Below are 72,089 nucleotides of genomic sequence, written 5' to 3' on the forward strand. Positions count from 1 at the left end.
TTTGAAATCAGGAAGTATACCACCTCCAGCTTTGTTCTTTCTCCTCAGGATTTCATTGGCTATTTGGGGCCTTTTGTGGTTCCACACAAATTTTGGATTTTTTTTTTAATTTCAGTGAAGAATGCCATTGGTATTTTAATGAGGGTTGCATCAAATCTACAGATGACTTTGGGTTATATGGACATAACAATATTAATTCTTCCAACCCATGGACACGGGATATGCAATTTGTTTGTGTCTTTGATTTCTTTCAGCAGTCTTAGGGTTTTTGTTAGAGATCTTTCACTTCCTTGGTTAAATTTATTCCCTAAGTATTTTATTGTTTTTTATGCTATTGTGAATGGGATTGTTTCATTTCTTTTAAAGATGTTTCATCATTATTGTATAGAAATATAACTGATTTCTGTATGTTTATTTTTCATCCTATAATTTTACTGGGATCATTGATTATTTCCAACAGTTTTTTTTGGTTGAGTCTTTGGGATTTTCTAGGTACAAAATCATATCATCTGCAAATAGCAACAGGTTTACTACTTCCTTCCCAATTTGGATGCCTTTGTTTCATTGTCTTGCCTAATCACTCTAGCTAATACTCTCCAGTTCTATATTGAAATAGGGTAGTGGGAGTGGGCATCCTTGTCCTGGTCCTGATCTTAGAGGAAATTCTTTCCATTTTTCTCCACTGAGTATTATGTTAGCTGTGAGTTTGTTGTTTATGGCCTTCAGTATGTTCAGAGTTTGTTTCTATATGCAGTCTCTGAGGGTTTTAATCATGAAAGGATATTGTATTTTGTCAGATGCTTTTTTTGCATCTATTGAGATGATATGTGATTTTTATCTTTCATTTGATTAATGTGATGTATTACATTTATTGATTTGCATATGTTGAACCATCTTTGCTTTCCAGGGATAAATCCCACTTGGTCGTGGTGTATAATCCTTTCTATGTGTTCTTTGCTAGTATTTTGTTGAGAGTTTTTGTATCTGTATTCACCAGGGATATTGATCTATAGTTTTCTTGTGGTATCCTTATCTGGCTCTGGTATCGGGGCAGTGTTGGCTTCATAGAATGAGTTTGGAAGTATTTCCTCTTCCTAAATTTTTTTGGAAGAAAATGAGAAGAACTGGTGTTAATTTTTTGAGTGTTTGGTAGACTTCACCAGTAAAGCCATTTCTCCTGGGTTTTTGTGTTGAGAGGTTTAAGATTCAATCTCTTTGCTCATTATTAGTCTCTTCAGATTTTCTTTTATTTTTTTAAGTTTTTTTTTTTTTAAATTGGGGAATTGGGGGGATGGGAACAGTGCTGGGGAATTGGGGGAAGGGGAACAGACAAGTTGCTGTCATTTTGTTCTTCAGTCTAGTTGTGGAGGACGTTGCTTCACTGGCCCAAGTTAGCAACATCATTGCGCTCTTCCCGAGTCAGGCACATCAGTCGCCGGCTATTGGATGGCCGCTCACTGCAGCTGCTGGCTGCTCACGCTGGCTACACACGGTAGCCCACTGTAACCCACTGCCACAGGGGCTGCAGCCTACGCCATCGCTGGCGACTCACGGCAGCCCAGCTCCAGGTTGAGCTGTTGTTCAGCATCTTAGCTGTAGAGGGCAGTGTCACTGGCCCTCATATGTGGGATCTGAACCGGGGCTCTCTGGCGTTCCAAGCCAGCTCTTAACCATCGCGCCACTTGGCCGGCCCTGAACCCCATAATATTTGTTTTGTTGTATTTCCATTTTCATTTGTTTGGAGATAATTTTTTATTTCCCGTTTGATTTTTTCCTGACCCATTGGTTGTTCAGCTTCCACAGATTTGTAGATTTCCTAGCATTCCTCTTGTTGATTTCTAGTTTCATACCATTTTGGTCAGAAAAGATAATTGGCATGATTTCAGTCTTCTTACATTTGCTGAGATTTGTACCCTATCATATGACTTATCCTGGAAAATGTTCCATATGCACTTAACAATGTGTATTCTGCTGCTGTTGGGTTGAATATTCTAAATATGTGTGGTAAGCCATTTGTTCTAGAACAGGGGTTGGCAAACTTTTGAGACGGAAGAGCCACCAGGGATCAGCAAACTGCGGCTCTTTGGGTACGTATGTACATGTGGCTCTGAAGTAAAATTGAAAATGAAAATAAAACTATCATAGTTTCATTTGTAAAATTTTTAAAGGATATTGTTCACGTAATGGTGATTATGTAAAAATATATTTATGGCTCTTGAATAATTTTTAAATTGTTGTGAGGGACAAAATTGGCTCTTCTGTCTCAAAAGTTTGCGATCCCTGGAAGAGCCAATCCTGTCCCTTGAAGTTTTGCAAGACCTATAAAACAAATGAAATCACCATTATGTGAATAATACCCTTTAGAAATTTTATCAATGAAACTATGATAGTTTTATTTTCATTTTCAATTTTATTTCAGAGCCACATGTATGTACCCAAAAACCACATGTGGCTCAGGAGCCGCAGTTTGCCAACCCCTGTTCTAGTGTGTATTTCAATTCCAATGTTTCCTTGTTGATTTTCTGTCAGGATGATCTATCTCTGCTTGATAGTGAGGTATTGAAGAATCCTACTATTATTGTATTGTCTGTTTCTCCCTTAGATCTGTTAGTATTTGCTTAATATATTTTGGGTATGTATATATTTACGGTTGTTATATCTTCTTGGTATATTAACCCTTTTATCAATATATAATGACTCTCTTTGTCTCCTTTCATTTTTGGCTTGAAGTCTATTTTGTCTGAAAAAAGTATGGCAGTGCCCACTCTCTTTTGGTTTGCACTGCATGGAATAGCTTTCACTTTGAGCCTGTGTGTGTCTTCAAAACTGAAATGGGTTACCTGTAGGCATTGTATACTTTTTTTGTTTTGTTTTTTAATCCGTCCAGCCACTCTGTGTCTTGTGATTGGTGAACTCAATCCATTTATATTTAGTCTTTGATATATAAGTCCTTGATACATAAGAACTTACTAATGTCCTATTATCATTTGCTTTCTGGTTGTTTTGTATCTCTTGTTTCTTTATCCCTCTGTTTCTACCTTTGTATATCTCATACAATAAGTAGTCCTGGGGGGAAAAGTTTAAAAAAAAATAGTTTAAACACATTGAACATATGGTAGCACATATTCTGTCTCTAATGTCCTGAATTGATTATAGTGCATGCCACATAATAACTTATTCTGTTTTAATGATCAACTGTTGATTAAAGATGATAAAAACAAAATAGTTTACCAGATAAAGGAAACATTAAGTTGCAAAGGTTACTGTTCTCCTTCAAACTTATATTTTCAATCACATATGCTGTTTTTAGCAACCAGCAGGAAGAACATAATTAGATTTATGAACTTTTGTCCCTTTTAGAAATGATATAATAGAGTTGGAGGAAACCTTAAAAACCATTACTCATGAGGAAACTGATGCCCAGAAATATGTAGTGATTTACTCAGTTGGATAGTGGAAAAGTGACTCATGGGTCTCAACCCAATATCCTGTCTACAACATAATGCTTCAAAACAAAAGTTAACATACAGTTACTCCTCGGTCTACTCTAAAATAAAGTATTTACTAAGGAAATATATAGTATGGTATTGAAGTTAAATCCCTAATTTGCTAAAACAATTTTTACAAAAATGTAATTTTACATGTGTTATAAATGTACTTATACTTTATCAATAATGTACTTTGCTTTTTTTTTAATTAAAATTTATTGGGGTGACAATGGTTAGTAAAGTTATACCATAGGTTTCAGGTGTACAATTCTGTGATACATCATCTATATATCACATTGTGTTTTCACCACCCAGAGTCGGTTCTCCTTCCATCACCATATATTTGACCCCTTCTACCCTCATTTACTACCCTCCTCTCCCCTTACCCTCTGGTAACCACTAAACTATTGTCTGTGTCTGTGAGTATTAATGGCCATATTACCCAAAGCAATAGACAGATGTAATGTAATCCCCATCAAAATCCCAAATGCATTTTTTTTAAAGAAATGGAACAAAAATCATCAGATTTCTATGGAACCACAGAAGACCCCAAATAGCCAAAACAATCCTAAGAAAAAAAGAACAATGCTGGAGGTATCACACTCCCTGACTTCAGCTTGTACTACAGAGCAACAGTAATCAAAACAGTATGGTACTGGCAGAAAAACAAACACCGACCAATGGAATAGAACTGAGAACCCAGAAATAAACCCACATAAATATGGGCATATAACTTTTGACAAAGAAGCCAAAAACATACAATGGAGAAACGACAGCCTCTTCAATAAATGGTGCTGGGAGAAGTGGAAAGCCATGTGCAAAAGAATGAAACTAGACTGTTACCTGTCACTGTGTACCAAAATTAACTCAGAATGGATCAAAGACCTAAACATAAGACCTGAAACAATAAACTGCATAGAAAAAAACATAGATACTAAACTTATGGACCTGGGGTTCAAAGACGATTTAATGAATTTGACTTCAAAGGCAAGGGAAATAAAAGCTAAAATAAATGAATGGGACGATATCAAACTAAAAAGCTGCACAGAAGAAACCATCGACAAATTAAAGAGGCAACCAACCAAATGGGAGATTTTTGCAAATAACACCTCCGATAAGGGGCTAATATCCAAAATATATAAGGAACTCATACAACTCAACAACGAAAAAACAATCCAATTTAAAACTGGGTGTATTTTGCTTTATAAAGCAGAGTGCTCTATTGCCTCTTTAAGCAGAATGAATGGGTTATATTTAAAATTTATCCTGATGACTCAGGGTCATTGCTATGCCTCCCATTTATTTTATTGTGGGGAATCAGTGAGATATCCTCTGGTAATATTGAGACACATAGCACGTGTTTATCTCTAAACTAAGTTTTCCCACTGGTTTATTGGTCAGCAAGCAAGGGTAGCACGGGTAGTTTCTCCTTGCAGTCAACTTTGAGCTGTCACTTCTTAATTGTAGTTAGCGTGCCTACCTATAAGAGCTCTTTTAATTTTTGATTCTTAACACTTTTTTGGCTAAGTAATTGAACATCCAAGCTTATTGAAGCTTTTGTCTTAGTTTACCCATAATTCTGAGTTATTAGGCTCTGCATAAAAGTTGACAGATGCTGATATAGTTTTATATATAATTTGATTTAGAGAAGTCAGCATATGCAGGTTTATGTCAACTATTTTCTTCACCTATCAGACTTATACATCATTCAGTAGAGGTGAACTTATTAAAAGTATGTATATGCACTTTTTTTTTTTTACGATTTGCAGTCCACAGTGATTTCACACACACACACACACAAATTCTCTATACTGGTTTGCCTGCCAGCCTTTTCTTTGTTTGGAGGGAAGGTAATCAAATTTTCACACATTTTAAGTTTATAGTTTGATGAGGTTTGACAAATATATATAGCTGTGTAACCATGACTCACATCAAGATACAGAAAACTCCTATTATCCCATGAAAGTTTGCCTCTTTGCAGTCAATCTCCTCCCTGCCCCTTACTTGCCCCAGGCAATCACTGATCTAATTGATTTCTAACACCATAGATTAGTTTTGCCTCTTCTTCATATAAATAGAATCATATGCTAGGTATTTTGTGTCTGGCTTCTTTCCATCAACAATGTCTGCCAATAATACTTCATGTATTGGCAGTTATTTCATTTGTATTGCTGAATAGTATTCCATTGTGGATATACCACAATTTACCCATTCATCTGTTGAATTCATCCACTTTAAGGTGCTAGAAGCATGCCTAGAAGAGGTTTTTTTGTCATCGTGTTTTGCTTCTCTTTAGTAAATACCTAGAAGTGGAATTTTGGAGTCAGAGTAAGTATATGTTTAGCTTGATAACAAACTGTCAAACTATTTTCCTAACTGGCTATACCATTTTGCATATCTATCACTATCAGTAGTGTGAGAATTCAAGTTCCTTGTCATAATTTATTTTAGGAAATTTTCAGTTACTTTGTCTCTTTGTCACATGAGTGGAGTTTTATTAGTTTAACACTTTGGTGATGAAGTTACAAATTTTCAATGAGCCAAAAAAAAGAAAAAAAACAATTCTTTGCAGATGAACAAGGTGGAAGTCTAAAATAAAACATGACATGAAAAGAAAGATCAAAAACAAAGACGGATTTTATCCTCAGATTTGCAGTAACACTTTTAGTGGCTAGCCACTTGGCTGAGACCTTACTACATCACCTCTTTCAGAGTCCCAGCTGCTGCTTCAATTGTAAAGGTTGCAATAGAAATGTGTTTCTTTACTTCTCTCCAGGCTAAACGTGGGTCTGCTTTATTTTCAATATCAAACATAGCATCATAGATCCCAGGAAATGATTCTCCAGCATATTTGTTGTGCCTACTTGGAGCAAAGATGATGTGCCTATTAGAAAACAAACAAACAAAAACCATAAAGAATGCAGGTTAAGCTAAAGAATATATTACTTTTTATATGCTTTTTCTTTATTCATTCCCTTTTGTTAGACCACATCTTATTACATTAAGTATTCTTTGTCTCCTCCTGGCATTCACTTTTGTTACTCCAAAATGCAGACATATATAACTTGAGACACTTATGTAATGGTATAATTTTTTAGCAAAGAAAGGCGCTTACAATATGCATTTGCTAAGATGTGTCTCATGAATCATATATTGCCAACCCACATAGTTAGAATGGAACTAGCTTCTTGTGTGTGCATTAGTCGTCTAACTGCCTGGATATCCACTGTGATAACATGTATGCTTTATGGCTCGTATATTTAGAGAGAGAGGAGATTGGAAAAAATTATCTTTTTGCCTTTTTAAGAGACTAAACGGGCCGGCCAAGTGGTGCGTTGGTTAACAGTTGGCTTGGGACGCCAGAGGGCCCCGGTTTGGATCCCACATATGAGGGCCAGTGACACTGCCCTCTACAGCTAAGATGCTGAACAACAGCTCAACCTGGAGCTGGGCTGCCGTGAGTCGCCGGCGATGGTGTAGGCTGCAGCCCCTGTGGCAGTGGGTTGCCATGGGCTACCGTGTGTAGCCAGCAGCCACTGTGAGTGGATGTCCCGAAGCTGGCGACTGATCTGCCTTGCCTGGGAAGAGCGCAATGATGGTGCCAACTTGGGCCAGTGAAACAACGTCCTTCACAACTAGACTGAAGAACAAAAGGACAGCAACTTGTCTGTTCCCCTTCCCCCAATTCCCCAATAAAAAATCTAAAAAAAAAAAAAAAGACTTAACAAGAATAACAGCACTCTTCAGACATTAAAAAAGCAGTAATTAAGGAGGCTTGTGTTCCCAAAATGTCATAAATGATAAGGATAATGAAGTGCATTCCATAAAGGTAAAACAGTTATATGTGGGTTGCCCACAAAGATAGTAAATTTCTGATCTAGAAGGAAAGCTGTGCAATAGATTTCCAACGTCATCTCCTAAATAGCCCAAGAGATCAAGCTACTTCTTTCCTCATTAAGTGTGGGATTCTGCGTTCCAAAAGGGGACATATTTTATTAAACAGCACTATCAGGAATTAGGTCCAACACTCAAATCTTACAGCTTCTTCAAGATACATAAGACAATACTGTCTGAGACAATATGGAACGCTAAGTCAGTATTAATAATCAAAGAGAAATTTATAATGCTAATCACTTAGATTTCCCCAAAGTACATCAGGATTATCACTCTTGGCTTTTAAATCTTAATATGGTCTCAAATGGATCTTTCTAACAAAACAAATGTATGTGCTACACTGTTTTTAAGCATTACTATTGTGACCTACATGTGAGTTGAAATATTAAAGATACAGGTCACTGGTATTCTTTAGTATACTTGCCTCCTTCTGGAGAATTGGAAAGGGAGAGTGTTGTAAAAAATAATTGATACAGGAATCAAACAAGCCTTGTTTGATTCATTGACCTGGCATCTAATAACTTTGTGGTCTTTGGCAAAATACCTAACTTCTCAACTTGTCCCATGTGTGTAAAAGAACTGAAATAACAGGCTCTGCCTAAGAGCAGTCACTAAGTGGGTTTGGGGGTCAGAATGCCTGTGTTTTAAAATGAGAGCACTATCACATTTACCTTATGATAGTTATTTAACATCCCTATGCTTGTTTCTTCATCTGTAAAATGGGAGGAATAGTAGTACTGTTCTCAAAAGATTATTGTGAGAATCAAATGATGGATGGAAACCACTCAGTACAACTTGACATTTAATGAATGTTCGGTAAATATTAGCTATTGTTCTGAGGCTAAATCCTTTCCGCAATTCTCTCAGATAGAAGCAGGTAATCTTGCTATTTGCAATAACATGGATAGACCTAGAGGGTACTGTGCCAAGTGAAATAAGAGAAAGACACTGTATGGTTTCACTTCTATGTGGAATATAAATAAATAGATAAATAAAACAAAAACAGACTCAGAAACAGATCAAATTGATGGTGGCCAGAAGGAAGCAGGGTGACGGGGGTTGGGGCAAATGGTAACAGGGAATAGAGTCAATAATATTGTAATAGCTATGTACAGTCACAGATGTATACCAGACTTGTGGTGATCACTTCATAAAGAATATATGATTGAATGTTGAATCACTATATTTTACTCCTGAAACTAATATAAAATTGTATACCCACTGTATGTAACTTTTTTTTTTTAACTAAAAGAGGTAATATGACAATGGACAATGTTTAACCAAATCAAATACCCTTTCGTGAATGGTAAACCCCAAAAATTATCCTGGCCCTGTAACAGCTCAAACTCTGGTCTAGCTCTCAAGTGTATCATAAAAATACATCTCCCTCCACAATGAACATTTCTGAATTTTCAAGAGGTATCAAGAACCATAGCAGACTAGACTACAGTCTCTATTTAGACTATCTTAATCCTTTTTATCCTCAACTTTTCCCTCAGTGCATAATGAAAATGTTTTCATATATTCATAATCAAATGCAGCTTTTGAAGACTTCAGGATACCTTATTCCATTTGATGTTTACAAGAAAAGTAAGTTTTATTTAATATTCTACAGAGTGTGTTTCTTTTCTATTGTTCTTGTAACAATTTACTACAGACTAAAAGGCTTAAAACAATACAATTTATTATCTTACAGTTCTGTAAATTAGGTCTGACATGGCTCTCACTGGGCTAAAATCCGGGTATCAGCAAGGCCATATTCTTTTGCGGAGGTTTCAAGGGAGAAACCGTTTCCTTGTTTTCTAGCTTCTACAGGCCTCCCTCATTTTTCCATCAGCAAAACCAGCCAACAGCAGGTCAGAGTGAGGCCTCTTCACATGGCATCACTCTAACTTGCTGTTTTGCTTCTCTCCCACTTTTAAGGACCCTTGTGATTAAATGATTGAGCCTACCCTGATAATCCAGGAAAAAATTCTGTCATAAGGTCACCTGATTAGCAACCTGAAGTCCATCTGCTACCTTAATTCCTTTGCCATGTTACCTAACATATCCAGAGGTTCTGGCTATTATCAAATGCTTAGCTTTGGAAGACACCATTATTTTGCCTACTATATAGCAATTAATTTATGGAAATTCCCTTAGAGAAAAAAATGACCAGAGGAGTATTATAATGTATAAAATGTGTTCAATGAAGGATATTGAAGAAAATACTTATTTCGATTGTTGTGATGTATTGTGATTACCCCCAACTCAATTAAGTTTGTAGAAATTAATTTCAAGAATGCTATTTACTCTACAATACACATTTATACTTCTGAATTTTAAAATGAATGTTTTAAATATATTCTACAGTAAACACATTTTAAAATATGTACAATTTTCCCTGATTCATTCATTACTAACCTCAACATTATGATTTTATGATAAATACATCATATATACACCTCAACATTATGATTTTATGATAAATACATCATATATACACACTCATATAATACATATATGTGTACACATTGGGTTACTGACTTTTGAATCCAATACTTATCAATTTTAAGTGATAGGAGAATTTTATTACACTACATATCTGGTAATCTCTCTTTTCTTGAAGTTCATGAAATAACAGAACTTGAAAAGGGCATTGTTTCTTCAATAGTTTGTCTTGAACTCATAGACACAGACAATAGTTCAATGGTTACCAGAGGGTAAGGTGGGAGGAGGTGGTAGATGAGGGTAAATGGAGTCAAATATATGGCGATTGAAGGAGAACTGACTATGGGTGATGAAAACACAATGTGATATATAGATGATATATTAGAGAATTGTACACTGAAACCTACGTAATTTTACTAACCATTGTCACCCCAATAAATTTTAATAAAAAAAAGGAAAGAAATTAAGTTCCAAAAAAAAGGAAAGAAATTAAGGAAGTTCCAAGTTTTCTATCCCTAGTCTCAGGTAATGTTTTATTTTGTTTTATTTATTTTTTATTTTTTATTTTTTGTAAAGCAAGGAGGGGAGAGATCAGGAAGGACAGGGGTTTTTTTTGTTTGTTTTGTTTTTAAGATTTTTATTGGGGAATTGGGGGATGGGAACAGCGCTGGGGAATTGGGGAAAGGGGAACAGACAAGTTGCTGTCGTTTTGTTCTTCACTGGCCCTCATATGTGGGATCCAAACCGTGGCCCTCTGGCGTCCCAAGCCAGCTCTTAACCAATGCGCCACTCGGCCGGCCCAATGTTTTATTTTGTTTTAGTTTTTAAGTAATCAAGAGTCAAATATTTTTCTGTATCATTGGAGAAATCACATGCTCATCCTTTGAATAAGTTAATGTGGTGACATAAAAAAAAAAGGGGAAAATGGCATTGATCCAGTACATATACTGAAAATTTTTTACCTCATATTCTTAAAAAATATACAAGTTTGTTTTTAACCTGATCTGCATTGCCAGATCAAGAGAAAAAAATTGAAATGAGTTACTCTTTAAAGGAATGAAAAATTCTGGGTGGCAGAGATTAGTATTATAGCTACATTTCTCTAAGGAGTAATTGGCAAAAGTGGGAGTATGTAATAAATATGACTTGTATGTATTTAGAAAATAATCCTTACAATCAGGAAGGGAAAAATTATTTTCATATCACTGCAGACTGAAACACAGCAATATGAACTATTTAAATTATATTTTTTATTATTGAGATATGAAAGTATAACATTGTTAGTTTCAGTTATACAACATAATTCAATTTTGTATACATTACCAAATAATCACCAAAATAAGTCTAGTTAACATCTGTCACCATACGTAGTTACAAATTTTTTTTCCTTGTGATGAGGACTTTTAAGATTGACTCTTAGCAACTTTCAAATATGCAGTACAGTATTATTAACTAGAGTCACCATGCTGTACATTACATCCCAATGACATGACTTATTTTAGAACTGTGAGTTTGTAACTTTTGACTACTTTCACCCATTTGGGACCCTCCACCCCCACCCCATGCCCCTGGCAACCACCAGTCTCTTTGTATCTACGAGCTTGGTTTTTTTGTTAGTTTGTTTTGAATTCCATGTATAAGTGAGATCATATGGTATTGTCTCTTTCTGTCTGACATTTAGCATAAGGCCCTCCATGTCCATCCATGTTGTTGCAAATAGCAAGATTTCATTCTTTTTTTGTGGCTGAAGAATATTCCATTGTGTGTATCTATATCTATATATCTACATCTTTACCTGTATATATATATATATATATATATATATATACATACATATATACATATATATATATATCACATTTCTTTATCCATTCATCAATTGATAGACAGTTTGTTTCCATATCTTGACTATTGTAAATAATGCTGCAATTCACAAAGGGGTACATGTATCTTCTCAAATCAGTGTTTTTGTTTGCTTCAAAATAATTACCTGGAAGTGGAACTGCTGGGTCACATGGTAGATCTATTGTTAATTTTTTGAGAAACCTTCATAATCTGTTTCATGGCTTCACCAGTGTATAATCCCAACAGTATTCAAAGGCTCCCTTTTTTTCTACATCCTAACACTTGTTATTTCTTATCATTTATTGGGTTGTCGTGAAAGTCGTGACGCATTTTTGCAACGAAAAACATAGAAAAATTACATAATGAGTTTTCCGACAACCCAATAGATAACAGCCATTCTAACAAGTGAGAGGTAACATCTCATTGTGGTTTTGATTTTCATTTCCCTAATAATTAGTAATGTTGAACATCTTTTCATGTGTCTGTTGGCTACTAGAACTCTTCTTAGAAAAAAATGTCTATTTAGATCCTTTGCGATTTCTTAATCAGGTTTTTGTTGTATGAGTTCTTTATATAGTTTACGTATTAACCCCCCATCAAAGTATCATTAGGAGATAACTACCATCCCCCACCCCCCTGGCCCACTGGTAACCACTAAACTATTGTCTGAGTTTTTTTTTCTTTGTTGATTTTACCTGTAGTGTCTTTGTCTGGTTTTTGTACCAGGGTAATGCTGGACTCATAAAATGAATCTGGAAGTGTTTTCTCATCTGCTATTTTTTGGAAGAGTTTGACAAGATTGGTATTAATTTTTCATAGTCGTCTCTTGTGATCCTTTGTGTTTCTGTGGTATGTATCGTTTGTAATATCTCCTCTTTCATTTCTGATTTTATTTGAGCTCTTCTTTTTCTTCTTGAGCCTACCTAAAGGTTTCTGTATTTTTTATTCTGTTTAAATGAACCAGATCTTAATTTCGTTGATCTTTTCTGTTGGCTTTTTAGTGTCTATTTCTGCTCTGACCTTTGTTATTTCCTTCTTTCTACTCACTTTGGGCTTCGTTATTCTGTTTAGTTCCTTGTGGTGTAATGTTAGATTGTGTGAGATTTTTCTTCTTTTTTGAGGTAGGCATTTAGCACGATGAACTTCCCTCTTAAAACCACTTTTGCTGCATGCCAGAGATTTTGGCATGTTATATTTCCATTTTTATTTGTCCCAAGGTATTTTTTTATTTGTCTTTTGATTTCTTCATTGGCCCATTAGTTCAGTAGCATAGTGGGTTTTTTTTATTGTCCCTGTGGTACATTTTACTTTTTAAATTATTTTTTATTTAAATATAGTTGGTATACAATCTTATATTGCTTATGTTAGTTTCAGATGTACAAGACAGTGATTTGACATTTTTATACCTTACAATGTGATAATTCCACTAATTCTAGCAATCATCTGTCACCATGCAAACTTGTCACATTATTGACTATATTCCTCTTCTCGTTTTCACCCATTCCCCCACCCTTCTGGTTACCATTCCTTTGGTCTCTGTTTCTACAAGTCTGTTTTTGTTTTGTTTTATTGTTTTTAGATTGCACATAGAAGTAAAACCAGACAGTATCCACCTTTCTCTGCTTGACTTATTTCACTTAGCATAATAAAGACATTTCTCCAAAGAAGACATACAAATGGCCAACAGACATATGAAAAGATGCTAAACACATCATTAATCATCAGGGAAATGCAAATCAAAACACAGTGAGATATCATCTCACATCTGTCAGAATGGCTATTATCAAAAAGTAAACAAATAATGTGTTGGCAAGGACATGGAGAAAAAGGAAGTTTTGTGCACTGTTGGTGAGACTGAAAACTGGTGCAGCCCCTATGGGAACATGGAAATTCCTCAAAAAACTAAAAGTAGATACAACATACTACCCAACAATCCCACTTCTGGGTATTTATCCAAAGAAAATGAAAACACTAATTTGAAAAGATATATGCACCCCTGTGTTCACTGTAGCCTTGTTTACAATAGCCCAGATATGGAAGCAACCTACGTGTCCATCGATAAATGGATAAAGAAATGTTATACACACACACACACAAAATATTATGCAGCAATAGAGTGAAATCTTTCCATTTGTGACAACATGGAAGGATCTAGAGTGTATTGTGGTAAGTTAAATAAGTGAACTAGCATGTTTTTTATTCTCCACATAATTGTGAATTTTATAGTTTTCTTGTAATTGATTTTTTTTTAAAGATTTTTTTATTGGGGAATTGGGGGGATGGGAACAGTGCTGGGGAATTGGGGAAAGGGGAACAGACAAGTTGCTGTCGTTTTGTTCTTCAGTCTAGTTGTGGAGGACGCTGCTTCACTGGCCCAAGTTGGCACCATCATTGCGCTCTTCTCTGGCGAGGCAGATCAGTCGCCGGCTTCTGGACGGCCGCTCACTGCGGCTGCTGGCCGCTCACGCTGGCTGCTGGCCACACACGGTAGCCCATGGCAACCCACTGCCACAGGGGCTGCAGCCCACGCCGTCGCCGGCGACTCACAGCAGCCCAGCTCCAGGTTGAGCTGTTGTTCAGCATCTTAGCTGTGGAGGGCAGTGTCACTGGCCCTCATATGTGGGATCCGAACCGGGGCCCTCTGGCATCCCAAGCGAGTTCTTAACCATCGCGCCACTCGGCCGGCCCTCTTGTAATTGATTTTTAATTTCATACAATTGTAGTCAGGAAATTTGCTTGATATGATTTCAATCTTCTTAAATATGTTAAACTTGTTAAGTGGCCCAATATATGATCTGTGAGAATGTTTTATGTGTACTTGAGAAAAATGTTTTCTGTTGCTTTGAATGGAATGTTCTGTATATATTATTTAAAGTTCATCTAGTCTAATGCATTTAAAGCCGATGTTTTCCTACTGATTTTCTGTCTAGATGATCTGTCCATTTATGTAAGTGTGGTCTTGAAGTTCTCTACTATTATTGTAATACTATTTCTCCCTTTACTTGCTTTATATATTTAGGGGCTTCTATGTTGAGTGCATATAGATTATGGTTATTTTTCATATATATATTGACGCTTTAATTATTATATAGTGTCCTGCTTTGTGTCTTCCTTTTGACTTGGTCTATTTTGTCTGATATAAGTCCAGCCACTCCATTTCTTTTGGTATGTCTTTTTCCATCCCTTCACTTTACAGTCTGTGTGTGTCCTTACATTAGAAGTGAGTCTCTTGTTGGCAGCATACACATGGGTCTTATATTTTTTATCCTTTCAGCACTTTGTCTTTTGATTGGAGAATTTAGTCAACTTACAGTAATTATTGCCATACTGTCAATTGGTTGCTGCCTGCTTTGCAGTTCCTCTCTTCTCTTGCTTCTATTGTGGTTTGATGACTTGATTTAGTGATATGCTTAGAGTTCCTTCTCAGCATTTGTGTATCTACTATAGGTTTTTGCTTTGTGGTTACCATGAGGCTTACATGACAATTTACACTTATAAAAGTCTATATAAAGTTGAAAACAAATTTGAATGCTCTCCCATGCCCCTCCCCCCATAGGTTTTATGTTTTTGATGTCACATATTACCACTTTTTGTCTTGTATATCCTTTATTATTCAGTTATTTTTACTACTTTTGTCTTATAACCTACATTCATTCTAGCTTTGTGATTAATTTATTGCCTATACTATATATTTGCCTTTGCCAGTGAGATTTACACTTTCATATATTTTCTTGTTACTATTTAGCCCTTTTACTTTTCAGCTTGAAGAACTCCCTTTACTATTTCTTGAACAATTAGTTTGGTGGCGAAGTCCTTTAGTTTTTGCTTGTCTGGAGCACTGTTTCTCCTTCAATTCTGAATGCTAACCTTGCTAGGGAGAGTATCTTGGTTGGAAGGGTTTTTTGTTGTTTTTTCTTTCCTAGAATTTTGAATATATTGTGCTACTATCTTCTGGACTGCAAAGTTTCTGCTGAAAATCTGCTGATAGAGTTACGGGGCTTCCCTTGTATTTAACAAGTTGTTTTGTCTTGCTGCTGTTAAGATTCTTTGTCTTTAATTGGGAGTTGGGGGCAGCTTCAAAAACTGGGGCACCCGACAAGTATAAGAGCATTCTCTAAGAGATACTTAGCAACTTAGCAACACAACAGAGGCGGAGCACAAAGACAATGCCAGCCCTCCAACATGTCTGGTAACATTTACAGCTAGCCCTTAGATGTGTCTTTAATTGCAAACATGTCCCTCAGGCTGTAAATATGATGATGTACTTATAGACCTCTTTCACTGGAAGACTGAGCTCCTGGGTCTATTGTCCCTTGTACAGTGAGGGTGGTAGCTGTTTAAGAACTTTTTCTCTGTTGGTTACAGTCCTATGGGACCTGTGAGCATAAGCCCCACTGGCTACCAGAGCCAGACAAGGTACAGGTGTCCCCTGGTAGCAGCTGCAAAAATTGGGTTGCCAGACAAGGGTGTAACCTTCTTTCTGGGAGATAAATCAAGCTAGTGTGAGGCAGAAGGAAAGCATGATTGCTTCCACTGGCCTCCAGTCCTTGAGAGCAACTCTCTAGGCTTCGAGAAGTGCCAGACCAGAAACAGGAATCTCAGGCCAAAGCTCCTCGACAAGCAAATAGGCTTTCTCTGGAAGACTGGGGGGTGATGGTAGGCCAAGAACTGTGTCTCTGATTGTTACAGTCCTGTGGGACCCAGGAACACAAACCCCCATGGCCTACAGAGCCACACCATCTAGGGGCACTCCCCTGGGCAGCATCTGTAAAATCCAGGGCACTAGATGCAGATAAAAGCTCCCTTCTAGGAGATACTGGTGCTCGGCAGGAGAGCATGAAAATGGCATCCACCAGTAGAAGGAAATAAAAGATGACACCTGCCAGCTTTAGCAAGGCAAAGGGAGAAGTGAAAATGGCACCTACCAGCCTGTCCCAGCAGGCTCCTGCCTCTGTGGGCAGTGTTTAAGATTAGCAAATGAATCTCTCTCACATAAAATCTGGGCGCTTTTCAAAGGGCTTCTTCTGTGCTGGGCCCTGTGGCGAGTGAGTCCACATGAGTTGTTGAAGAGACATTTCTCTGTTTGCTACAGTCCTTTGGGTCTCATGCATGTGAGCCCCATTGGTTTTCAAAGCCAAGTGTTTTGAGGGGTCATCTCTCAGATGCAGGTCTTTCTTAATAGTTGGTGCCCAATTTGGGGTATGAATCTTTTGCTTCTCAAGGAGAAGCTCCTGGTTTGTGAGTTCTGTCCTGATTGTGGCTAGTTTTCAGAGTAACGTGTTCCATATGTAACTATAGATTCAATGTGTTCATGGAAAGAACTGAGTTCACAAATCTTGAGAACTAAATCACAAATCTTGAACCTGCCTCTCCCCTGGCTTCAGAATATAGTCTTAAATATCCGGTTAACAGCTCCAAATATATTTTTAAAAATAGATTGCAGTCTTTTTAGAAGACAGTTTGTCACTTAAATTTAAAATATGTTTATCCTTTGACTCTGAAATCTCAGATACTGATTATAAAGATATTAAAACATTCAAGTAAAATACAGGGACACCTGTGGCAGTACTTTTCATAATAGTAAATGAGGAAAAAAAATCTAATTAAAAAATTATACATATGAGCCATAAAATGGAACACTATGAAGCAGAGAAGGAAGGGCTAAAACTGTTTTCAGCTGACTCTTGAACAACGTGGGGCGTTCAGGGTGCCACTCCCCACACACTCAAATATCCATGTATAACTTTGACTCCTCAAAACTTACCTACCCTTAGTATCTGCAGGGGATGGTTCCGGGAACCCCCTGCAGATACCAAAATCCATGATGCTCCAGTTCTTTTTATAAAATGGCCTAGATCAACGCATATATAGTTGGCTGTCCTCATCTGAGAACTCCCAACCGCGCGCGGGTGGAAAACAGTACAGGTATTTACCTGCCACTCATCTGACGGCAATAGTTTAAAGCCAACTTCAGGTATGCTGGTTTTGGTTACAGTGAGGTATGTCATGTCTCTTAGTGGAACACCTATTGCTTCCTTACCTGTAGAACTGCCTCCCTGGTAAACCAAGGGGATCGATGAATGCTCTTTCCAGGAGCATCAACTGGTCATTCATGATTCTCACTGCAATGGGACTTGAGAACAAGAAGCAGATAATTATGACCCTTACCATGGAGCCATATCTTAAAATAATATTAAATAAGAATAAGGCTGATGCTGCCAGTTTGCAGACCATAATTTGAGTACCAATGATTTAGAGTTGAATGCTTATAAGTGTACACAGTTCATTCTAGTAACCAAATTGCTTTTATAATAGTAGGAAGCTTTATATTTGAAACTTACTTATTAAGATCAACTTCTGTAAGTCTTCTATGAAAATCTAAGGCAGCCTCGGAGAAGTTTTTCACAGCAGAAAATAAGGAATCTTTTTTAAAAATAGAAAAGTAGGAGGGAAATGAGTAAGCACAAGTGCTTCATAGTTCAGAGGTTCGCTTTCCTGCTCTCCCCAGTCCAGGCTGATGTGACTGAATACATATTGAAACCATTTTGCTCCTGAGCCTTTTTGTAGAACCATAGGAATTATTAGAAAATATTGTAACAAAGAAATAATGTAGGAAATAGAAAATGGCTAAATTGGTTCTAAAGGAAATAACTTGCAAACGTCTGGGACATATATAATTCACACTGTTAATAAGTACAGTAAGTCCTCAATGTCATCAACAGGTTCTGTGACTCGAAGCAAAACCATGTCTAACAAAACTAGTTTTACTATAGGCTAATTTATAGAAACCAGAGTTACGTTCCTAAGGCATTTTATCTACGTTACACTGAAACTACACTGAATGAAACAATGTTTTTGGAGGACATACTATAGTACATTCAGTGTAAGTACATTCAATATAAGAAACAAGGTCTTTTTAGCCCTAGATATTCTTTAAACTTTAATTGTTGTTGCTATTGTTTTAAACCAGGTACAAATCAAATAATCTACTAATAGATCTTATGGGCGTTAAGGACAAAGAGTGTTGAAGAAAGAATTTTAAATTTCAAATGAAGCATAAAAATCAAGACAGATAAGCACCGCAATGTGTCCCTGGGATTTAGTGACACAGGTGAATGAAACTTTGGCAAGAGCGACTTCAGTAAAGTCGTAGGAACGTGAGACAGTGCAGTGGTTTGGGTAGTGAGAGGTAAAGAAGTGGAGGCAGGGAGTGTAGATTATCCATCCATCCATCCATTCATCATTTTTTCATTCCTTCATTGAAGCTCTTTTTCAGCGACTGAAAAGTAGGGCACATCAGGTAGAAGAAATGTTTTTAAGATAGAAAACACATAAGAATGTTTAAAGTTGGTGGAGAGTCACCAATAGAGATGTAGGTTCTTTAGAAGGTAAACAGGTGGATCAATTCACCTTGTATACAGAGTCCTTCCACTGTAACTGCATGTTTTCTCTCACAACTGGACCCTGACTTACATAAATTTATAAAAGGTAATTTCACCAGAAGGAAACTGGGGCGTTTAGGAAGAGAACTGGATGCTGGGTAGGCCCTGCTATGTCTCCAGTTTCATCTCTCTTCATTTTCCCCATCATTGCAGAGATTCTCCCATCACATCGATGTAAACACAGTTTTCTAAATTATATTTGCCTCATTTTATTTCCAGATCATACTACCTGCTGCTCATCATTAACTTTCTGAAGATTACTAGTTCTTATATAATAACATTCAAAAACCATGACTGGCCTCTGTGCTCCTATGGTATTCTCTGCGTATCCCTGTAATAACTTGTCCCTTGCATTTTGCCTTCTCCTTCCCCACATGAGACATTAAGCTCTTTGAGGACAATGACTATGTTAAACGTTCTTACACCTCCCAGGAAATAACACAGTAGACAATCAGTACATACTTGATAATTTTGGTATATACTAAGAATATATACTCTCAGAATAATACAAGAAAATGGTTACAGTAATAATAGGTAACATTTATGAGCAATAAGTGTTAGTCACCATTGTTTCTATGTGTCAACAAACTGAATCTCTACAGCAATCTTGGAAACGTTATATTATTTTTACTGTTTCACTCATAAGAAAACTAACACACAGATGGGTTAAGTAACTTTCCCAAGGCCACACATTGACTATATTAGAGCCAGGATTTGAACCAGAAACTGCTTCCAGACCCAATGCTCAATGCCACCACACTACACTGTATGTCCTCCCTGTTTTGTAGACGATACATGGTATAGAACAGCAACCACAAAATGACCAGATATACAAGGAAAGAATGCTTAAAGCTATGTAAAAAGATCCTCCATGTAGACAAACACTAAAAGATATATGTAGTGGAATTGGTTTTCTCTAGTTTTCAAATTTTGTGTAATGTTGCATTTTTCTAGTATTGTTCTTACAACAGTAAAAGTGTTTTTAAAAGCCGCAACATAGGGAAAACCCAATGTTTGTAGCACTATCTTAGCAAAATGCATTCATCCTACAAGTATCAAATTACATCTCATTCTTAATAGATGTTAAAGTTTTTTTCTAGAAGTCAGAACTAATGAGGCAGGGATAAATTCTACGATGAAATAGTATGCATAGGTGATAAGAAAGATTATAAAACACCTACTCAGTCATTTCTTACCAAATGATACTCCATAGTCTCTCAATTGTTGGTCATGTTTCTTGGATAAATTGGAGATACTTGTTGCATAGTTTTTCAAAGCTTTTGCGTAGTCTTGAATATTGAAAGGAATGACTGGAGAGTCTGCAAGCTCATAAACCAGTGCTCCTCGTAGTTGAGCCACAGAAAGCTGTTTTTTAAATGTGGGGTCATAAAAATTCTCTACTAATTCGAAGGTCTCATAAATTGTATGGTATACCGGGTAGTTGCTGTACTTATCTGTTTTCTAAAAAAACAACAACAACAAAAAAAAACAGGTGTGGGGGGGAAACCAAGTACAGATGAACATTAAATATTCAAATGATATTTTATATAATCATAAAAATGGTTACAGAAAAAAATACAACCATATGGCGCCTTGAGTTATATCACAATGAACCAAAACATTAACTAAAATACTACCACCAAATCTTCAGTGATTTCAAAATTTACCATTATTCATTTTAAAATTCATGTAATCCTCATTCAAAATACTGCTTCTTGAGAATTTCCTTATTGTATTTCTGACCATAAGGAGTTCATACTCCAATTTCATATCCGCACAGTTTAAAATGATCTATCAATTGATTGGGAATGAAAGGTCTGGGCAGCTAAGTATCTATATAGTTAAAGGATTATGTATTTAAGCACACAAGTTCTACGATTATAAAAAAATGATCACATGGTGGTATTCTATATAAGTATTTTTTTACTTCTTAGGTCTGCATTTCCTAGCTTTAATTTTTACCTATCTTCTACATTGCTATAAGGCTATCATTCTTACTTTCAGTATCACTGAAAGGAAACCCTGTATCAGTCTCTCCTCCTGTCTAGTATTCTTCTAATCTGCATTGTCTTATAGGCTACATAACTTTTTGTTCAGAGTGATGATAGAGTATAAAAGTGAACAGGCCTTGAAAGAGGTGAAGCACATCTTTTATGTATTAAATGTAATGAGTATTAATATACAGATTTATGCATTTATTTTGGAGCTGCTTTTGCTTACTTTGCTATTAGTTGTATTCTGGATGGTCAAATTTGCAAGGGCTGCATATTCCATACAAGCAAGATGCTGGTATATTGCCATTATGATTTGAAACTTATTCAAATCTGTGACAAATCTGAGTTCATTTTGGTTTATGACATAATTGATAACATCAGCAAGCAAACGTGGTATATGTTGGCATATGCAGGCATTTGCATGTCATCAATGTGTTTGAGTAACAATCGTGCAAATCAGTTAGCACAGAACAGAAAACAGGATCGAGTTAACAATAAAGAGAAACTTGTTTTATTCCCTACCCAAGAGCTCTGGACACAGATGACAGGCAGTATGTGAATGTGAAGAGGGGCTATAACAATAAACAACCTTAGCTTAGCATTCCTCATAACCAAAATACATTCTCCACCTGCACATTTGCCTCAGGAAAAGGATGAGAACTACTTGGTACTGACAACCAGCTAAGTCCCTGTCATTACTCTGGTAAATACCACTTCATTGAATGACCCTGGCAGTGAAAATTCACAAACTAACACAAGTTGCTAACTAGTCCATCTACAAAGGGTTGTGCAATCTGTCTTTGTCCCTGAAATTCTTCACAGGCCACATGTCTACCAGGTGCCTGAGCCAAATAACTATATGACAAAATGTTTAATAAAAAGAATGTGGAGGAGGTACCATGTATCCAAAATAATAAAATGGCTTACCCTATTTTTAGTGTAACGGGCTCTGCCTGAAGCAATTCCAAGTCTCTGAAAATAAGCTTCAAAATCACTTCCAGATCCCAGCTTGTTGATTCTAGATACAGAATATGAGAGAGAGAGAGACAGACAGAGAGAGAGAGAGAGACAGAGAGAGAAATGAAGAAATAAGTAATATGAAGTTAAATAGATGGGACAATGAATCGTGTCCCAAGAATAGCAAGGAATTCCATGGCACATTTATAATTGAATTAGAAAAAGGTATACCAGCCCCAAGGCACTTTTCTGTCATTTTCTAGAAATTGGTGAGATAAATCTATTAAATCTGCATTTACTACAACCAGACTGGCAGTGCCAACAAAGATGGCAACCTAGTGACTATGCTCTCTTCCATATTTTCTGCATTTATGGTATTCCTTTACAGGGGAAAACAACAAGATATGGTCCCTGGAGTCAGAGAATTATAGTCTAGTAAGAAAATGAGCATGAGAAAGTCTGTATTTAAGATCATGAAGAATCTAAATGTGCTTTATTTCAAAAATAAATCTAATTACAATATATTTCTTTTCATGTAATCAAGAAACTTTATATATATTGTAATGTCTTGGGAAAATCCATAATATGGTGAGTCGGTAAAGCAGATTATAAAGTTACAATATGCATGAGGAATATAACTATGTACTTCTAAACTATTAGAGGCGTTTTTGAGATTGAGACAGTGGATGCTTTTTAAATCTTTTTTTTCTTTTTTTTAAATAAGCATGTGAAACTTTTATAATGGAAACACATTTAAAGTTTCACAGGCGTATTTGGAATATGGAATGAAGCCATAAACTGCTACCATCGTCTGCTGGTTTTACAAACAGTATTGCAGTAGAAAGTAAATATAAAATAAATTCAGGAAAGCTTCTGTTGTATGAACGAGAAGAAGAAAAAAGTAAGTTAATACTTATATAAAATCTAAATTGATTATAGGTAAAGACATAATTTGGTGGCTATCGATAATGCCCATTAATAAATTTAGAAGCAAATAATCCATCATTTGTTTTTTACTTCATTATCATTTGAAGTTATATCAACTATTAATGTATTTAATACATACAATTCAATGTTTTGCAAGAATGCAAAATAATACCTAATAATGTGGCAAAATAATTTTGACTAAAATTTTGTAAAACTAGATCTATCTGCTCTATTATAGGTTAAGAGACTTGGTGTTCTGACTGCACAAAGGGATCCTTTAGGATTATCTTTACTCCAATTCTTTTTTTTTTTTTTAGTTTCAGGTGTACAAAACAATGTTAGACATTTATACCCCTCACGAAGTGATAACACCCCCCCTCCTCCAATCTACTTCCCCTCTGACATTGTATATACCTGTTACAGTTCCACTGACTCTATTCCTTCAATTCTTGATGAGGCATCTAAGAATTGCATGTCTGGCCAACCAAGGGGCAAAGGGAAATTCGTCATTTATCCTGTGGTAGAAAATATACAAACAAATAATTTACCTAGGAAAATTTTTATTTTCCGATGAAGGGTCCTTTTCTAACCAGCTTTCATAAAGAGATTTACTCTCGAAACCATCGTCAGGGCTGGAGATCTGAAATGATAAATCAAATATTGGGAATTAGAGGCAGAAGCAACTAAATTCATGCCAACATAAAACCACATGGTAGTTAACATCAACTTCTAACTATATGTACATTTGTGCATCCTATTCTTCATAAAAAAGTGTGCTTTTGCGAATAGGAAGAAAAATATTCAGCCCAAATTCTTGTTCGTTTATGATGCCTACCTCTTGGTGATTTTGCCATATACCTAGGATAACGTTTCCTGCTTATTTTGGTAAATTTTTTAAATAGAGTTTCAGATTTTTAATAAATGTAATCACTTTAATGTTTGGCAGCTTAGATTTCTTTTAGTGGGAAGTATTTGGGGGGAAAATAGATATAATATTTACTTTAGTAAATTGCTTTTGTCCAGGGAGACCTGCAAAGAAGCCCTCAGGGCAGCAGATCTAGCTTATGAAGCTGAGGTTGAAATTGTCAATATAAATCCTGTTTTTGTAAGGTGGGGGGGGGGATGGGGGCGTGAGGTTCTTTTAGAAAGTCTGATTATATTTAAACAAAGTTGGAATTTGATGGGTTTACAAAAACTCTACTTAACCTCAGATTTCTACTTGAGACTTTTAAGAGCTTCTGTGTATAAACATTTTTTATTACCCTTGTTGAAAGTATACTTACAAACTTATACTTTGCTTTTCTTTCTCCGCTTTAAGAAAAGCAGGACCATATGGTAGAAAACTTGTGGACTGTGGAGTCTAACCATGTCTATTTTAGAACCATATTATCACACATATTGACTGTTCATTTATAGCTCTGCTTTGTTCAAAAGTGGACCCAAGACAGACCCTACTTATGCAGCTCAGAAAGTATTATAACCTTTGATGTATTGCTTTCTCATCTTTAAACCCTACTTTTCCCACCATCTTACCATAAACATCTCCTCTGATATCTTCTCTGGCCTTTTTACAAAGTTGGTTATTCCCTCATCATCACATAGGAGGTCCTCAGCTTAAAAACAGTCGTGGCCCTCCCCAGAGCAACCCCTTCCCTGCCAGCTTGTTGGCAGCTGCAGGGGTGTTCTGCTCATTTCCAGACAACTGACTGGGTTCTACTCCCTCCTTGGCTCCTGCCTATTTGCAGTAGCTGAGATCCAGCTCCACTTCCTACATCCTGCTTGGATTGAATTCCCTGCAAAATCCTCTTCATTTTCTGGAACCATGCCATCGCGGTCTAGCAGTAACCAGACCTGTGTCTCTTTGGCCCAGATACCCATGAGCAGGCGTTTCTGTCTCAGGTCTATGCATTATCATAAAAGCTGTCCCTCCTCCATTATATCAATACCTTGTCCATTTCTTGCTTCTGTCAGGCAGCTGCCCTTCTCTCTACACTTAACCCTCTCCACCACCCTCTCCCTACCCTCATGTCACCAGCATAATTTGTGCCAACACACATGAGGGGTTGATAAAATTATAATAATCAGTTTCCAGGAGAATACAACAGTCCCTGTTCTACTGGGTTTTGGTATGGCCATAAATGAACATCTGCCTTTGTACAGAGGCATTGCCCTGAACTTCTCCCTTACTGGCTCTGAAAGTCTTATTATCCCTGACCTCACAGGTAGGAGCCAGCTCTGGAGAACCACACAGAGCATAAATGCTTATCCTGAGATGGGTTCTCTCAATACAGTTTTATTTACAGCTTGCTTTTAGATGTTTCTATAGGGCCTTACAATGAGCACATCAAAGATATAATCTGACTCATATAGCGAGAGAGTTGTGATGGGCATAATGGAGGACTCCCACTTGGGAGAACTAATTTTTGAAGAGCCTAACAGTAAAAGAGGCAGGCAAAATTAAAAAGGACTGGGAAATAGCACCTCCAGAAAAGTGATTACTTCACACTGTCATCTAAGTGATGGCTGCCTACTTGACAGAAGCATTTCTATAATTAAATTTTATAACAGGGAACTGTTTAAAGAAAGTACCCAGATAGTAAATGAATACATTATATGATTTTTTAGAGACTCAGAGGGCAAGTTTACAGAGTACTCTTTATATCAATAAATAATATGTATAATATGCCTGTGTGATAAGTAAGCATGTGGAATTATTTCCATTTTGCCTTTAGACTTGCGACAGCTTAACCTAGTCACACTTGTACAGAGTGATCTTTCTATTGAACAAATACGATAATGTACAACATCGTTAAAGATTCATTAATTTCTTTGTCACCAGATTTATGAACTCCTGGGCCTATTTGTCATGCCCCATTTCTTACCATCTTTCCACCAACACTTTGTGCTTAGGTCATACCGAATATTAGGTTGGTGCAAATGTAATTGCGGTTCTTGCCATTATTTATAATGATAAAAAAACTGCAATTAGGGCCGGCCGAGTGGCACATTGGTTAAGAACTGGCTTGGGATGCCAGAGGACCCTGGTTTGGATCCCACATATGAGGGCCAGTGACACTGCCCTCTACAGCTAAGATGCTGAACAACAGCTCAACCTGGAGCTTGGCTGCCGGGAGTCACCGGCAACGGCGTGGGCTGCAGTCCCCTGCTGCAGTGGGTTGCCATGAGCTACTCTGTGTAGCCAGCAGCCAGCGTGAGTGGCCAGCAGCCGCTGTGAGCAGCCGTCCAGCTGGCAACTAATCTGCCTCGCCCGGGAAGAGTGCAATGATGGTGCCAGCTTGGGCCAGTGAAGCGACATCCTCCACAACTAGACTGAAGAACAAAACAACAGCAACTTGTCTGTTCCCCTTCCCTTGATTCCCCAATAAAATCTTTAAACAAAAACAAAAACAAATGTACTTTAAAAAAAAACAACGCAATTACATTTGCACCAACCTAATAGCTCCAGGTCAGGAAATATGTTCTTTCATATCTCCCCATCTTTTGGGGAACTACGTTCTCTGCTTAGATTGCCTTCTCCCTTACTTTCACATCCTTCCATGTTATAGCCCATGCATTCATTATTCTGTAAACATCCTCTGGTGCTTCCCAACTTACTCAACTACCTAGGATTTTAGGTTCTCTACTCCCTTATTGTTTTCTATTGTATATAGTCTCCAGTATTCCAGTGAGTGATAATTCCTCATTTATAGGTCTGTATCCTCTCTAGATGACACACAGTATTTGGATTCAGTGACCTTGTCATTTTATCATTGTTGCTGCTGGAATTCACTTTATAGGGCCTCACAGCTAGTAACCACTCAATAAATACCTGTTGAAACCCAGGTTTTTCCATTCCAGTTCAGTGTTCTTTCTGTTATATCAAAATGCCTCGGGGCTGGCGGAGTGGCTCAGTTGGTTAAGAGCTCACTCAAGAGTGAGCTCTGAGCAACAGCGGTTTGATTCCTGGCCCGAGCTGAGCAGCCAACAGGCGGCAGGATGGCTCAGCTTAAAAAAAAAAAAAAAAAGATGCTTCTGCCAGGTGAAATGATATACCCTATACATTACAACAATGTACACAATAAGAGCTGTTCATAACAACTATTAGAACAGAGAAACTAGCAATACTATCTTCACTGCAATGTCACATAAATAAATAGTGTATTAGAGATTTTGTTCTGACTTGTTATTGGGTTGTTGAAAAAGTCATGAAGTATTTTGTCTATATAAATAAATGACCTTTGAAAAATATAAAGAACAAAGATCAATGATATATTGCCTGTTTTGTTCGATAACCTTTTGCCATCTTTCAGTGAGCTTCATAATTCCTCATTCATAGAAGGACCTGTCTTTATTGGCCAAAAACTGAACAAGGTGCTGATTTACAGCCTCATCTGAATTGAATGTTATACCATGCAAGGAGTTTTGAAGAGAGCGAAACAAGTGGAAGTCTGATGGCGCAACGTCAGGTGAGTGGGGTGGGTGTGGCACCACATCCCATCCAAGCTCTAATAATTTTTGACGGGTGATCAAACTTGTGTGTGGTCTCGTGTTGTCACGATGGAACACAGCTCCTTTACAATTAACAAGCTCTGGGCGTTTCTGGATGATGGATTCGTTCAAACTGTCCAATTGACGACAGTACACTTCAAATTGATTGTTTGGTTCCTTGGTAGGAGGTCGAAAAACATGACACCTTTAAAATCCCACCACACTGAGAGCATAACCTTCCGCTGATGAATGTCTGCTTTCGATGTCATTTGAGGTGAATCATCACGTCGGGACCAAGACCGTTTGCACACCACATTGTTGTAAACAATCCACTTCTCATCACCAGTTATCAGTCACTTCAAAAAAGGATCATTTTCATCACATTTAATGAGCATATTGCAGATGTTTATACGTGCCGTCAAATGAACTTCTTTGAGTTCATGCGGAACCCAAATATCGAGCTTGCTTATGTATTCTAGCTTCTTCAGGTGATCATGAATGCTTGAATGATGGATGTTCAATGTTTCTGCAATCTCGTGTGTCGTGTAATGTGGGTTGGACTCAATCAATGCCTTTATTTTGTCATCATCAACCTCGGTGGGCCTCACTGACTGAGGAGCGTCGTTGAGGTCAAAATCACCAGCATGGAATTTCATGAACCATCGTTGGCAGTAACATTCTTGTTGAGCATTGTCACCGTAAACTTTATGTAACTTTTCACAAGCTTGACATGCATTCTTCCCTTTATGGAAGTAAAACAGTAAAATATGGCAAAAAGGCACAGTTTTGTCTTCCATCTTCAACTTGTAAACGCTCCAAACTCAACCAAATTGCTCAATTGTTTTTTAGAATGAAGCTAGAACTGTCAGCAATAACATAGAAGCGAATGACTCTAAGTACTTCCAAAAATGAACTAGTGCCATCTGTTGCAAACATGTGCCATGACTTTTCCGACAACCCAATATTTATACAAATCAGCTATGTCTGTCACCAGTTTAAAAATAAGTACGTACTGCTAATTAAGGAAACGTGTTATTCACTTATCGATTCATCAGAAAACCTTAAGACCAATTGACTTACATACCTCTTTTGTCAGCTTATACACCAATTGGTAAAGAAGGGGTGTACAGTCAACTCTGAGAGTATAATTTCCTGGAAAATAAAACACATAGAGTATTTTAATACTTCGAATGAAATTCCAATCTATGTTTATAACTAGAAAATAAAGTTAGAATTAAATAAGACATAATAGACTTCAAATTAAAGGCATGATTCCCAGAGAATTAAAAATAGGGTGGAAATAGTTCTTCAGGAGCAAGCGTGGCTGCAGCACACGTTCTATGAAAGGTACAGGTGGACTGGCTGCTAAGCCCGCAGCTCCCATAGTATCATAAGGGTCCTTCTTAAGGCAGTGTCCCTTAGGGGAGTTTGGCAAAGGAAGTGGTATGGCTACAGCGTTCATTCCTTCTTCATTGACTCAATGATATAGACTGTATCAAGACATTAGACTAGAGCACGTCAGTAGCTAGTGTGTTCTGACATTTATCTAGACATGATAATAGAGTGAAGGCCTAGAGACACAGATGTCATATGTCAGGTTCAAAAGGAAGTCTGCAAGTTGTGCTTACTTCAAATTTGTTCCAATACAGAAAGTATTTCTGTACAAAGTAGTCTGTAAACTATTTCTTATGAAATAGTTTAGCCAAATTCTTTAAATATCTACACAGGAAGAATGTGGTTAATACTAGAGCTGTAAATAGTAATCTAAGGTAGGCAAATGGTAAATATACTAAAGAAATTAGGATCAATAGCTTAGTTATGAATCATATTGATTCATTTGAATCATAATGATTTTCTCTGTGGTAAAATGGAAAACAAAGGTATTGAGGTATCTCATAGGAAGAGAATAAATAATCTTAGGTAGTTTACAAATTTGAATTTATAGAGTTATAAGATGGTTCTATTTCATAGCAATCTGAAATAAAATTTACCTTCTATCGATGAATCTGAGTTGATGTAAGCAATGCTTCTCTCCTGGAGTGTTTTTGCATTCTCCTATAGTTGAAGCAAAGTTGTTCCTTAATTCACAGTATTTACAATTGTGGGTATGTAAACAATATAAGCAAATTAATTTAGCATAAAAGTGGTCTGCAAATAACTTTATAAATTAAAAAGCTATGCCTTTGACCATAATTTCTGAGAAAATGCTGATAACTAGTTGGTTTACAACTTTAATGCAATTAAAAGAAAAATATTACAATCCTGTAGCTACTATTTATAGCAATACCAGGGAGCCCCAGAGGAAAAGTATTTTCGAAGTGTGGTTCCTCGAATTCCTGAACCAGAATGTGGAGCAGCAAGGCTCCCAGATCCTGGGCCCCACCCCAGATGTATAGAATAAGAATTGGTTTTGTTTGTTTTTTAGCTGAGCCATCCTGCCACCCGAGCTGAGCAACAGCTCAGCTTGGGGACCAGGAATCGAACCAGCGACCCTGTTGCTCAGAGCTCACAGAATAAGAATTGTTGAAAAGTAAGGCCTGAAAATCCTGGCATACAGTGAAGTTTGAGATCCACTGATACCCAAATAAATGTATCATTTTAAAAGGGAAAAAATAGAAAATTTCCATCCATCATATCTTCTCTTTAAAAAGAAAAAAACAAAAAAAGGACAGAAAAAAATAGAGGGAGGCCGGCCGAGTGGCTCAGTTGGTTAAGAGCTCGCTCAAGGGCGCAAGTTCTGAGCAACAGGGTCCACGGTTCCATTCACGGCCCGAGCTGAGCTGCCGCTGAACTGGCAACAGGTGGCAGGATGGCTCAGCTTAAAAAAAAAAATAGAGGGAAAGAGGGAAGGACATTAAGACAAACACTAGTTTCTTCTCTCTCTCTCTCTCTCTCTCTCTCTCTCTCACACACACACACACACACACACACACACACACACACACATCCTAGAAAGATAAAGTAGAGAAAGACCGATGTCACACACAGGTGGGAATGTACTGAGTGCTCTTCTCTCTCCTTCTAGCTTGCTACCTTGTAAGAACATGTTATAATTAAAAAAAAACAAAAAACCATTTAAAGCTGTAAGAGGTTGTGGCACAAATGAGGACTGCCACTTCTATGCACTTGCCCACACAGGCCAGATAACAATGGCCTCTGCTATAAATATTTCCATTATAACAGATATAATTAGAAATAAGGAATTATGCCTTAACTATATTTAAAGGAAGTATTTTGTTGAATATGATGAAGAATCTGGTAGAAAATTAGAAACCGTGTTGAAATTGTCTTTTAACCCGCATGTCACATCTATTTAAATTCATGCAAAGCATATTATTTTATATCTTAGATTTCTTTGATTTTTATTTTAAGCTGCTGAAACTATAGAAACAGACATGTATTTATATATGCATCTATTCACAAATCACATATTTCTAAAAGTAAATGACCTTAATGAAATTTGATTCATCTAAATAGTCTACTTCCAAAATGCATGTTTATAATACCAATGTAATAATAAAACTTTGCACTATAAATGGAATCAAAGGATAAGCACAAGACAAGTAAACACATGTGTGATTTTACCCCCATTTTAATTTGATTCATATAATTTTAAAGTAAAGAAAGAGGAAATGAGTCCCAAGGAAAGTGTTTTAAGAACTAGAGACAATGTCAAGAAATGTACGACATTCTTTTGAAACACCTCTATAAAATCTGGACTTATAAATGATCAATGGAGGATGGTGGAGGAAGAATAGGTGCTTATACAGTGTACCTGCCTTTATGACAATGTATGAGCTTACCTTGTACATTTAAGAACTTAGAGTTACTCGACAGAGAGGCTAATGCAAAAAGATGAAAACAAGTGACCTAGGAGAGACACTTAAGAATAAAGCATTAAGAGCCAATCACAAATGAAAATCATGTCTGAAGAAAAAAATAAATCTTCGAAATTATAAAGTAAGGCATTTTACTAAAGTAATTCTATTTACAAAATTATCATCATGCTCAACAATTAGGTACTTTTGTGAATGGTAAAATATACCTATGTTTGCAGTTTTATATGGAATCTGTAAACGTGAAATTATAATCAAAATCAAGTCATCTTAGTGGAACATCTTATGTTTTCTTAGATAGAAGAATTCCAAAGAAACTTCAAAAACTCAAAAATTAACTCCAGGGATGTCTTGAGTTTTTAGATAAGTCAATTCCCTTGTCAGAAACAGCTTGCTATTTCTGACCATTTTCTGAACTTACAGATTTTACTTACTTTTCACAAAACAAATACAAATAGAAAGTAAAATATTTTGACAATAATGAATACAATAATGAATACATTTGTTTGACAATAATGAACCAGTAAGTAAGAGGTTATTCTGTTTTACCAAACTGATGTGAAAGTAAAAACAAACTCTAATTCTTAAATTCTCTTGAGTCTTCAAATTAAACCATATTAGGTAACAGAATCTATTTGTGATCATCCTGAGATACATATATTTGTTCCCTGTTATCCAAGAAAATAAGAATCTTCTTTGTCTTATTTACCTCAGCCCATTCTGTGGAACCCAGAAGTCCAAATTCTTCTGCATCCCAGCTCGCGAAAATGATAGTTCTTCTAGGTCTCCAGCCTATAATCATTGTTAACATAAATAGTTAAGTATACCTGCCTAAAAATAAAGGAAAATTAAGTGAGTCACTTTTTGTCATCACTTACCAAAGAAACATTATTTACCTCTACTCATCAGTTTTCCAAAACTCTGAACGATTTCTTGTAAAACAGCCGTCCCAGTGGTTGGGTCAATACCTCCAAACACCCAGGAGTCCCGATGACCTCCCAGAATAACATACCTGTCTGGAAAAGAATGTGTTCAATAGAACCAGAACTTTGAGTAGTTGCAATTTATGTTTTTTAATTAAACTTCCCCTTCCTTGAGTTTCCTCCATGGGAGGAACATATATCAACACTATAAGGAAGTCTTCTTTTAGAGTGGTACCATTGTTTTCTTTTTTCAAATTTAGTTGTTTTATGCCAGTCAGAAAAAAATATATGAACTGTTGACTAAAATTTATCTTATTCTTTTAATCTTTGTAAAAAACAAAGTGTTTTAAAAAATTCTCTGACTCACCAGGTTCCACAGATCCTCTGATAGTTCCAATTACATTGTAAATCCTTGTAATTTTGTTGGTGTTATGAACATGCATTTTAACCTTCCTAGAATTCAAAGGGAATAAGTTACTTCACCTAGAACATTATGTCTAACGGTGTTCTTCCAACATTTAATTATGAAAAATCTCAAAAGTATAGAAAACTCTAATAATTCAGTGAATTCCCACAGATCTACCACCTAAATTCAACAATTGTTAATATTTGCAAGTGAGTTGTAGATATCATGACATTTTACTCCTAGTGTTAAGCACATACCTTAAAATAAAATTTTAAAAACTAAATGTCAGTTTTTATATTCCTCCTCCCTCATAGCTATGTGTTGATATTTAAAATTCAAAATATTCTATTATTCAACAAGTCTTCTTGGTAGTCATTCTAAAATTTTAAATATACTTAATGACAATAATAAAGAAGACAGTCCTTTATGTATTTAAAAACAAATGAACCTATTGTTTAATGTGTCTTTGTATTTGTTAATTTATGCTATTTAGTAACTTTCTTCAAGATTATTGAAGTAGTGTATCAGTTAAAGAGCTGGCTGAGTACTGCCTGTAAGAAGCATAATAAAACTCTACTGTTGGGGATGAAGGAGAAGGGGAAGGGATGAGACAATACAAATTGGTGACTACAATATGGCCTCAGGGATAGAAAAAGACAGTCTGAGGAATATAATCAAAATGTTGTAAATATTTCTTAGGGGGCTAGATGGACTCGTCTCCTGTTGGGGAGACCACTTCATAGTCGGTATAGAGGCCTGACCACCGCACTGTATTTCTGAAGCTGATGTTGAATAATACTATATGTCAACTATAATTATATATACATATAGTCATGGGACATGGAGAGTAGGAATGGAGTCAATGGAATTGTAATAGATAAGCATGATATCGGGGGTGGGAGGGCAATAGAGGGGGAGGTGGGGGTTGTTACTTTGTGAGGGTGAAAAGGATAACTATTGCATTGTTCTGTACACCTGAAACTAAAAAAAAAAAAATTAAAAAAAAAAAACACTACTGTTAGATGGGAATTTGGGACGCGCCTGCTAAAATGTACAAGACAACCACATAATGAAGCTCCCAGGCCATCACTATTGATTCTGATTTGGGCTGGCCTTTTAAATATTCACTAAATGAATTACAATCCACCAAATTATAATTCAAGGGAAAAAACAATCAAGCTCAGACAGAAAAAAAAAATGCCATTCAAATTACATGAATTCAAAATGGCATGGGGAAATGTTGAACCTTTTTCTCACAAGGGAACAAAATAAGTCATTATCTATTGGCAGGGATTAAGGGTAAATTGGGGTGGTAATCCCAGCAGTTTCTAATCTATGGCTTGTGTTTTAATGGAAGAACTAATTGTTAAAACCTATATATTGTTAAGTGCAGATTCTGGGTTTTCCCTCCAAAAGTATCTTGTGCTTCTGAATGCATCTTTAATTCATGTGCAATATTCAACTAAAAATGCCTTTGGAAAAAATGATAATCAATGGGTTTTTTTTTTTCATTTTGAGACATTAAGTAAAAGATTTATTTTTGCTGCTGATAAAAATAGCAAAAAAGTAGAAACATTCTACAGCACGTATTTCCAAAAATATGAGACTAAGATCTACTGGTAAGAAACCCAATTCATTAATATTATGTCATCAAATGAAGAAAATTAAAAACAATGAGGAATGAAAAGAAAAATCTATTAAAAACTTTTTAATTAAAAAATTATTTTAATGAAAAACAACGTAGGCTATCTGTTCAGATTCTCCAAGAAGCTCATCTACACCTATCTTTAATCCTTATACCTTTCTAGTTTTTATTATCATTGGCTCCAGAAATGCCTGAATATCTGCTTGTTTGTCCTATTATGACTTCAAATTCATTATGTTCCAAATAAACTAACTCTAGAATGTAGGCTCCATAGAGGAGGGATTTTTCTTGTTTTGTTCACTGCTGAATCCTCAGTGCCCAGAATGCTGCCTAGGATATAGTAGATGCTCAGCAAATATTTGTGAAATGAATGAATATACTCCTGTAAGGAAAAGTTGAGGAAGACCTTAGCTCATCCATCAGAGTTCTTTCTTTCTACCTTCCTTCCTGCACCTGCCTGCCTATCATGTCTTTAACTAAATGATTTTACAACTCTGTGGAGACAAGTTAACTTGTAGAAACAGGATAATGTAAAAAATTCATGTCCACTGAAATGCACAATCTGTCTAGTGAATGTTTAAATTAACTTCCCTCCCCCAATGTGGAAGAAATCAGTTTTTCTGCTATTAAATATATTCATTTCACTATTCCTAATGAGCTGATTTTTTCTATCAACTTTGAATTCTCCTTTGAACCAGTTTTAACTCCTTTCAGGTTCCCTTATTAATTAAACACAATTTTGGATACATGTTCATTTTATATTTCTATAAGGATTATGGTTTTACTTTTAAAACAATAAAGTCATCCTTTATCATTTTTAGATCCCACTGAGATGTACAATGGATTCACCTCGCAGACCAGGTATGGACAGCTTATACTCAGCTATGTCTTCTTTTGGCTCTCAGAGGGAAACCCCAAGTAGCAATATAATTTTAACTTTGCTGATTCTCTGTATCTCTAATTTTTTTGCTACTGATAAGTTATTCTGCATTGATGGCAGCAATGGTTAGGAATTTGATTTCATGTTTTGTTATTTGTTAATCTCTGTAAACGGATTAATAGTTATCAAGATCTTTTTTGGGGTGAGATATGACAGAAAATGTATTTTGGGTTTTTGGGGGGTTTTTTAGCAATTTTCTCGATTTGTGTATTTGTCCAGTTTGAGATCAATTCAATTAATGGTTTTGTACCCATGGTAAAGGAGAATAGTTTTTTGTATCTTGACCCAAGAGATTTTATGTTTCTGAGTTTTCTCTTGAACTGTGACTGAAATTGTAGAACTAATGCTGTATGTTTTCTGTTTTCTCTGTATCTGTCTTTCATCAGAAAGGCCTTTATTTTTCATTGTGTATGGTTTTCTACCCCTGGAAGGTATTAATAAATTAGATAATACAATATATTAAAGGAATTCTATTCTGATTGAGTGATAGAGATAAATAAGCACTTATATAACAAATTATAAAATTCCTATAAAGTAAAAAAATTAAACTCATACTTTAAAAGTTCTGAAATAAAAAAACATATTACAGAAACTAAAAAAACACTAAGAATGCAAGTTTACATTGTTCAGGTAAGTTGTCAGCAAACAAAACTGATATAATTTTGGTTTAATAAAAACAGTTATATCTTCTCTGATTTTTCATTGTTACACTTCCCTTTCTCTCTACATTTCAGACAAATGAAACTACTCAAAGTACTGATCGTGCCATGCTGTTTCACAACTCTGTTCAAGCTGATGTCTCCAATTGGCACTTCCTGCCTGCTGTGATCCAGTGGAAAGCTTAACTCCTTCTATAAAATTAAGCTCAATGAACATGTACTCTGTGATCACTCCTCCTCTACAACAGTGCTATAATGTGTTAATGACAATTAAGTGTATTGAGCCCTACAATAGTTATGCGCTTGCCCATTTTAACTTATTTAATTCATCCACACAGTAAATGATCAATAAATATTCCCTCCTTTCTCTCTTATCTGACTCCTTTCCCTTAAGTTAGCCTAGTGTTTCACATGTGTAACATTTTAAAAGTTATGAACCCTGTTTTAAAACTTAAGTGAAAAGTTAAACCTATGACTCAAGTGTAGTAATGAGACTTGATAAACGTTGTGATATCACTATTGGAAGAAATTTGATACATCATCATTATATGAATAGTTCCTAAGTGACATAAAATGATCAATTTATTCATTATGAAAAATGAGAAAAAGAAGATAAGCAAAATATACCTGGTGGAACAGTTATCTTGACATTTTCCTACTAAACATATATATGCACCTTTTCCAGGCTATTAAAGTAATGTAAAATTACCTAAAAGAATCATGCCCTGTGAAGCCAGGCCCAATGTTATAATCCACATTAAGGTTTCCCTTCCAGCTGTCATCTGGTGGAACAGTTCCTCCCATATAGCTGCCAAGGAAAAATGAAAATGACAGGAAGAGCCTGAGCATAATTTCTTAGAAAAAAATCATGAAGTATGACGATGAGATATTTCATTCATACATTTAACACATATTTATTGAGCATTTACTAAGTTCCAGGTACTGTCAAAACTCCCTTCACTTGTGGAGCTTACATTCTAGTGAGAGAGCCACACTGAAATACACGAGCAAACTATTTCCTGTGTTAGTGATAAAAGCAAGGAGAAGAAAACAAAATAGCGAGAGGAAAAGGGAAGCTTCAGACTCTTTACTCTTGACTTTATGCGTTAGATACAAGAAATCCTGAAAATGAAATACATGACTATGTAAAGAAGAAATAAATTTCTAGAGAAGCTGCTCATAACACAGTAGGCACTCATAAAGCAATTATTAAATTATATTGGTACAGACTTTTTAAAAAATACAAGTTCAAAGATTTGAAAAAGGAACATCAGTTACAGAATACATGTAATAACAGCAAACATTAATTGAATGTTTACCATATTCTAGATACTTTACATGCATGATGTCATATATTTCTTATAATAACCCTATCAGGGAGAAACTTTATCATTTTAAAGATAAGGAAACTGAATCAAAGATTGAGTAACTAATACAAGTTCACACATGTAGTAAGTGATGGGCATTATCATATTTTTAAAATGTAGGTCAAGTACAAATACCAATTGAACATCTAAGAAAATCCATCTACTTGAGAAAAATCTCTTATCAGTATTTTTACCTTTGGACATAGTTTTGCTTTTGAGACTTTCATTTGTAGCAAACAATAATGTTTTCTTAGTAAACTGACTGCTCTTATGGGAAAAAAAAAAAAGAGGTGTGCTCTGTTATTCCTAGTTCAAGAGTACCAGATACAAGACTTTACTTTTAGCAAAATTAAGTTAAATTGGTTTTAGAAGAGAAAATGGACAATTAGTGCAAAACACCTGAATTTCACATCCAACAAGAAAACTATACCGTAATAATATTTCTGCATCCTTATAGCCAATGGGATGTACAGGGATTTTGGGCATTCCCACTCCTTCTTCAACATTAAGTCTAAAGGTGTACTCTGCAAAAATCAATTGCATAAAATGAAAACAACTGAAGAATCTGAGCAAGGAGTACAAAGAAATTTCTTTTATTACTCTTTCAGATTTCCTATTTAACATTATAATCAAAATATAAAGTTCCCCAAAAGTCAATGTTTGTTTTACCTAATATGGTCTATTTAATTCAAAAGTAAGAAATTAAACCATTTACATTTTAATTTAAAATCAAATATAGGTATTATAGATTCCCAGACTTGCTTTGACATTTCACATAATTCTTTTTTATTATAAAAGGATTTATTGAAACATTGTTTGCTAAAAGAAGATGAACTTTAAATTTGAGTTAAAACACTGAGTGAAAAGAAAACTGAATTTTCTCCATGACAGAATGGAATTTATGCTTCTGCTTTTTCAGAAACATGTCTGAACTCAGCTCTGATCACTCCGAGTCTCTAAGAACCCTGTCTCTGCATTTTTCTATAATTAGTTTCTAAGTCAGCTCAGAGTATATTCTTCTCATTTGTCTTCCTAGCAAGACTTTCTACTGTACCATCTTGACTGGAATGCTACATAATTCTCTTAAATTTTACAAGAATATTTTATTTTCTCAAGGATATCTTGAATCCTTAGAGAAGTTTCAGTTAACCAGATTTCTGAAAAATGTGTTCCATAATCTAAAACTAGAAATAACTGTAAAAAAATTAAAGGGAATTTATGAGCTTTTGAGATTAAGTGATAAAGATCTTATTCAAACAATATTCTTTTTAAAGAAAGATTGAAAAATATTGTCAGGCTTAAAAACCTCATTGGGACTTTGGCTTTCAGCCAAAATAGAACTGTATAGCAGTAAAACATCTATCTTAGAAAACAGAAAGGTTTCAAACAAATGACATCAGATTCTACTTTAAAAGCTTGACAATGAAGAGCAAGTGAGGAAAAATAAGCAAGAGAAAAGACATAAAAAAAGATCAGGGCTGAAATCTAAGAAATACAAAACAAAAAAATGATAGATTATCAATAAAATCCAAAGGTGGTCCTTTGAGAAGATCAATAAAACTGATAAATCTCTAGCAAGACAGATCAGGAAAAAAAAGAAAAAGGACAAATAGTTAATATCAGAAATAAAGAAGAAAATATCATTCTAGTACCTACAAACAACAACAAAAATAAGGGAATACAGTAACATCTTGGATTGTGAGTAACTTGGTTTGCAAGTATTCTGCAAGACGAGCAAACATTCCTAATACATTTTAATGTGGTAAACGAGCAATGTCTTGCAATATGAATAGTTTGTTTCCGCAACAAATTATGCACACAAACCAAGGTATTATTGTATTATGAACAACTTTATGCCCATAAATTCAATAACTTAGATGAAATGAACAAAATCTTTGAAAGACACAAACTACCAAAGCTCACTCAAGAATACATAACCCAAACAGCCATATATCTATGAAAGAAATTGAATTTGTAGTTAAAAGCATTCTTACAAACAAAACTTCAGGCCTGGATGGATTTTCTGGGGAATTCTACCAAACATACATAGACAAAATCAAACTCATTCTTATAAACTTTTGCATAAAAAATTGAAGGAGATAGCCTCCAACTCATTCCATGAGGCCAGCATTACTCTGATACCAAAATGAGACAGATATTACAAGAAAATAAATCTGTAGGCTATTATCCCTTATGACTAAAGATAGAGATACTCCTGACAAAATTTTAGCACAAATCCAACAATATGTAAGAGGATAATGTATTATGACCAAGTGGAGTTTCTCCCAGGATGGAAAGTTTGGTTTAACATTCAAAAATCAATCAGGGGCCGGCCAAGTGGCGCGATGGTTAAGAACTGGCTGGGGAAGCCAGAGGGCCCCGGTTCGGATCCCACATATGAGGGCCAGTGACACTGCCCTCCACAGCTAAGATGCTGAACAACAGCTCAACCTGGAGCTGGGCTGCCGGAAGTCGCTTGCCATAAGCTGCAGCCCCTGCTGCAGTGGGTTGCCATGGGCTACCGTATGTAGCCAGCAGCCAGTGTGAGCGGCCAGCAGCCGCAGTGAGCGGCCATCCAGAAGCCGGTGACTGATCTGCCTCGCCTGGGAAGAGCGCAATGATGGTGCCAACTTGGGCCAGTGAAGTAACGTCCTCCACAACTAGGCTGAAGAACAAAATGACAGCAACTTGTCTGTTCCCCTTCCCCCAATTCCCCAATAAAATAAATAAATAAACAAAAAATCAATCAATCAGTATAACTGAATAAATTAAATAACTTATCATTTCAATAGATGCAGTAAAAGCATTTGACAAAATCCAATATGAATTTCTAGATACAAGCACTAAAAACTCTTTTCACATTAATACAGAAGTGAGCTTCCTCAATCTGACAAAAATAATCTATAAAAAAACATACAGATAACATCACACTTAACAGAGAAAGGCTTCTCCTTGGGGCAGGAACAAGGCAAGGATATCTGCTCTAATAACTTTTTCAACAATGTACTAGAAGTACTAGCCAGTACAATACAACAGGAAAAACAAATTTAAAAGAAAACATTAGAAACAAAGAAATAAAATGTTTTTATTTGCAGGGGACATGACCATCTATGTAAAAACTCTGATGGAATCTACAAAAACCTAGTAGAACTAATTAATGAGTTTAACAAGTTTACAGGTTACGTGATCAATATATTTATTCTAGAAATACAATAGTATTTTTTATGTACTAGCAATAAACAATTGGAAACTGAAGTTTAAAATGCAACTTAAGATAGCATAAGACTATGAAATGGGATAAATGTGAAAATAGATGTATGTTATCTGTACAGTGAAGCTTTAAATATGTTGAGAGAAATTGAAAGAATACCTAAGTAAATGAACAGTTGTACCATGTTTAAAGATCTGAATACCCACTATTTATTAATCAATTCTCCCCAAACTGATCTATAGAGTGAAATCACTCTATAGAGTGAAATCAATCTCTTCCAACTTCCCAGGAGACTTTTTTGGTGGAAACTGGTAAGCTGGTTCTAAAATTCACATGGAATTGACCTAGAATAATCACAAAAACCTTGAAAAAGAATTGTTAACAGAGGACTTACATTTCTGTTAGAATATGTAATGTTAAAAAGATTGACCATACTAAGTGTTGGCAAGGATGCAGCAACTGAAATATTCATACAATGCTGCTGGAATGTAAAATGGTACCATTTTAGAAAACGATTTGAAAATGTCTTAAAAGTTCATATCTCTATCATATTATCCAGCCGTTTCTATGTATTTACTCAAGACAAATACAAACATATGTACAAAGAGACTTGTATCCAACTATTCAGAGCAGCTTTGGTGTAATAGTCCCAACACTACAAACAATCCAAATTTCTATCCACAAATAAATAAATAAATAAATAAATAAATAAATAAATAAATAAATAAACTGTAGTACATCTATTCAATGGAATGCTTCTCCTCAAAAGAGCAATGAACTAATAACACAGATATCAACATGGATGGACCTCAAAATAAATATGTGGACAGAAAGTAGATCAGTGGTTGCCTAGCGATGAGGCGGTGGGTGAGGCACTAAGGTTTGAGATGATAGGAAACATTTTTGGACAATGAATACGTTCATTACCTTGATAGTGGAGATGGTTATACAGATGTCAAAACTTTTCACATTTTACATGTTAAATAACAAAAAACTCATTGGTATTTTTAAAAATAGAAATGTATGATCTAGAAAAAGATAAAATCACTAGGCAATTCAGAAACCCCACATTCTAGTTTGGTAACAGCAGTATTACTTTGGATATGAGAATCTGTGTTTCTGAACCTCTATTAAAGGTAGAGAAAGAATTGAAAACACCTTCCCTTCTCTGTGTACACAACTCATAAAAATTTAAAACTAAACTAAGGGAAATGTCTCAGTCCCTAGCAATGGTAATCCAAAACGTTATAATTGCACACAGTTTTAATGTTATTCTGTAGATGCTTCCTTTTATGCCTTCTATAAGAGCAAGTGGCATTTTTACAAAAATGGGTGGACCAAGACAGGCTCATCCATTACCTTTGGCTGGATAGCCTGGAGTGAGTGGGTCACCAGCACCGTTCAAATTTAACACATTCCCTCTCTGAGCTGCAGTTCCAGGAAGGTTCCATCCTTTGGGATACGGCTGTACCTCAGGGGCAGAGTAGTCAGCAGGGTCTGAGTACAAGATGATTCCTATGGCTCCTGCTGACATGGCATTCTTAACCTGCAGGGGCAATATGCAATCCATGACGTAGAAATGGCAAATGAATGACTTATTCACCTAAGTGAAAATTGAATTTATAATGTAAGGAAATTTAGTCACTGCTTTTTATCATGCTGTTACTGATTTAGTTGTCTTTGCCTTGAAATCAGTTTCTTTCTTGGTAGATCTAACAATGTTCATTTATTTTACACAACTCGAAACAAGTTATTGCCTCTTCTGGGAAACATTTCTATTGTCGCTAAAACTACAGAATTAATGTCTCCCTTCTTTGTACTTCTGTATTTTGTATATATTTCTATTTTAGGATAGATAAAAGTATTTTAAAATGGTTTTTATACTAAATTGTTGTGAACTGAGACCATGTCTTAATCACTTTTTACTATCCACCCTCCTAAATCTGGCACATGATAGAATAAGTACTCTACAATATTTGTGGAACTAAATTAATTTAAAGTTCTATGCATAATAGTCACAGTGTGTGAAAAATTGCCCACAGTGTTTTTGTAAACATTTTTGTAGTAGTGCAAGCTGACCACAAATGAAAATCTACCCTATAAGATACTGAATTCTTCATTACCAGAAGTGGCAAAAGGTATATAACCATCAGTATTGATGAACTAAAACATATTCCAATATTCAAAAAGCACTCTCACATAATATTAGAGTACACTGCCACAAATTTTTTTAAGGGTAATTTGATGATGCCTATCAAAATTTTGAAATAATATACATTATGATTCAGCCATTCAACTCCTGGGAATCTATACTACAAAAAAATCTTCGCACAAATGTTCAAGTAATATTGACAAAGATGTTCACAATGGCATCATTTTAACAGTAACACATTTGAAGACACACCAAACATCCATCAACAGAGGAATGGTTAAATAAATTGTTTATCAATTCTGTGAAATACTATGTAGCCATCTAAAATAATGAGGTATTTACTTAATAAAGTGACATAGAAATTACTAAGCACCAGTCACTATCCAAAGTGCTTTCAAATATAAAGTCATTTAATTCTAAGAGGTTAGTGTTATTATTAACATTTCCATTTTATATGTGAGGAAACACTGGCACAGAGAAGTTAAGCAACTTGTTCACAGTGAAGGATCTAGAGAATAGGAAGCCCAGACTAAGCTTGTATGAACTAGAGTCCTATACTTAACCAGGAAAGAACACCTAGTTATTGCTGAGTGAAAAAACAGTTATAAAATATATAATTTCTGATGCCCTCTTTGTGAAATACATAATATTTATGTAAAATGAGTATAGACACAGATATATTCATATTTTACAGAATTGGGTCTGGCAAGAGCTGTTAAGATTGATTATGTCTGGACAATGAAGTTGGGTCATGCAGGGGAGCTTTTCATTTTTTAATTTATATAAATTTCCTTCAAGTAAATAAAACATATTTCTTTGGCAATAAAATTATTAAAAATAATTTCCCTTTCTAGATATTTGAAGGAACATAAAAACAGGATTTTCTGTGCAACCATGGAAATAGTATATGTATGTATGTATGTATACCATATTTCCCCATGTATAAGACGCACCCTTTTTTGAAAAATTTGGGGTCTAAAAACTAGGTGCGTCTTATACAGTGGTTGTAAATTTTTTACTTGCATTTCCTGCAAGTGATGAGTTGTATGAATTTTATGATGAATAAAACTTGAGTTCAATAACTTTATGTAATACATTTTTTTCAAATTTCAGGCCCCAAAATTAAGGTGCGTCTTATACATGGGAGCGTCTTATACATGGGGAAATACAGTATATATCGTGAAAGTAATTTCACAAGCTATGATACAAGCTGATCATTTGCATTTACAGAACATATATATCTTCTTCCTTCTAGAAAAAAAAATAACACAATACTTTATTTCCTCTGAAGATTTTCCCATATCTCGCAATAACAATCTTTCCAGTACAGTTGATGCCCATTTCTCTTTCTAGTTTGAAAAAATCTTCAGTACGAGCATAGTTTACATATACAAGATCTCCCTGTAGGAAAACAAAAAAGAAAAACACAGAATACTGCTATAATTAAAGAGAAAACCAAAGAATAAGTTTGCTCCACAACACTGCATCATCAAAAGTTTTCTTTCCCAGTTTGGGCTTAATAAATAGATCCATGCTAATTCTGTCATTTAAAAATGACATGTAAAACATTTTAAACCGCATGTTCTATTTTGAAGAAATTATCAGTGCATACTGAGCCACAGGAAATAAAAGTCATTTTAAATCTCAACTATGTTTAATTTCCAACCATGTCATTAATTTTAAAACTTCTGTGGTGTGATCTATAAATCTGTAACAAAGTCAGACTATGATCAAAGAAAAAAAACTTCTAAAACCATCTGTTGCACTTATTGAATTAAAGGCATATTCAGCAGTTTATTTTTTTTTAAGAGTGTGGCATTTCCATCAGGGTCTGATGTTTATGTATTTTCTTTTCTGGCAGTCTTTTATTCTTTTTCTTTTTAATTACTTTTAGGTAGAATTTATATAGCATGGAACCTCAAAGTATGGATCAGGATATATGATCTTCCTAATCTCCCTGGTTTAGTTATCTATATAGGTTTTATATAACAAAGAAAGGTTTAAAGAATTGAATAAGAAAATGTCTTATTTTTACCTCTGGTGTGCCTTGGGCTGAGAAAGCGTTATATGGTGGTACAATATTTGTAACATTTTCATATCCATCTGGTAGCAGCTCAACGTATGATGTTTTGAAAATCTAGCAAGCATCAAAACACATGAAGTTAGAAATATTCTAGATTGTAATTAAAAAATAATATATTGGATTGTTGGAAAAGTCCTGACACATTTGTGATGATGGCACTAGTTCATTTTTGAAGCACTAGAGTCATTCGCATCTATGTCATTGCTATGTCATTTGATAGCTGACAGTTCTGGCTTCATTCTAAAAAAAAATTGAACAACTTGGTTGAGTTTTGGAGATTTTACAAGTTGAAGATGGAAGACCAAACTGCATTTTTGCCATATTTTACTGTTTTACTTCCACAAAGGAAAGAACGTACATCGAGCTTGTGAAAAGTTGCATAGTTTACGGTGACAATACTCTAGAAGAACATCAGTGCCAACGATGGTTCACGAAATTCCATGCTGGTGATTTTGATCTCAACGACACTCCTAAGGGAGGCCCACCGAGGTTGATGATGACAAAATAAAGGCACTGATTGAGTCAAACTCATATTACACAACACGAGAGATTGCAGAAACATTGAACATCCATCATTCAAGCATTCACTACCACCTGAAGAAGCTGGGATATATAAGCAAACTCGGTATTTGGGCTCCGCATGAACTCAAAGAAGTTCATTTGACGGCGCCTATAAACATCTGCAATATGCTCATTAAATATGAGGAAAATGATCCTTTTTAGAAGCGACTGATAACTGGTGATGAGAAGTGGATTGTTTACAACAATGTGGTGCACAAACGGTCTTGGTCCCAATGTGATCACGCCTCAAACGACACCGAAAGCCGACATTCATCAGCGGAAGGTTATGCTCTCAGTGTGGTGGGATTTTAAAGGTGTCGTGTTTTTCGAGCTCCTACCAAGGAACCAAACAATCAATTAGAATGTGTACTGTCGGCAATTGAACAGTTTGAACGAATCCATCATCCAGAAATGTCCAGAGCTTGTTAATTGTAAAGGAGTTGTGTTCTATCGTGACAACGCAAGACCACACACAAGTTCGGTCAACCCATCAAAAATTATTGGAGCTTGGATGGGATGCATTTCCACACCCACCATATTCGCCTGACCTTCTGCCATCAGACTTCCACTTGTTTTGCTCTCTTCAAAACTCCTTGTGTGGTATAATGTTCAATTCAGGTGAGGCTATAAATCAGCACCTTGTTCAGTTTTTCACAAATAAAGGCAGGTCCTTCTATGAACAAGGAATTATGAAGCTCACTGAAAGATGGCAAAAGATTATCGAACAAAATGGGCGATATATCATTAATTGATCTTTGTTCTTTATATAAATAAATGACCTTTGAAAAACATAGACAAAATATGTCATGACTTTTCTGACAACCCAATATTTTGCCCCAAGTGTCCACTTAAGATTAAGCATCCTGAAACTAGGTTCTATAATTTGATAAATTCCACTGACAATGAGAGAGAGCGCTTTATAATTATTATTGTCTTCAAAATAGTAGAACGTTCTATAAATGCATGCAATCTCAGGTAACTAAAGCCCCCATATGAAATATAAAACAGGGCTTTGAAGGTGGCACTCTCATGGTTCTCTTTTTCCAACTATTCTTTTCAGCTTTCTTTGTGGGCCCCTTTTCTTTCAATTGCATGTAAATAATGTTTCCCTATGTTTAATCCCCAGTACACTGCTCTCTTCCTGTGAGATTTCATGGACTCTCAAAATTTTATCTGTACCTAATTTGCTTATGATGTCCAGCCTTCCAGACTTGTCTATTTAAGGGCCTGATGGACATTTCAGCTTGGATGTCCAAACTCAACAGGGCAAAATTTGAATATATCTTCTCTCACCCCAGGTCTGCTTCTGGTTGTGCATTTTCCTCCTGCTATTATCAGCATCACTAGCTAGCCACCCACATCAGATTCCTAAAAATCAGACTAAACTGTGTCCTCATCTCCTTTTTCAGTCAAGCACTATTAAAGTCCTCCCATACTGCTTCCTATTTCTCAGATATATCCCTCTTCCTCATTCCTGCTAACATCCTAATTCAGGGCTTTGTCATTTTTTGCCTGGACTATTGTCTTAAGACTCCAATTTTAACTCCTTGCCTAGTCCAGGTCTAATTTACAGACTTCCCAAACTACCTGAAATGCCTCTTTTAGACACACCTTTCCATTGCTTAGGACTCGTCAATGGTTTCCACTGACGAAAGCTGAATTCTAAGCTCCTTAGGACAGTGTATAAGCCTTGCTATGACCTGTCCCCAAAACATATACAGTTAACCCTTGAACAACGCAGGTCTGAACTATGTGGGTCCAAGTATAAGCAGATTTTTTTTCAATAAATACACAGTACTGTAAACTTATTTTACCTTATGATTTTTAATAACATTTTCTTTTCTCTAGCTTTATTGTAAGAATACAGTATAAAAATATATATATATATATATATAACATACAAGATATGTACTAATTGACTGTTCATGTTATCAGTAAGCCTTCTGGTCAACAGTAGGCCATAAGTAGTAAAGTTGTGAGAAGTCAAAAAGTCATATGTAGATTGCAGGACAGTGCCCCTAACCCCCATGGTGTTCAAGGGTCAACTGTAGACTGTTTTTTCTCTTATCATGGCTCACTTTGTATTTTACACTCTTGAAATACAGAAAATCTTGAAATTCCCCCAATAAAACTAAATTAGTATTTGTCTCCAAGCCTTTGCCAATATTCCTCTTCTGCCTAGACTTCTCTCATCAATATTCCTCTCCATGTGATTAATTTATCCCTTAGACTCTTTCATGCCTCACATATCAACTCTCTCTCAAGAAGGCTTCTCTGACTCCCAGGCTGGTGTGGATGAAAAAAGGGATCCTATGGAAAGCAACTTACCTCACAGTGTGATCTCAGTATAAATTCCTAACTGGGTAGATCACTGTAGGTAGTCACACCCAGGCCTGTCACTTTTTAGTGAAAGGCTTATCCTTGTCTTAAGAGAGCCCTGTCCATTGTTCCGCACACCTTTGAAATAAGCCCAAACTACCCTCAGGAGAGGACATGTTAATTGTCCTGTCATTCAATCCCACCTCGTTTCCTCCCACCTCTATGTAATCTTCCTTATGCTTCCTCCTTCATTTCAAACACATTAAACGCTGCAACCCCGGCATATTTCATCAGTGTAGCTCAAACAAGCTCTTACAAACATTCTCTACAGGTTTAAACGTTCTTATTTCAACACTAGGCTAAGTGACCCTTTCCCTTGTAGATCAAGAACCCTAATCACACTCTTCGTAGCACTTACCATACTGATTTGAAATGGTGTGTTCCAACGTCTGCCTCATCTTATTTAAGCAAAGGAACCATGTCCTAGTCTTCATTATGGCTTCAGGACCTAGCACTGTGCCTAACACGTAGTAAATACTGAATAATGAGTTTGCAACTTGTTAACATCTCTTAAAAACATGAGTTCCATTGCACTACTACCAAATTTCTCTTTTTACTTGAGCCGAAATTCCAACTCATATAAAAAGGTGGAGTTGTAAAGTAAGAGAAATACCCACAATTCTACATCACCTCAATTCCATGCTCATCCATGACTGATATATAGTTGGCATTTGTCTCATTAGGGTAAGACAGGAGGACATCATAATGAACCAACTTGATTGAATCCAGTCCAAACTTCTTCCACTGGGTTTGGATTTTCTTGGCAAGCAGCAAATTTTGTTCTGTTCCTGCCAGATGAGGGAGCTTCGTAAAAGAACTAAAATGAAAATAAAATACCAGTGGGAGTAAAAGACTACTATATTCAGATTATATGCCTAAGAACTATCCTAGATGCATTACTCATACTTAGGCATTAGGTTATCATTTCTATAGAAGAGATATAAAAACCGCAGCTAGAGATACCAGTTTCTAGTTATGCCAGTGAGGGAGAGCAGAGTTTACCACCCCAAAATGTGCCTTTTGGGATATTGATTATGTTAAACTGGGGTTTTTTTCAAGAAACAAAAAGCCTCAGAAAAAAAAACCTTTGACCTGCTCCAGAAAGGGAGATATCATCATGGAGAACTATAGTTTAATCTGAACTAAGTGAGGAACCTAGCAAGGCCCATTTGATCGAAGTCCTCTCTGTGTCCCACTGTTAAAGATGGCCCAGAAAACATTTACCAAACATCTGCTTTTCTACCTTCACATGACTTGCCTTCCTACCTTTTGAAGTCCCAAACTACAACTCCCCTTCTCCTTAGCTCTAGATGGCATATAAGCCTTAACTGCCTGTCATCAGTCTCCACTATTCTTAGGGAACCCCCATGTGTACATATGTATTAAATGTGGTTATTTTCTCCTATTATTCTGTCTCATGTTAACTTGATTATTAGTCCAGCCAGAAGAACTGAGAGGGATATGAGGAAAATTTCTTTTTCTGCCCCCACCCCAGTTTTTAAATATTTTTGTGTAACTGCAGTTTTCACATTATGCTCCCTCAGAAAAGAACACATTTCATGGTAAACACATACACTCAGCAGAGGCTCAGGTATGAGAAAACACCCTGGATGAATGTCATGCCTCTATACCAATAGTACACCTTCTTTCTGCTTATCAGTAAATGAGGACATTTTGGAAAAAGATCATAATGCTTGCCAGAGACCAGTTGGGCAGTCTATTTAATATAATACATCTACTGTTGTTCTTATCATGTTGTATGCAATTGTTTATGTATCTCATTGAACTTTTTGTTTTCATTTTTATATTTTTATTTTGTATTCCCTAGTGCTTAGTTCCTGCTTATTACCCAGGAATTATACAGTACAGGTTTGTTGAATTGAATTTGAGCAGTGTTCTTTTGGTTCTGGGTTTAAATGATTTGGAGCATTTAAGTGACCTCACAAACATAGTTTTTAATGAGATCACTTGAAGTAAATAATATTTTTAAATAGTTTCCCAAACACTTTCCCCTTATCAGTAGAACAATAATGCTCTTGTAAGTTGCATTTTTAGTCAAACATAGACCAAAAAAAGATCGGCAGTAAAGGAAAATTAACATTGATAGAAAATTTACCACATGTCAGGAACCTGACCAGGTACTTTCAGGTGGGTTATCTCATTTAATCCTCACAACCCTTCTTCCATTGTCCGCATTTTGAAAATAAGAAAATAGAGAATACTTAAATAAGTCACTCACAGTTTCATAACTATGAAATGTCAGGGCTACAGCCTAAGTCTCAGTTGTCTGACCTAGAGAAATACTGATATTTTACAAACATTCATCTGATCATATTTTCCAGCTGCTCAGAACCCTTCTCTGGCTGCCTACACCCTGCATTATAACGTTCATACTCCAACGTGGCATCTGGGGCTCTTTTTTTTTTCATCTGATCTAATCTTCCACATTTCCAGCTTCATAGCCCACCACTCCCTTTATAAACTTCTCTGCTCTGTGTCATCTATACACTCATTTTTTTCTCCTGAAGTGACAACCTTTTAGCCTTTGCATAAGGTCTTCTCTCATACATAAATGTCCTATTTACATGAACCTCCCTCTATCACCACTTCTAGTCATTCACCTTTCCCACCTGCAGGTTATTAATCATCCATTAGAATGCCTCAAGCATTTTCTCCTCTGTGAAGATTCCCCTTATACAGCATTAAATGAAAACTGCAGGTTACAGATATTTAATATCTTAAAATATTTGTAAAAAAAATAGCGTTAATGTTTTTAGAGACAGAAGTTATTTTATATACAGAGAAACAACAGTGAGGGTGGGCATATTTAATTTCTACTTTATATAATTTGTAATTGTTTTATTTTCCACAGTGGGCAGATATCCTTATAATTAGGAAAAAAATAGATTTCCTGAAATTAAAATAGATGATTAACCATGAACTTCTGTCTCCCATCTCTTAGAGAATCCGCTGAAATGAAATACAGAAGTGCAAAACAAGAGCAGCAGGGCATAACACCCTTTCCTTTACATCTGAATTTCTCCTTATGGTTCCACGTTGTGAATTACAGCTCCAGGCGTTACATATTCACACTGTAATATTTAGGACAAACAAGTACAAACAAAAACAGCTATTTCCTCTTTTGTGTTTCTTTTACCAGATGAAAACTTTTTGTAGAAGACGTCAGCTGAATTTTGCTCCCATTTCATTAGGCATAATAGGGCCATTGCCAGAGGGAATGAGATCTGGGTTGTTTCAGTAGTACTACAGGTAAGAAAAAACAAAACTTGCACTATAGCACCATCTATTGGAAAACAAAAGAAAACTCTACTTATCAACCTGCTAAATTGTTAAAAGCAAAGTACAGTACTTAAAGATTTCAATCCCTAAAATGCCCAGGCAGAGAAATAATCCATCAAGTACCGTGAATAACCAAGGTAATGAGATAGCTCAGAAAGAAAATGAAAAGTCTTCAGAAAACAAACTCAAACACATGGAAGACTATGATTTAAATGTCAGAATTCAGGATTGCAGTTCTGAAAAAAACTCAAGGAGATACAAGAAAACTAAAAAAGGCAGAAGTTCAATGACCTCAGGAATAAAATCAACAAACAAAAAAGGAGTACTTTAGTAAAGAGACTGGAACTATAAAAAATAACCAAACAGGAATTCTGGAGCTGAAGAATTCAATAAATGAGATGAAGGATGAATTAAGAGAGATTAGGAAATGGAACAGATAAGGTGGAAGTAAGAATTAGTGATCTTGAAAATAGAAATCTAGAAATGACTCAGGTGAAGAAAAAAGAGAAATGAGAGTTAATAAAAAGTAAAAGAAGTCTATAAGAACTATCTGACTCTATTAGGAAGAATAATGGGTATACCAGATGGAGAAGAGAGGGAGAAGTGAACAGAGAGCCTATTCAAACAAATAATCTACAAAAACTTCCCAAACCTATGGAAAGAGCTGAACCCTTGAATCCAAGAAGCTAACAGAACACTTAATTATCTCAATGCAAAAAGACCTTTTTCAAGGTACATTATATTAAAACTGTCAAAAGTTAATGACAAAGAAAGAATTCTAAAGGCAGCCAGGGGAAAACAAGACTGTAACCTATAAAGGAAACCCTATTATATTATCATCAGATTTTTTGGCAAAAACCTTACAAGCTAGGAGAGAGTGGAATTAAATATTCCAAGTATTGAAAGAGAAAAATCACCAGCCAAGAATAATAAATCCAGCAAAGTTATCTTTTAGATATGAAGGAGAAATAAAGAAGTCATACAAATGGCCAACAGATATATGAAAAGATGCTCAACCTCACTAGCTATAAGGGAAATGCAAATCAAAACCATAATAAGATACCACCTCACATTTGTTAGAATGGCTATTATCAACACGACTAGTAATAACAAGTGCTGGAGAGATTGTGGAAAAAAACGAGCCCTCATACACTGCTGGTGGGAATGTAAATTGGTACAGCCACTGTGAAAATTAGTATGGAGGTTCATCAAAAAATTAAGACTAGAGCTACCATATGACTCAACAATCCCTCTTCTGGGTATCTACCCAAAAAATTTGAAAACATTTATTCATAAATATATATGTACCCCTATATTCATTGCAGCATTATTCATGGTAGTCAAGACATAGAAACAACTTAAGTGTCCTTTAATGGATGATTGGATAAAGATGTGGTACATACTCTGTCTATAGAATGGAGCACTACTCAGCCATAAAAAATGATGAAATATTGCTAATTGTGACAACATGAATGGATCTTGCGAGTATCGTGCTAAATGAAATAAGTCAGATGGAAAAGGACAAGAACCATATGATTTCACTCATATGTGGGATAAAAAATTGAAAGCAACAAACAAACAAAACAAACTCAAAGACAACAGTATGGTGGTTACCAGAGAGAAGGGAGATGGGAAAGGATGAAGAGAGTAAAGGGGGTCAAATATATGGTGATGGAAGACTCGACTGGGTGGTGAGCATAAAATGCAATATAGAAATGATGTATTATAGAATTGTATGCCTGAAACTAATATAATATTAACTATTATCCCAATAAATTTAATTAAATAAATGAAAAAGACTGTGTGGTACTAGAGAGAGTAGACACATAGATTAATAAGGCAAAATAGAAACCCAGAAACACACTCTGATTTTTGACAAAAGTGCAAAAGTAATTAAATGGAAGAGGATAGTATTTCAACAAATGGTATTAGAAACATTGGACAGCTATTGGCAAAAGAATGAACCTCAACCAAACCTTATACCTTATGTAAAAATGAATCACAGACTTTAATGTAAAATGTAAACTATAACATTTCGGAGGGGGGAAGAGGGGAATAGGGATCTAGGGCTAGTCACAGAGTTCTTCGACATGACCCCAACAGCATGATTCATAAAAACTGATAAATGGACCTCATTAAAATTAAAAATTCATGATCGCCAAATGACTCTGTTAAAACATGAAAAGACAAATAATAGACTGGGGAAAATATCTGTACACCACAAAGCTGATAAAAAACTTTCATCTGGAAAAATATAAGAACTCCTAAAGCACAAAACGAAAAAATAACTATCCAAATAAAAACAGGCAAAAAACATGAAGAGACATTTCACTGGAGAGAGTATACAGATGGTGAATAAGCACAGGAAAAGATGTTCAATAGTATTAATTAGTCATTAGGGAAATGGATATAGTATCCACAATGAGGTATCACTGTGCACCTGTCAGAATGAGTAAAATTTAAAATAGTGATAACACCAATGGAAAATATAAAAGGATGCCAGCCATATTATAAAGTAGTTTGACAGATTCTTCTAAAATTAAAATGTACAACCTAGCAATTTTCACTCTTGGGCCTTTATCCCAGAGGAATGAAAGACTATGTTCAAGTAAAAGCTGTACACAAATGTTAATAGCAGCTTTAATCGTAATAGCCAAAAACTGGGGGGAAATGTCAATGCCCCTCAATCATTGAAGAGTTACTGTAGTACATCCATAAGATGAATGAATGAAGGGACTGAAAGAGCCAGTAGTTTAAAGATGTTACTTCTCTTCCAAATTCATCTATATATTTAATGCAATTTTAATCAAAATTCCAACAGGCTTTTTTGTTTTTTTTGTGTTTTGGTTTTTTTTTTGTAGAAATTGAGAAGTGGATTTCAAAATTTATTTGGAAATACAAATGACTTAAAATAGTCAAAGCAGGGCTACCGTGTGTAGCCAGCAGCCAGCATGAGCGGCTAGCAGCTGCAGTGAGCAGCCGTCCAGAAGCTGGCGACTGATCTGCCTTGCCTGGGAAGAGCGCAGTGATGGTGCCACTTGGGCCAGTTAAGCAACGTCCTCCACAACTAGACTGAAGAACAAAAGGACAGCAACTTGTCTGTTCCCCTTCCCCCAATTCCCCAGCGCTGTTCCCATCCTCCAGTTCCCCAATAAAAATTCTTTAAAAAAAAAAAAGTCAAAGCAATTTTTAAAAAGAAAAGTTTGTAGGATTAACTCTACCTAATTATCAGACTTACTATGAAACTACACTAAACAAGATAGTGTGGGATTGAGATATATAGATCAAGAGATCAATAGAAGAAAATATAAAATCCACAAACAGGTCACACATTTTATGGTCAAGTGATTTTGGACCAAGATGCCAAGGCAATTCAATGGGGGAAAGAAAATGTTTTTCAACAAATGTGAGAATAAATGAATAATTGTGTTTTAAAAATCATCAACTCCTATCTCATACTATCCACAAAAAATTGACTTGAAGGGAATCACTGACTTAAATGTTTGCAAGCTAAAATTATAAAACTTATTAAATAAAACATAGAAGAAAATCCTCACAAATTCTCACAGGCAAAGTTAGTACACAGAATATAAAAGATAAAACAAAAATTGGTCAACTGGACTTAAAAATTTCTGCCCTTCAAAAGCTCCACTAAATAAACAAAAATGGCCAGCCACAGGACAGAATATTCACAATACATGTCTGACAAAGATATTATATCCAGAGTATATAAAGAAGTCCTACAGCTCAATAATAAGAAAACAAAACAATCTACACACAGGAAAATATTGAAGCAGAGACTTTATAAGAGAAGATACACAAAGTCCAATAAGCACATAAGATGCTTAACATCAGGAAAACGCAAACTGAAAGCACAATGAGATGCCACGACACACCCATTGGAATGGTTAAGATTAAAACAACCAACAATACTAAGTGTTAGCCAAGGTGTGGAGCACTGTATACTCACACATGATTGGTAGAAATGGAAAATGGTACAACCACTTTTAACATCTGTTTGGCATTTTCTTAAACAGTGAAACACTTGCTTATCAACACAGCCATTCCAAGAAAAATGAAAACATGTCCACACACAACTTGTCAACATATGTTCATAGCACCTTTATTCACTCTAATCAAAAACGAGAAAGAACCCAAATGTCCATCCACACATTGCAGCATATTTATACAATGGAATACTCAGAAGTGAAAAGCAATAAACTACCATACATGCAACAACCTGGATGAATGCCAGAATGAAAACAGACACCAATGGGCACACGACTATATGATTCCATTTATGTAAAGCTCTGAAAAAATGAAAAGGAATCCATAGTGACATAAATCTGACCAGTGATTGCCTAGGGCCTAGGATGAAGGGAGGAATAAATAGAAAAGGGCATGATATAAATTTTCTGTATTGTGACTGAGGATGTGGATTGTTGAGTATATTATACGTCTGTCAATACTCTCAAATTGAAGGCTTTGCATGGATGCGGTTTATTTTATGTAAATTATACTTCAATAAAACTGGAGTATTTCTAATGACACTCCTTTTAGAGTCTGAGTATAGAAATAAATGTCATAGTGACTACCTTCAAGGAATTCTTGATAAATTCCCCTACATATCACTCTTTTTCATGCTTGGAGACTGGTGGATTTACACTGGCTCTTTTGCTTCCATTTTGTCCTATTTATGTTACTTATATTTGCAACATGAGCTAGAAGTTTAATTTGTGAAAGACAGAATTTGAAACTTTTACCTCCTTTCCTCTAAATCAGAGTTTATAACCATTTAAGTCTCCCTGACATGACATAATATTTATATAACATCGCTGATTAAACCCAGGCATGAGGGATACAGAATAACATTCAGGTGTAGCCCCAAATTACATGAAGTTGAAACATTTCTTCATAAAGCAATCAGATACATTTTGTTTTGTAGATGAAGGAAAGAAAGACTCCCGCAACATTCAAATAGTTTTTACCCTAACAGTGGTTCAAGCAGACATTTAAAACTACCATAAATGAATGTGGTATCATATAATTTCACACAAGGAAGGTTACCCACATGAACATAACCAATTTGAAAGCACTTCTCACTCTGCAATAGTTTAAACACTTTATTTTTAAGATCAAATATGCAAAACAAACTTACCGAAGAAATGATTTAATATTTTCGGCTTTCATCTCTGATACCAGGTTCCACCGTATACTTTGATGATATCGAAGTGATGTAGTTGTTTCTCTGAGAGGCTTAAGAAACCAGCCTGGGGGAGAACACACACATACACACATATAAACACCACACACACACATCATTGGTTTTGACTACTGTAAGAACTACAAGCCAAAAAAAGCCGTTCTCTAAGAAATAGATCATGGTGAGCTTTACAAAACTATTCATATTAAATGCAGGAAAACTTCAAATTCTGGTGTAATTTTGAGTTGGTTAAAACAAGTTTTATATGAGAGTTCTTTTCATTTCCCCACATGTTGCTCATCAAGGCAAGGGCTTTTTTTTCCCCCTTTTTTGTTCTCCCCAAGGAATCTAGTTCTTAGCACAGTGCCTGACATGCAGGGAGCATTCCACAAATATTAAATTTAATAAATGATGAGGGAAGGGCAGTTTTTTGCAGTACTGCCCACATTCTTGGCAAGCTTTGACTCAAGCATGAATAACGCTTCCAGCTGAATCTACTGTTTTCATCCCTGCGGTTAGTGACAACACCTGATTGTCTTGCAAACAGCCCTTAACAGTACCTTGAACTCAGCGAGCAACAAGTCTGGATTTCAGTCACACTTTATGAGAAAGGCCCCAAGGCATTCCATTCCGTTTCCAGTTTGGCTGAAATTCATGGAGTTCACCGTCCAGATTGAGACTGAGCTCAGCTCGCCTGGCGAGCCCAGCAGTTTTCTCCGCGGAGGAGCGCCAGCCCTAGGCTCGGGAAGCGGTTTGTACACTTACCCACCATAAATCCTGCCAGGAAAGATGCCAGCGCAGCAGCCAAGCACATCCAAAGGTACAGACGGCCCTTGGACTTCGCCATGGCTTCTTCGCGACTGAGCTTGCAGCGCCGGCTGCTGCAAGGAGCCTCTGGGCTGCAGATAAACAGAGAGAGCACGCACGGGGCCGTGTGAGCACCCAGACTTCCGCAGGACTTGGCCGATGCCGACCCTCAGCGAAGCCCGGCCTCCACCCTCCAGGTCCCTTCAGGGAGGAGTGGAAACCGGCAGGAAACAACTCCTGGCTCCTTTGGTCCCCTGGAGCCTTGGAGGGGAGAGAGAAAGCCCTGCAGGGGGAGGGACATATGCTTCCTGTTGGCCTTCAATCTTCCAGTTGGCAACAGAGCCTCCAGTGTGTTGATCTTACAGTAACCTGGACCAAGTGAGCGTGGGGGCTCCTGAAAATGTCCGTACTTGTTTCTTAAAGAACTCTATCTGCCTCTTTACCACCCCCACTCCGGGAATTGCTTAATTTCAGCTGCGAAGTGCATGTAAATTCTGCTTTTCCTTTGCTGTAGATTACCCTGCTGCCGCTGCATTCTTTGTCCTAATTTCTAACTGGTTACACTTGGGAAGCATTTCGGGTTCTGGCTGCTCCCCTATCACACAGAACTTCCTTCACCACGCATCAACATCAAAACTCATAGGCTTGAGTTCTTTTGTTCCCCCTTAACTAAACAAGTCTCCAAATTTCTGTAATTTTCAATTACTTTTGCTGCAGCTGGGGTTTTTCACTACCTCGCTAGAATGTTGTAGGTTCAAATTAATAAGATTAACTATTGAAAGCGCTTTGCTCCGTGACCGACAGTAGGTTCTCAACAAATGTCATCCTCCTTGTCCTCCCCCTCCTCCCATATTATAGATGTTTCTCTTTTAAAGTGTTTAGAAAGTTTGCAAAATGGTTGTCCTTGTAAATAGGACTCCTGCATCCATCCATTTCAACCCAGAGGAAATCTTGAGCAACTCATGGCTGGATTCCTCATATCCAACCAAAAGCAATTTTGCAGCCAAAGGAAAACTGCCTAGTGAGTGGATTATGAAAGGGACAGAACATCTATGGTTAGGCCCCCAATCTTCACTGCATTGTGCAAGGAGGCCCTGATGATCTTAGCTGTGAAAAATAAAAGAAACAGAGTTGCTTGGAAATGGAGTTGGAGCTGCCATTTCAGAGGAGCTAACTGCCTTACAGGTCCCACTCCTCCAACTTCGGGGTATTTAAAATGGGCAAAATAACCTTTGGACTGGGACAAAGCAACATGGTATTCCAAACAACTGTTTGCAAAGCACGATTCTGACGACAGGACTGAAAGTTCTCAAGACATTCTTTAGCACCACCGTGTACAGCTAAAGAATAACTTTGTTTATTTGCAACCCCAGAAATTCCCTCTTTGACTTATTAGCACCAATAGATATTCCTTCTATTAATGGGATTATTCCCTTCCCCTTTCTCATAAAAGCCCTTTGTCTTCACTCCCTAATCAGAACATGACCTGGGTTTCAGCCTGCAGTCACTGCTTCCTGAGTAGCTATTCTTTTGGATCTCAGAGCAAATGCTTGTTGTCTGTCACTTTGGCCTTTTCTTTTAGACTAACATAGTTTAGGCACTTGACTTTTCTCCTGAGGAGTTGACAGAAGAGCCTAATTTCTTTTCCTTGCACGATAATTGCTGATGTGTGTATCTGATAGATTTTCTCTTGGAACTTTTGTGGAATCCCTGATAGTTAACTTTGAACCAAGTATGTTTAGTGCATTAATTGATGTTATGTTTGTATGTTGTTAAAGCCCAGTTTCTACTTTAGCAGCTGGGTGACAAGGGTCTCCCCTATGCCACCAACAACATCAAATGTTATTTGTGTCAGTATACACAAAAATGTGTTACACATAAAACTTTGAGGACTGATTATATAATTTATTAATTTCTAGGCCCTTAGCCTTTTCTATCTGGAACCATTGGTTATTGACTACATTTTTCTCCAAAGGGAGATCAAAATCATCTCTAGAAAAAGGTTTGCTGCAGAAAAAGAAGGTAGAAACTGGTGATTAAAATGACTAAGTTGTTTGTGAAATTTGTTTTTTCCTACTCCTGTCTCAATTATATAGCTAAAGTTTGATTAACAGAAGAAACCAGTGTATTACGTAGCACAGTTTCCCAACTTGACTAATGTTCCCAAATTAAAATTAGATTATTCTTAAATCAGTATTTACTGAGAGGCTATAGCATGCCAGACATTGTGAAAAATTCTGAGCATACGATCCTTGCCTTTAGGGAGCCTATGAGACAATGAAAATGTAAATATTGAATACGTAATTAGATGTAAAGTTTTCTAAGGAGCAGTATTACCTTACATGTGAAGGTTGTCGCTGCCTCAATAGGTGGTATCTACAATCTTTATCTTGCCAATCCATTGTAAAAAGTCCAGTTAGCTGGTTCAACACGTCTTTGGCCTTTTGTTAATACAGATACAGATGCATTATTTCATCTTAACTACCTTACAAAAGAAGGCTGCCATTACAGTTTCTAATTATTTGTATCTTGGAAGCTATTTGTTTCATGCAAGAACACTTAACAAAGCAACATGGTTGATTTATGCCAACCCCTTTCCATCTTTCCTTCAAAGCTAAAAAGTGTACAAAGAACTGTTAGTATTGGAAAATCCATCTCTCAATAAAGCTATTTAACACATTTGATTTGCTCTTTATTCCGTGAGCCTCTAACATGACAGAACTATTTTCTCCATCCACAAAGTTAAATTGCTCTTACATAATCTTTTTTCCCCTCTTTTCACATTGTAGAAGACTCAATCTTGTAACTTCAAAGTTCAGAACCCATCACATGGGTCACAGTGAGGTTTGAAAACAAAGTGTGACATATGTCTTAATACAGCAGTATATGTGAATTCCTTAATGAACATACCAATAGTTAAGACTTAGCAGGGAAGGAATAATGTTTAACTGTGTCAAATTTCATGTTTTATTTGAAGATGTTGCTTTATCTTTTACAAGAGAGAAATCTCCTAGAAGCTCACTGTACAGATACAGACATGATGCCATTAGTGACATCACAAGGTGACATGATGATCTGGTCATCCTGATAGCAATATTCACTTTCTGAAAAAGTGAAAGGTTGATGTTATGATGATTGCAATTCATGACGAGACATATTCCAATTGAGTATTTCTAAAATCCTAGATCTAAAAACTGCCAAAAATCCATTTCAAACTTAAAATAAGATGTTAGAATGTTAGTGTGTTGTACAATATACCGTAACCTATAGATCAGGTGAGAAGTGAGACACAAGTGTAGGTAGGAAGAAAAAAGCTAAAAGACTAGTAATAGTAAGTGGGGAGAAATTTTAAAAGAAAAGCAGAAAATCATGATTGGATGATTTCCTTCTGATGTCACAATTACTCAACAGTAAATGTATAAATTAGAAAAGACCCACCAAGTTAAACTGTAAAACAGAGAGCGAACCTCCACCCATGCCCTCCTATCAACACAGGATGTTTGTACCATGATGCTGACATTCCAGGGGGAAATTTGGCACCGGTAAATTCTATTATTTGGCCTTTAAACCAAATTTCTTGCTCAGTATTTCTCCTCCCTTATCAACACGTGACTTCAGTCTATTTTCCATGATAGCTTTTACCTTACAGTAAAATCAGAGGGCCCTTCATGCTATTTCATCCAACATTCTCATCCTTTGGCCTCGTTTAATATCCTCATTTCCTAGGGATCTCCAGTATCATTAGGTTATAAATATATCTCTAGATTTTTTATCTTGCTTCTACCAGCCCTTTTGTATTCCATCTTACCTGACACCTATTTTCACTTGATGATACCACTTTCCCTAAAATCAGATAAATTTCCCCTTCACAGGGAAGAGGACATGAGTCCCACAGGGACTCAAGGGGTCAGAGAGGAAGGATGGAGCTTTATTCTGCCAACATTATTTTGCTTTGTATTCTGTTTTGAAGTTCCTACCCTCTGACTATATCACTTGGTGCTTATTCTCATCGTTGTCCCCAGGTGAACACCCAAAGTTCTCCCACCTTCTGCAGTTGTTGTAATGTCTGCTGTGTAGATGTGGCTGCACCTCACTCTTTGTTTCGTTTCACACCATGCATCCAGTTGACCAGTATGTTCTATTGTCTCCGCAGTTAAGATATATCTTGAATCCAGCTGTTTCACCAGTAGTCCTCTAATCTTAGGCACAATCATCTCTCATCTAGACTTCTACAACAGCCCCTAAGTGGTCTCTGCTCCCACCCCTGCTCCTGTACAGACCATCTTTGACTTAATAGAATTTTCTGTCTGCAGTAACAATTAGATCATGTTATTCAAATCCGTCAAAGCTTTCTGATTAAACTTAAAGAAAAATTCAGACTTCTTAGAGTGGCAACCAAACCCACTTGATCTAGCTTTTGACTCTTGCCTTCCTTTGAGGGAAGGGAACACATGCAAACTAAATACATGAATACCAGGAAACCACCACATCAGCAGCAATCACCAGCATCACAAAGAACTAGACAATCCCCAAGGGAGGCCTGTGGTACTGTGCTCTCCTAGACAGTGTAGTACATCTATATGCCCACACATGAAGAAGACATTGGTAAGTGTCAAATGGCCAAGAAAGGCATCACAGTAAGAAAAAGGTAGTCAACAATTTTATAATTGGGGCAATTATTAGAAAAACTAAAATCATTTCATGGTTTTACTCTAGTGAGCTGAGACTCTTGCATTAAATTGTCACTCTTCTTGACCAGCTAGAATGACCAAAGACAATATAATTCATAACAGTAGCCATACAATTCCTATCCTGCAAGCCCTATCCATAATAAAGATCAACCCTATAGTTCCCTAAACTACATGGCCAGTATTTGGGATTCAGTGGTTATTCTCATCTGTATAAATCTCAGACCATCCTGAAAAGGCAGTCAAACACTTGCCAACCTTCTCCCTCTACCAGCTTTCATGCAGAATGCCTTCTTTATCTTATTCTCAGACAAGCAAGGCTATTAGTGAGTAATTGAAAGAGGTTTTGAAATGATGGAGTGGTGAAGTTATTGCACACTCTGGTTTGTACATAGAAAGATGGTGAAATGAGGGCCAGTGATGCTGGGCCCTCTATAGCTAGGATGGTGAAAAACAGCTCGACCTGGAGCTGGGCTGCAGTGAGTCGCCGGCGACAGCGTAGACTGCAGTGGTGCTGGCCAGCAGCGGGAGTGCATGAGTTTTCATGAGCCGCTGTGAGCAGCCATCCAATGGCCAGCAAGCAACTGCCTCAGCCGGGAAGAACACAATGATAATACCAACATGGGCCAGTGAAGCAACGTACTCCACAACTAGACTGAAGAACAAAAGGACAGTAACTTTTCTGTTCCCCTTCCCCAATTCCCCAATAAAATCTTAAAAAAAAAAAAAAGATGGTGAAGAAAATACAGAGAGTAAGACAACCATGGAAATTGTCCAAGGAATGTGAAATAACTGGTTCAATGAATGTTCTCTGGCTTTCACAAGGACCCAAAGTTTTACAACTTTCTCTCCTAATTCCTAAAACAGGTCATTCTTCCACAGCAAAATTAAATCTCTAACCAACATAGACATTTTATTTACTCCTCCTTAGAAAGTCTCTTTCCATAAATAAGAATGTTATTAGATTATTTCATAAAAATTCCTTTAAGATGGAACAAAAACCTAAGTACAACTTGCATATTGAAGAATAGGATAAAAGCCCTTATAACAAAATAAATAAAACTGGACTTTAAATGTGTAAAAAAAAAAAAATCAAAGGATGGTTATAGCCATCTATAGCCAGTCACAAGTTTTTCTTCAGATTTAAAAAGCACTTAACTCCATCAACTCAGAAAGATAAATAGACCCCAGGACCATTATCCTGGTCATTCTTGTTTTCATCTTTGTAAAGAACAAAAAATTGTGGTGTGTAGGCATACTATAAAGCGTCTAAGGTTAAAACATTGTGTTTTCTGAATTGCTTAAAGAAAGATTATGTCCTTGTAATTTACTGACCTGAAGAGACAACCTACCCCAGCCAAATACAGCGAAGGAGAGAGACTCTATCTATACTCATGAACCACTGGTTTTCCCGAATTTTATACCTTTTCTTATCTGATTAGTTTTGGTAAAAACAGATTTAAAACTGATTTATAAATACAAAATTTAGAAGGAGGTGATTCCTGTTTACCTTCCACTTTTGAAATTGCTTTGAATACTTGCTCTGTAGGCTTTGGGAAATGGCATCTCAGACAAAAGAAAAGGTGTTTTACCTGTAATTAAAACAACTCCCAGAAAAATAAAAAATAGAATTACTGTATGATCCAGCAATTATTTATCCAAAGAGAATTAAAACACTAACTTGGAAGATATCTGCACCCCCATGTCCACTGCAGCATTATTTACAGTAGCCAAGATATAGAAACAAACTAAGTGTTCATTGATGGATATGTGCGTAAAGAAAGTAAAGAAATTATGCATATACAGAGGGTACCAAAAATATATATAACATTTTAAGAAATAACAAAAGATGAATACAAGTCACATTTGACTTCTGTAATCACAAGAGGTGCTCAAAGTAGTTACCATCAGCATAATTCTGAAACAGTTTTTTCCTTTCTTAAAATGTGTATACATTTTCTGGCACCCCCAGTATATAATGGAATATTATTCAGCCATGAAGAAGAATAAAATCCTGCCATTTGTGACAATATGGATGCACTTTGCACCTTGAGGGTGCTACACTAAGTGAAATAAGTCAGACAGAAAAAGATAAATTACCATGTGATCTCACTTACGTGGAATCTAACAAAAGCAAACAAAGCAAAAGAACATACACATACATATATTCTCTAGCTGTGTCTGCTGAGAGGACCTGGGGGCAGCACATCTCAACAGCAGTGAACACAGTATCTCCCAGGTCTTGGTTTCTAAATCTTCACCGTTAAGTGGACCAAGGATCTTTGGAGAAATGGTTTATTCCAAGGTTATGGCAGAGAAAATACAAGGTAATAATTCTGGAACATCTTAGGCAGAAAATCAAGGAAGTACTCAAAGAATAATGGAGACACATCAAAAGGACAGGAAGGGCAACTTGAGGGAGGGCTATTCCACACCAAATTTGGGACAATTTGACATCAAAATATAAAATGCTTGTAACTAATTATAACTCACTGAATAAAATTGAAAATCATGAGTCCAAATAATTATAAATGAATGGATAAGTTGAAACGAAATAAAGTGTAATGAGGAATGAGCTATTTACATAGTTTCAAAGTAACTTGCCACAAAAATACTTAAGTAAAATGGTGAAAAAAATAGTGGGGAAACTTGGCAGACACTGCCTTAACCACATGATCTAAATAAACATGGTCAGTAATGGGCCCATCAAAATCATGCACCACTAGATAAGATTCAATAACAACACAGTATCACTTTTGTGATTTTTCTCATCAAAGATGCATTAATCCATTTCTAATCATGAGAAAAAGACAAAATCACTTGGAAATATTCTACAAAATATCTTGTCTTCCACCTTCAAAAGTACCATGGTTATGAAAGTTAACACAGAGGAACTGTTCCAGAATAAAGGAAGTAAAGAGGCACGCCAAATAAATGCAACTCGAGATTCTCAATTGAATCCTTTTTGTTAAAAAGGACAATTTGAAAGAACTGGCCAATCTTGAATGGGGTCTGAGGATAAAATGTCAGTAATGTACCTGTGAATTTCATGGTTTTGATGGTTGCATTGTGGTTAAGTAGAAGAATGTCTTTATTTGCAGCAAATACACATGAAAGTACTCAAAGGTAATATGGCTTAGGTCAACAACCTAGTCTTCAATGGAGTGGGAAAAAAAATTATCTTTGCAGCTTTTGTGTAAGCTTATGAGCCTTTCAAAATTCAAAAAAATATTTTAAAATGAAACTTTTAGGGCCGGCCGAGTGGCGCGATGGTTAAGAACTGGCTTGGGACGCCAGAGGGCCCCGGTTCGGATCCCACATATGAGGGCCAGTGACACTGCCCTCCGCAGCTAAGATGCTGAACAACAGCTCAACCTGGAGCTGGGCTGCCATGAGTCGCCAGCGATGGACTAGGCTGCAGCCCCTGTGGCAGTGGGTTGCCATGAGCTACCGTGTGTAGCCAGCAGCCAGTGTGAGCGGCCAGCAGCCGCAGTGAGCGGCCGTCCTGAAGCCGGCGACTGATCTGCCTCACCCGGGAAGAGCGCAATGATGGTGCCAACTTGGGCCAGTGAAGCAACGCCCTCCACAACTAGACTGAAGAACAAAAAACGACAGCAACTTGTCTGTTCCCCTTCCCCCAATTCCCCAGCTCTGTTCCCATCCCCCAATTCCCCAATTAAAAAAAAAAAAGAAACTTTTATTACAGTCAATTCTGCAATTAGTATATCATCCTGACCCAGCATTATCACCAGCTTAGGCATTACATATCATAGGACACAGAAGCAGTGTATAAAGTTAAAGCAAAAGAAAGAAAGAAGGCCTAACCCAGAATCTCAACAGACATTACTCAGGACACTCTGAATGGAAGGTTTTCTACTCATCCCCTAGTGGAGAGGGATTCATACTTACTGGTATTTGTCTGTTGATATAAGAACTGTCTAAACCAGGGATCAGCAAACTTTTGAGACGGAAGAGCTGCCAGGGGTCAGCAAACTGCGGCTCGCCAGCCACATGTGGCTCTTTGGGTATGTACATGTGGCTCGAAGTAAAATTGAGAATGAAAATAAAACTATCATAGTTTCATTTATAAAATTTTTAAAGGATATTATTCACATAATGATGATTACGTAAAATTATATTTATGGCTCTCGAATAATTTTTAAATTGTTGTGAGGGACAGGATTGGCTCTTCCAGGGGTCGGCAAACTTTTGAGATGGAACATACCCAAAGAGCAGCAATGTGGCTCGCGAGCCTCAGTTTGCCGACCCCTAGTCTAAACTTGGAGGATTTTTATAAGAATTTATTTGAGCCAAACTTGACAGCACATGCTGGGGAACAAGATCTCAAATGCTTCAGGCAATAACAGTTTTGCACCTTCTTTTATGCATTTGAAATCAAGGAGGAACATAAGGCAGATTACATGGAGGTAGGAGAAAGCAAGGTAGGGGTTAGTTAACAAGATTATGTGCTCTGAGGGTAGTTATGGTTTATTTCAAAGACGTGTTAACTTAGATGTACAAAAACAATGGACAGGGCTTATTTAAGGCAAATATGTCATATGCCTCGGGTGTGACTATCCACCAGGGTCTACCCAGTCAGGAATTTATGATCAAATCACCCTGTGAGGTTACTTTCATAAAATATCTTTTTTCATCCACATGTTCTATAAGAACATAGTTAAATAGACTGTCCAAATGTATTTAATAGCGAGCATTCATTCATCTTAACGTATTCCTTTTGTTGAATTTTTTGAAGTCCTGTATTTAGAAGATGTCAAATTGCACGGATTCAATCAGTGTTCCCTGCTTTTCTGGTGAGCAACAGGTGGCATGCCTTCACAGAAAGATCTCTGAGTAGGGGAAATTGTCAGGGGCTCAAGCCATTGAATTTGGACTCTCAGTCTGCCTAATGCACAAAGCCTGCATGGTAAACACTAGATAAGACTTTAAGAGAAGTGCAGTTCCATTCATTTTGGAGAGAAAAAGCAATTCACTTTCAACTCAGCCTATTTTTAATTAGTGGAAATAGCACCACACACACACACACACACACACACACACACACACACACACTATATATTTAGAAGAAAAGTATAGTTGAGAGACTCGAGTTACCCCTGTCTAATTTAAGTCATAAAAATGTACATTGGCAATTTTGAAAATGTCTCCATTTCCAATTTGCACATATTTACAAACTTGAAGTAATAATGTTTTACACAATTTTATTTCTAATGCAGAAAATTTCAGATGTCTCAGAAGTTTATTGTCCTATATCTCATATTTCTGAACCATTGTCCTTTCAAAGTTGATTTCCCTTCATTTCTTTTTTTTCTTTCATTTCTTTCTTTTTCATTTCCAAATTCAATCTCTATAAAAATAGGATTCTCTTGGTGTTGCTTTTTAAAGGGATGAATATCAATAAGAATTTTTAGAAACATGATACTAAAAGTGTAGCTATATGGAATCATTGATGACCATACCCACAGTTTAATTTATTGTTTACACCCAAATAAAAAAACATGAGGTCTAGTGTAATTTAATCTGTAATGTAGAGTATAATAAAATACTGTATTTTTTTTTAAGAAAACCTTTATTGTCAACCATGTCACTTATACCCTATATCATTATTGGCTTGTACTTTTGGTGTAGGTCAGGTTCTGTTTTGTAAGCCACATACACTAACTAACTTGAGCAGAAAAGCAATAGCTCATAGAATTTTTGGCAAGATTAGAAAAGTTAAAAAAAATTATATATATATATATACATATATGTGTGTGTATATATATATACATATATATACATATATATATGTATATATATATATATTTTTTTTTTAAGTGGGCAGAAACCATATGTCCAGGCACCCATAACTCTAGTACAAATCATGTCACAGGAACACCCTGGTGGAGATGGTGTGGCTGCAGCAGCAGGACATGGGATGGGACCGACACTGCGCTGGGAAGCACTTGCTCTTGAGACCACCCCCCCCCCCCCCCACCCACCCAAAAAAAACCAACAACACTTAGATCCTGTGCTTGTACCCTTGCTTCCAAAGGCAGAAACAGAAATGTCCAGACTCTATAGCTTCTCTAGTGGGAAAGAGTTCTGAAACCATGAAGAATCACAGAGATGTTTCAAATGTTAGACAACCAAAACTATGCCAGCAAATGATCATAGTCCATTATTTGCTCGCCCAACAGCCACATACATTATTCTTCCTATAGTTACATTTCCAAAAACCTATCCTCATGGATAATTTTATAATTTTCACACTTAACCAGGCTATGCTCACCCCTTTTCAAAACAGACACAAAAATGTGGCAAGAGTATTATCTGGGGAAATGTTTCTCAAGTGGGTTCCCCAGAAGCGCAGCATCAATATCACCTGGTGACTTGTTAGAAATGCAAAGCCTCAGGCCGATCCTAGAACCACTGAATCAGGAGCTAAGTAACCTGTGTGCAACAAGTCCTCCAGATGAACTGTGATCATGCTAAAGTTTCAGAACCACTTGTCTCAAGTGATCGATCTTGATAGCCGAAGAAAAGCAGAGTTGCTTTTACACAATGGGAAGAATCAACTCAAAGGCTCAGAGTTGCTGTAACCGGCCACAAGTTTAGCATTTCTACAATAAGTTAAAGACCATACTTCCTCTAGCTCTGTCATGGTTCTATCTCCACGGTCTCATCCTGTGAACAAAACTGAAAAGCTAAATACCAACCTCATATCTTGTTGACATGTTATATTGAGGAGAGGTAGAGTTTGCCACTCTAAAATATTTCCTTTTAGGATATTGGTTATTTTAAGCTAGTTACTTTTAGGAAAAGACTTAGAAAAAAACTTGACTTTCCCCCTAACTGCCTAAAAACAATTTAGATAGAGGACCTGCTCCAGGAAGGGAGATACCTTCATAGATAACTATAGTTTAATCTGAACTAAGTAGGCAGGAAGGAACCTAGTTAGGTCCGTTTGATCAAAGTCTTCTCTGTGTCCCATTGGTAAAGATGGCCCAGCAAACGTTTATTTACCAAATATTTGCTTCTCTATCTCCAAGTGACTTGTCTTCTTGCCCTTTGAAGTCCCAAACCACAAGTCCCACTTCTCCTTAACTTAAGATGGTATATAAGCCTCAACTGCCCAAGTGTCCACAGGTCTCATATTCTTACAGCATTCTCAAATATACATATTTACTAAATTTGGTTATTTCCTCCTATTAACCGGTTTCATTTTAATCTGATTACTAACCCAGCCAGAATAAGTTAGAAGGTGGGAGGAAAATTGGTTTTTTTGCGTTCCCCACAAAGGGTTTAGGTGAAAGTCAAAGGACTGGAAGAAAAATGAGACCCAAAGTTCTCCTGGAAGCCGGGAGCTCCCCAGAGTCACAGTTGCCAAAAACTTTTACATAACTTTTAGAATCAACTTCCATTTTTCACAGAAAAGAAAAAACCTGCTTGGTTTCTAGTTTTAATTCGAATCAGAATTAAATATTATCTGACACAAATTATTTAACAAATTAAACTATTAAAATATATTACCACAAATGTATTCACATATATTACGACAAATACCATAGTTCCTTGATGCAAATATCGACAACTGTTTTTAATAAAGGAAAATAGGCCTCGCTAGAGCTGCATCATAGTTAAAGAGTTGAGAACACAAAGTACACCCCGGTTGCCTTTCATAATAGCCTGTAATGGGAGAATATTTCCACAAGGTGGCAGTAGTGCATCAACTCAAGTCAAGAAACAAAAACAAAACAAGTTTTTACTTATTCTTGGTTAAAATAGGCCTTTCTGAACGGGTTCTAATGTGTAGAACTAAGCAGTTTGACTTTTTATACCTTTATTACTTATAGTCTTGAATGATTTTAGTGGTTTGAATTATTTTTCATTTTAATATGTTTAAAGGAAGTAGCGCTATGCATATTGACTAATTTGACATGTGAAGGTGTTTTATTCTATTTTCAGAACTATCCCCTCTAAAAAAATGTTAACCTTCCAATAATGATGAATGTTGTTTCTGTTTTGTTAAAAAAAAAGTAAAGGATGCACACAAATATACCCAAATGATTTTTTAAAGGGTACATAAGCAATTCAACAGAGTAAGGATAGCCTTTTCAACAAATGGCACTAAAACAATTAGATATCCATAGACACAAAAATGAGCTTTGACTAAATTCACAGCTAAAACAAAACATTAATTCAAATGGATCACAAAATTAAATGTAAAACTATAAAACTTTCATGAAAAATAATTATAGGATAAATATCCTTGGGACGTGCGGCTAGGCAAGTAATTTTTATGCCTCACCACCAAAGCACAACCCACCAAAAAAAAAAATCTATAAAATTGGATTTCATTAAAATTAAAAACTTTGTCCTGGGAAAGACCCCACAGGGGATGAAAAGATAAACTGCAGACTTGCAAAAATCACTTGCATGCCACATATTTGACAAAGGACTTGTATGTAGAATAGATAAAGGATTCTCAAAACTTATCAGTAAAAAACCAAGATACCCAATTAGAAAATAGGCAAAAGACATGAATAAACATTTTACTAAAAATGATATACGGTTACTAGATAAGTATAGGAAAATATATTCAATACAGCCATTAGAGAAATGCACATTTAACCATGATGAGATATCACTGCACATCTATTAGAATGGCTAAAATAAAAAATAGTGACAACCTCAAATGCTGACAAAGATGCAAAAGAACTGGATCACTCATGCATTGCTGGTGGGAATGTAAAATGAAACTCTGGAAGAGTGTATACAGTTTCTTACAAAACTAAATATGTGCTAAACATCTGACCCAGCAATTGGACTCCTGGGCATTTATCCCAGAGATATGAAATGGGCTTATGTTCATATAAAAACATATACATGAAGGGCTGGCCGAGTGGCACGATGGTTAAGAACTCACTTGGGATGCCAGAGGGCCCCGGTTCGGATCCCACATATGAGGGCCACTGACACTGCCCTCCACAGCTAAGATGCTGAACAACAGCTCGACCTGGAGCTGGGCTGCTGTGAGTCGCCCGCTACAGCATAGGCTGCAGCCCCTGTGGCAGTGGGTTGCCATGGGCTACCGTGTGTAGCCAGCAGCCAGCGTGAGTGGCCAGCAGCCACTGTGAGTGGCCGTCCAGAAGCCGGCGACTGATCTGCCTCGCCCGGGAAGAGCGCAATGATGGTGCCAACTTGGGCCAGTGAAGCAACGTCCTCCACAACTAGACTGAAGAACAAAAGGACAGCAACTTGTCTGTTCCCCTTCCCCCAATTCCTCAGCACTGTTCCCATCCTCCCAATTCCCCAATAAAAATCTTAAAAAAAAAAATTAAAAAAACCAAAAAAAACATATACATGAATGTGTATAGGTTGCATTCATAACATACCTAAACTGAAAACAACCCAAATGTCCTTCAGTGGGTAGATGACCAAACAAACCATGTTATAGCTATACCATGAAATACTATTCAGCAATAAAAGGGAACAAACTATAAATATGTGCAAAGCTTGGATGAATCCCAAGGGAATTATGCAGCGTTTTAAACATCAGTCTTAAAATCTTTCATACTATATTATCCCATTTATTAAAAATTCTTGAAATGCCAAAACTGTAGAGATTGAGATCAAATTAGTAGTTGCCAGGAGTTAGGGACAGGAAGAATGAGAGAGTTGTCTGTAGCTATAAAGGAAGAGGACAAGGGATCCTTGTGATGGAAGGTTCTGTATCCCGGCTGTGTTGCTGGTTCCATGAATCTACACACATCATAAAGGTACACGCACACACAACTAAGTACATGCAAAACTTGTGAAACCTGAATATGAATAAGGTCTGTGAATTGTATCAATGTCAATCTCTAAGTTGTGATAATGCACCATAGATATGTGAGATGCTACTGCTGGGGAGAGTGGGTGAAGGCCATGAGTAACCTCTCTGTATCATGGCTTACAACTGCATGTGAATTTCCAGTTACCTCAAAAATAAAAAATACATAAAAAACAGTAATGCCTGCTTCTAGTATATAAAATATTCAGAGAACATACAACTACAAATGGTTAAATTATTGAACTATTAACTCAGCCTTGATATTTCTTAATGCCTGTCCCCATTTTGCTTGAGGGTATCATGTCTATGTATAGTTGTATTTTTTTTATCATCATCAATATGTTCTTGGAAACTGAAATTTTAAGAGAAATGTATTGAAAAATCAATTTCATCATAGGCTAACTGATATAAACAAGAGTTAAGTTCCTACGGCATATTTCTGGTCACAAAAACATCACCAAACTTCTAAATAAAGCCCCAAAACACTTCTAATATTAAACATTGAAATAAATGTTAGTTGTACATGCATTTAAGAGAGGTTAATAAAAACAGGTAAGGTAGTGATTTTCCAACCCACTTATTCCAGTTCAGGGTCCCGGGTGGCCAAAGAGTCTCCCCACAGCTCAGGG

At 36.4% G+C, this 72,089-nt stretch overlaps 1 protein-coding gene and 1 long non-coding RNA gene across 4 annotated transcripts; one reads left to right on the forward strand and one right to left on the reverse strand.

Annotated features, from left to right (window-relative positions):
- Positions 1-4,625: 4,625 nt before the first annotated feature.
- Positions 4,626-57,199, reverse strand: NAALAD2 (N-acetylated alpha-linked acidic dipeptidase 2). 3 transcript variants are annotated; one of them, XM_019628294.1, is made up of 19 exons: positions 56,896-57,199; positions 56,086-56,197; positions 48,258-48,444; positions 44,640-44,741; positions 43,880-44,005; positions 41,812-41,998; positions 37,672-37,765; positions 36,584-36,682; positions 32,592-32,677; positions 32,198-32,317; positions 32,011-32,093; positions 29,457-29,520; positions 28,550-28,617; positions 23,526-23,617; positions 22,021-22,111; positions 20,296-20,560; positions 17,999-18,080; positions 17,698-17,790; positions 4,626-6,372 (listed from the first exon to the last, which is right to left on the reverse strand). In XM_019628294.1, exons 1-19 carry the CDS (start codon positions 56,975-56,977, stop codon positions 6,183-6,185), a joined length of 2,223 nt encoding a protein of 740 aa, XP_019483839.1. In that variant the 5' UTR covers positions 56,978-57,199; the 3' UTR covers positions 4,626-6,182. The 3 variants fall into 3 exon arrangements, with proteins under 3 accessions (XP_019483839.1, XP_019483840.1, XP_019483841.1); XM_019628295.1 differs by having other exon boundaries at positions 56,900-56,929; XM_019628296.1 differs by lacking the exons at positions 4,626-6,372; positions 17,999-18,080 and having other exon boundaries at positions 17,703-17,790.
- On the forward strand, positions 27,408-36,206 carry LOC109374033 (uncharacterized). The gene is made up of 3 exons (XR_002122332.1): positions 27,408-27,443; positions 35,097-35,136; positions 35,950-36,206. It is a non-coding gene; the product is annotated as an uncharacterized LOC109374033 (long non-coding RNA).
- Positions 57,200-72,089: the final 14,890 nt, after the last annotated feature.

Source organism: Hipposideros armiger, unplaced genomic scaffold (assembly GCF_001890085.2).
Source record: "Hipposideros armiger isolate ML-2016 unplaced genomic scaffold, ASM189008v1 scaffold_780, whole genome shotgun sequence".
Classification (NCBI taxonomy): domain Eukaryota; kingdom Metazoa; phylum Chordata; class Mammalia; order Chiroptera; family Hipposideridae; genus Hipposideros; species Hipposideros armiger.

Excerpts from the sequence above, each read along its gene's own strand:
- NAALAD2 (XM_019628294.1), bottom strand. The coding sequence starts at position 56,977 with ATGGCGAAGTCCAAGGGCCGTCTGTACCTTTGGATGTGCTTGGCTGCT. Across the intron at positions 41,999-43,879 it reads AAATCTTCAGAGGAAATAAA|GTTAAGAATGCCATGTCAGC; the intron begins GTATTGTGTTAT and ends TTGCCCCTGCAG. Across the intron at positions 6,373-17,697 it reads CCAGGGAGGCAGTTCTACAG|GCACATCATCTTTGCTCCAA; the intron begins GTAAGGAAGCAA and ends GTTTTCTAATAG.